Source organism: Alexandromys fortis, unplaced genomic scaffold (genome assembly GCF_014885135.2).
Source record: "Alexandromys fortis isolate MF-2015 unplaced genomic scaffold, M_Fortis_MF-2015_v1.1 scaffold_122, whole genome shotgun sequence".
NCBI classification, from domain to species: Eukaryota; Metazoa; Chordata; class Mammalia; order Rodentia; family Cricetidae; genus Alexandromys; species Alexandromys fortis.
The window spans coordinates 766,204-838,292 of record NW_026068004.1 but is presented as its reverse complement, the minus strand read 5'-3'; positions in this window follow the sequence as shown (position 1 = coordinate 838,292).

Genomic DNA, 72,089 nt, shown 5'->3' with positions numbered 1-72,089 from the left:
AACACATATCGTGGAGGAGGGAAGCTCTTTACTGGCTTGCTTTCCATGGCTCGCTCAACCTGCTCTTTTATACAACCCAAGATCACCCTGCCTAGGGGTAGAATCAAACCACAGTGGGCTGGACCCTTCCGCATTAACCATTTATCAGGAAAATGGGGAATAGGCTTGCCTACAGGCCCAGCTGAGGGAAGCAATCCTCAGTTGATGACCCAAGCTTGTGTAAAATTAAAAAAAAAAAAAAAAAAAAAAAAAAACTAACCAGCTCAGCTTTCCTTGTTGTTTTGAGACAGTCTCTCTCGGAACCGTAACCTTTGGCTTTTGCTAGACTGGCTGGCCAATGAGCGTTAAGGATCCACGTGTCTCTGACTCCCCAGAACTGGGGTTCAGGACTTTCCACAGTGCCTGGCTTTTCCATGGTTGCTGGAAGTCGAACAGGGTTACATGCTGTATGTCAAGCATTGCTCCAACTGATTCATCTCTGTAGCCCCCAAGGCCTTTACTTTTGGTCACCTTCCTCCTCAGGAAGGAAGGCCCTGGTGCCTCTTTCTTTTCTTGCTCCTGCCTGGGGCTCTGCTCCTGATTCCTCTCCTCATCACCCTGGTCTTTGGAGGAAGTTCTTATGACTTCCATACTATGCCTCTCTCCGCCTGTCCTAGGAGGCATAGTTGGGAAGTCTGTGGGTAAGAGCCCTTGGGGTATGAGAAAAGTGTCTTCCTGACTCCAGCCTCACAGTAGGCTCATTCCCTGACTTCCCACATGTTGTTAGAGCATCTTACCTCATGGTCCCTTTCCTCTGCTTCCCAAAAGCCTCCAGGATTTCTTCCACCCAGCTCCGGGCTCTGTGGAGTGGCTCCCAGTTTTGCATTGACCTATTCTCTTGTTCCTCTTGGTTGGCTATGCCTGTGTGGCTTCTCTTTTGTTTCCCCAAAACTCTTACTGAAGTGGGGAGAAAGGTTGCCTTTTCGTGGGCAAAATGAGTTCATTCTGTAGATATTTGTGTGTACCCACTAGTAGGTAGGATTTCATAGGGGACCCTGTCGTCTCACGGCAGGCAGATGCCATCTCATGCCTGTGCTCCCTGGCTCACCTTCACACTTCAGTTCCAGGGCTGCACTTTCTTGGGTTTGCTCTTTGCCGGCGAATCTGCCGATCCTGATGGATTTTACTTGGCTCTTTCCCAATGACATGCTTCCTGGGGACCCATAAGTGAGATCATGGGCAGCTTAAGAGCCATGAGCCATACTGGGTCAAAGATAACCTTCTGGTGCCAGCCACTGTCCTCAAAGAGGTCTGGGTACTGACCAAGGTTGAATTGAGCTGGACTTCAGACTGGACAGTCAGCTGCAGGGAAATACTTCCCAGCGTTTCTCATAAAACAGTGCCAACAAACACAAGAAGTCAGCCTGCTCTAATCAACCAGCGTTGACAAAACCGAACAATGCCACAGGAAATGGAAGCAATGGGACATGTCCTGGCTCTCATCTCAGCCCTGATGACTCTGCTTTCACCCACTCTCTCCCAGTTCCTTCTTGTTTATTTCACACTCCTCACCTCTTTGACTCTAATCCCCTTGCCAGCCCATTTAATAAATGCTCTGAAAAGAAGACTTCTTTGGAATGAAATAAACCACGAAGGCAGCAGAAGTGGACCACTTCGGGAAACAGCTGTAAAGAGTGGGGTGGGCTGAGGGCCTGTGAGGCTTTCTTTGGACCTGGGTAATGGCTAGCTGAGACCATCTTTTTTCTGGCCTGTGCCAGCCAACCACTGACTACTGTGAGATTCTGGTGTGGGAGTCCTTCTGTGTATGTGTTGCTTTTATTGGTTAATAAAGAAGTTGCTTTTGGCCAATGGCTTAAGAGTGTGTAGCCAGGCTGGAAAAGGTATATATAGAGAGTAGTCAGAGTCAGTGAGAAGCCATGGAGCCTCCACTGGAGCCTGCCAAAACTTTGCTGGTAGGCCACCATCTCGTGGTGATGCACAGATTACTGGAGATGGGTTAGTTTAGGATGTAAGAGCTAGCCAATAAGAAGCTAGAGCTAATGGGCCAAGCGGTGATTTAATTAATACAGTTTCTGTGTGATTATTTCAAGTCTGAGCAGCTGGGAACAAATGAGCAACTTCCGATTACAAGGTTCCTCACCCAGCTTGTTTCCTCTTGGGTACAGGACTCCATATATATGGGCTGTCTGCTCTCCAGGGCTCCCTGTCGGCCTGGTTAAAACATTCTCAGAACTGTGCCTAGCTGCAGGGCTTTTCTGTCCTACCAATCTTGCCCCCTCTCCTGTCATAGGCATCAGATGGGAACCACAGATTGGTTGCCTATCCCGCCTCCTCTCCTCTTTTGCTATCACAGGCTTTCTCCTATAACCAACACCTTCACTTCCAACCCCGGCCATTGTGGAAGACAATGTAGAAGCCAGGAGGCCCTGCTTTGGCATGCTCTGATCATCTTTCTTTCCTATGTTCTTATCACCAACCGTGGTGTCTATCAGCAGGATTGCAGTGATTGCCCACATGATGTTTGGGGACCACTGGACCTCATGAGGTACCCTCAACCACAGTGTGTTACCTCATTTCTAGCTTCCAGGAGGCCCTGGCCTAAGGTTCTACCCCATCTCCGAATTCCTATCCCAAACCTTTAGGGATGTACCTAGATCTAACTGGAGGGAGGCATTGACTGCCCTCTGTCATTGTGTTGGCTGGTTTTATGTCAACTTGACACAAACCAGAATCTTTAGAGAGGAAGGCACCTTGATGGAGAAAATGCCTCCATAAGACTGGGCTGTAGGCAAGCCTATAAAGGCATTTTCTGAATTAGTGATTGATGGGGGAGGGCCTAGCCCATGGGTGATGCTATCTATGAGCTGCTGGTCCTGGGTTCTCTAAGAAAGCAGGCTAAGCAAGCAGTGAGGAGCAAGCCAGTAAAAAGCACCTCCTCCATGGTCTCTGCATTAGCACCTGCCTCCTGGGTCCTGCCTTGGTTGAGTTCCTGCCCTGACTTCCCTTCATGAGAAGACGATGATCACTCCTGTCCTCCCTAAGATGCTTTGATCATGGTGTTTTATCACAGCAACAGAAACCCTCGCCGAGACACAGGCTGTGTGGCAGGGAAGGTAGGAACCCTGAAGCCCACGCTGCTGAGTTTGTGCTGATGCTGCTGTCCTAACTGCTTCCACTCGTCAGCCAAGTTCCACCTAATCGGTGGCTCCCCGCCTGTTAAAGATGTTCGTGCCTGTGCTCAGGAGAGATACCTGTGTGGCTTTTGTTTTTCTCTGTAATTCTTTCTTTCCTTTAAAAACTATTATTAGTGTGCTGTGCACTCATGGTGTGCACATGGGGGTGAGAGTGCCATTGCACACACGTGGCAACTGGTGTTTCAGCCTTTCCTTTGAAAAATTCTCGTTAGAAGTTTGCTTGTCTTATTGATCTTTATAAAATGAAGGAAGGAAGAGTGGGAGGAAGGGAGAAAGGAAGGAAGAAGGAAGGAAGGAAGAAGGAAGAGATCCTCCTGCCTCTGAGGACTGCACTAAAGGGATGAGTGACCATGCTCAGCTATAGTATAAGACTATAGAAAGCAATAATATCGTATTTCAAGATGGACCGAGGATTATGGGACTGAGTTCTGACCACTGAGACCTTCTCCGTGTTACCTGAGGCAGGGGTAGGTAAAGGATGGAGGGGGTTTTGGTTCTTCTAAGAGAGTAAAGATTGCACTCAACTTTGAGGAAGGGCGGCACCACAGGTCCTTCCCCACGAGAGAGGAGCAGAGGGAATCCCAGGCTGCAGGAAGGCAAGTGGAGAAACCCCATTATCCCGGCCCCTTCCTGGCAGTCCTGTTATCATACCAACCTCTTGTTTGCTTAAGTGACTTTTGGCCTCATTGTAAGGTGACTCCATTCGGGCCACACAGAAGCACAGCAGAAGCCAGATGAGCTTGGCAGGCGTATGAATCACCTAAAATTCCAAAACCAACCAGCTAAAGGCAAAAGCAAACGATGTCCAACCAACCAGTCAGTGATACATGCCGTGGGCTTTTACCAACAGCTGGGGCAGATGGAGCCCTAACGAGCAGCTCCTTGAGCCAATTAGACATCTTGATGTAACAGAAAGCTTTCTGGTCATCCCGGAAGACGTAAATAATTCAGATATCGGAAAGCACTGCAACAATAGTATTTTAACAAAAAACATTCGTGTCTCAGGGAGCTGGCACGTGCCATTGAAGGGCCTGATGCCTGCAGCTGGTGTCGTTGTCACCGCCATCTCCCCAGCTCCTAGGACAGCTCCTGGGGCGTTCTTAATCTGTGAGTGAGTAGAGGAATGAACAACCGTGCTCCAGGATTTGGCTGTGGGTAGAGCCCCAGCGTAGGCAGTTGCCTTTAGACATATACAAACACGAGCACCTGCCACTCATAGGCAAGTATGTTATTCTGAGACACACACACACACACACACTCACTCACTCACTCACTCACTCACTCACTCACTCACTCACTCACTCACTCACACTCACCAGCTGTCTTACCAGGCAGTCCAGACCTAATAGGGAGCAAGGGAACACTGGGTACCTCTTGAGGGGCATGCATCCCAGAGCTAAGGTATCACTCCTGGCAGGGTGGTGGTTCAGACCTCTATGTCCTCCTGGTCAAGTCTTCTGTTAGAAGCTCCTGAGATACCAGCAGAGGTGAGGCCTGGGGTAGGAGGGGAAGACAACAGTTACAAGCAGGGGTGCTGAGCACTCCCTGGTGCTTACTGTATACCAGGCACCACTTATAGGGCTGGACAGACGGCTCAGTGGTTAGGCGCGCCGACTGTTCTCCCAGAGAACCTGAGTTTGAGCCTCAGCATCCTTATGGAAGCCAGCAACTATCTGTAGCTCTAGTTCTAGGGTTCTCTTCTGGCCCCTGCTGACACTGCAAGAACTTAGTACACAGATACACATGCAGCCAAAACACCCACACGTATAAAATAGAAATAAATCTTAAAGCCCTCTTGTGTATTGTTTCGAATTTCATCTTTACAGTCCATTACGTGGATGGGAAAGGTGAGAAAGTGAAGAAAAACCTGATACCCTCTATCCGCATACTTAGAAAATTATCAGAGGTAAGGATTCAGGCCCAGGGCTGGGTGTCATTCTTCCTGAGGCTGAGGTTTCAGTGCCAGGTCTGTTTGTGTCACACTTCCTGAGGCTGTGCCTATGACTATCTCCATTGCTTTTCTGGCCCTCGCCTCCAGCCCCCACTTCTCTGGACCTGGCTCATAACATCTTTCTTCTTGGGACCAGCTGATAGTCCATTTATACCTGGATGCTTTCCAAATAGCTCATCCTTTTTCTATGGTTCTTTATTTGCGCAGTTGTGACAGGCTTAGCCAAGAAAGGGCTCCCCTCTCCTCCTAGGTCAATATGGGGCTCCTTATGAGTCTCATTGTCATTCCCATCACCCCCATCATATATAGACACCACTTCTTCAAAGGACAGACATGCTCCATGCTACACCCAAGTTCAAATAGGCCTCCCTCGACCAGAGGAACCCCTGGATTTAACACACGTGCACTATACACTTCACATACATGTACACAGTCACCCAAACACCATGTATACAGAGGAGCCTCATGTCAAATATGTGTGAGACTTCCATTCACATGAACACACAGGTCCATACATATAGTACATAACTGATGTAAGTGCACACTTGGAACCCACCTAAACACTCCGCAGGCAAGCCACACATAACACATGAATAGGAACAGCACACCTAGGGCACATGAACATACCCCTAGCCTCATGCCCCTTCCCCCTCACCCTCACTCACAAACCCACACATCAACCCTTCACCCTGCCCCATAGCTACTCCCCCACATGGTGACAGGGTGGCTATCAAGTCTGGGCAACAACCTCTTTGTAGTTCTTCATCTCCATGGCCAGGAAACTCACTGGTATGTATGGAAGAAAATGGAGAGAACTCTGGGCTGAGTTAAACAGGAAGTAATAAGCTATGGTTCTGCCAACCATCCCTAGTGCTAGGGGTTAGGTGTGAAATCGTGGTCATTCAGTCTTGTCACCAAGGAAAAGAAAATCTGGGGAGTCAAGGACCCTTTGAGGTTCTCTGGGGGTTGGAGCCAGAGAGCAAAATAAAAACACAGTTGAAAAAGAAATATGAGGGCTGGAGAGATGGCTCAGAGGTTGAGAGCACTGACTGCTCTTCCAGAGGTCCTGAGTTCAATTCCCAGCAACCACATGGTGGCTCACAACCATCTGTAATGAGATCTGGTGCCCTCTTCTGGCCTGCAGGCATACACACAGACAGAACACTGTATACATAAAAATAAATCTTTAAAAAAAGAGAGAAAAGAAAAAGAAATATGAGTCAAAGGTGGTGGTACACACCTTTAATCCCAGTACTTGGGAGGCAGAGACAGGAGGATCTCAGTGAGTTCAAAGTGAGTCTGGTCTACAGGGTGAGTTCCAGGACAGCCAGGGCTGTTTCACAGAGAAACCCTGCATTGAAAAATTAAAAAACAAACAAGCAGAAAAAGAAAAGAATAAAAAGAGAAATTACGGATGTGGCTCCCCAGATGTTCTCTTTCTCTCTGTGTGTGTGTGTGTGTGTGTATGAATGTATATGGGGATGCACATGTGTGCACATGTGTACGCATAAGAGCATCCTGTTGTGGGCATCCTTAGGTGCTGTCCACCATTGTTTTTTTTTTTTTTTTTTTTTTGAGACAGTGTCTCTCACTGACCTGAAATTTACTATGTAGGCCTGGCTGGTTGACCAGAAAGCCTTTGCTGTCTCTGCTCTGATTTTGTTACAGTGATCAAATTATTCAGGCTCTTACGTTTACAAGACAAGTGCTTTACCAACCAGGTCATCTCTTCAGCTAGCTTTAAAATAATAAGACATAAATAGCCAAGAGCTAGAGTGGAGAAGCTGTTTTTTTGTTGTTGTTGTTGTTGTTGTTGTTGTTTTGTTTTGTGCTTTTGTTTGTTTGAAACAGTTTCTCTGTGTAACAGCTCTGACTGTCCTGGAACTTTGACAGGGTGGGAACTTCCCGGTGTGGCCTGTTACAGGCCTTTGTATGCATTTGCTTGCACGATACTGTACAGGTGTTGTGGCAGTGGGGTTTTCAGGTAAGGTAACCAGGTGCTCACACAAGGAGGGAAATCAGGGTCTACAGGCTATTAAGTAGCAAAGGAGAGGATCTGAGAATATCTAAACCTGGAAGATAGGTCTGGAGAAACTGGGCTTGGCGTTCACAGTTTATTCTGGGGCCTTGGATGCTGTGGGATAATCCTCCTCCACTTACACCTGAAGATATCCTAGGTCATAGCCTCCCATTAGTGAGTGCACCAGGTCTTCAGGCTTGGAGAATGGGGAGGGCTTATGAGTCCTGTGATGATGTCTTGTGCATTCTATGGTATTAGTGGGATATTAGCTCCAGACAGGACCTCAGAAGTAAGAGGACCCCTCACCACTCTACTGCCTCCTTTGGGACGAATGGTTGGGACTGTGCTAGGGGTCTCACTGGTTTTCTCAGTCCCTTGGCAGCAGCGTTTGACACTCTATAGGCGCACAGTTAGCATTGATGGGAGGAAACGATTGACTTCAAATGGTTTCAGGGGTCACAGGAATGGTGCGCTCATGCCAGAGAACTTTAGTATTTTTCTTATGTTACAGTTTCAGCAGATTTTTTTTTAAAAAAAAAAAACTTGAATCTGTTCTTCTGACTATAACCAGGTATCTTTTCCAGGCTGTTTGTCCAAGTTAGTTTAAATGTCAACGTGACACAGTCTATAGTCACCTGAGAAAGGAGTCCCAATGGAGGGATTACCCAGGTCAGATAGGCTTGTGGTCCTATCTGTGGGGGATTGTCTTGATTATGAACTGTAGCAGGGTCCAGTCCACTGTGGGTGGAACCATTCCCTAGAAAGGTAGTGCTGGGCTATGCTAGCTAAGCACAAGCTGGTGAGCAAGCCAGCAAGCAGCCTTCCCCTGTGGTTCCTGCGAAACCAAGCCTTTCCTCCCCGAAGCTGCTTTTGAGCAGCGTGCTTTGTCACACCAGCAGATGAAACCAGGACACTGTTGTGCCACAACTGCACTGTTGTTTACAGTGTCACAGGCAGTCGGGCCTGGTGGAACCTCGGAAGAAATCTATGCATCATGTTGGACAAGATTTACCTTAAAGGAGACTATATAATCTGGCTTATACACTTGGTGTTTGCTTTCTGGCTGGTCACGTAACTTTGTTTGGCCACAGACTCCTGCTTTATTTTGCTGCCTTTGCAAGTTGTCCAAGGCTGATCTCCTACTGGAAGCTCCAGAAAGTTTTTCTCTCTCTCCCTTATTTGTTCTCCTTCTCCTCTCCTTTCTCTCTCTCTCCCTCCCTCTCTCCCCTCCCCCTGATTCACTGCAGAGAGACAGAATATCACAAGGGAACAAGTACACCTTATCACAGGTTGGTATTGTATTTGAAACTGGTCAAAGAGGCTATGCTATGTCTTCCTACTTCTGTCCCTGTTCTCTTCCGGAAGAGCTTGGGTGCCCAGTATTACAGAGCGCAATCCCCCACATTGTGAGTTCCTCTTGACTTGACCCAGGCAGAACATGGGCTCATCACAGAGCATCAGCTGTTTTGGTTCCACTCCATCAGCCTTGTGAACCAAACCATATTTTCCCTCCGACTGCCTAGACCTATAACCCTGTCTGGTGTCCAGTCACCTAGTCCCTCATTCTCTACCCGTGTTTCTGCAGCCCACTTTGGCCCTGGACTCCTAACTCTCTGCTGAAGGAGCAGGGAGTGTGTGGGATGGGTCACTGCTCATTTAGCTTTGGAGAGAAAGGGCCTCCCCTAAGCTCAGGAGCAGAGTGTGTCTGTGATGGGCAACTCAAGGGCAAAAGGGAACTGAAAGAGTCCAGGAAAATATGCAAAACCATGCATTAACTAGGCAAAGGTTCAGCTTCCCTTTGCTCTGAAGTTCAAGCAGAAAATGTGGGAATTGATATGCTAAAAGGATGCAAAGGAAGAAATCCTTCCTGCAGATCCCTGGTCTGAGACATTTTCCCCACCCCAACCCCAGATGAAGAAAAGGAGGGGAACCATCTTAACTGGTGCTTCTCAGGGATAAAGGCAGCTTGACCTTAACATTGGTATTTGAGAGACACTGGTCGGGCTGGGTGTTGTCTCCTACTCTGTTGAGGTTTGGAAGCAGAACTGGGCCTGAGTCGCAGGTGTGCTGGGTCCTGCTTGGTTGGGTTTTCTTCTTTGCTTAGCAGGTTTTTTGGGCACAAACTAATCCCAAGGTAGGGATTACGAGCTGTGGTCACGAGTGTTAACTGTCAACTTGGAAGAATCTAGAATCACTTAGGAGATGGGCTTCTGGGTCTGTGGGGGATTATCTTGATGGCATTAGTCATCCTGGGAAGATCCATCTTTTTTTTCTCTTCTTTTTATTGATATTTATTGAGCTCTACATTTTTCTCTGCTCCCCTCCCTGCCTCTCCCCTCCCTCCTCCCACCCTCCCCCAAGGTCCCCATGCTCCCAGTTTACTCAGGAGATCTTGCCTTTTTATACTTCCCATGTAGATTAGATCTTTGGTTACGTTCTTAATACATACAAGGCTGAAGACAGTACGTGAGCAGCCTCAGGTTGTACTGACGGCTGTAGCTGGAGTTGTGTTGGGTTTAATGTTCATCCATGGAAACGCTAATCACCAGTGGGATGCTGTCAAGGAGGTAGAGACGTTGGGGAGAAAAGAAGTTTAGAAACTGTCATGAGGATGGTGCCCACGTGATGGAATGAATGGCATATCAGAAAGATAAGGTCTCTTGAGGGCTGGAGAGATGGCTCAGAGGTTGGGAGCATCGCCTGCTCTTCCAAAGGTCCTGAGTTCAATTCCCAGCAACCCCATGGTGGCTCACAACCATCTGTAATGGGGTCTGGTGCCCTCTTCTGGCCTGCAGGCATACACACAGACAGAATATTGTATACATAATAAATAAATAAATATTAAAAAAACGCACAAAGAAAGATAAGGTCTCTTTCTTTTTCTTTCCCTTCTCTCTTCCTCCCTCAGTCCTTCCGCCCTTTCCTCCTTCCCTCCATCTCTCAGAGAACAGAGCCCACACTGAGGAAAACGGGCTGGGGGTAGAAAACATACACCGTGGGAAAATGGTCTTCTACAAGCTGAGAAGTGACTCTTCACAGGGAATTGGATCCGCCTGTACCTGGACTTTGGCCTCCCAGCTTCCAGAATCATGAGAAATAAATGCCCGTGTTTAACCCCCAGGTGATGACAGCTGACGAGAAGGCAGTTGATGAGGAGCTGAGGTCCCTATCCTCAGTCTGAGCCTCCATCCCTCCCATGGGGTCCTGGGAGGAAAGTGGACTTGATGCTTTCACTGTGCCAGTTCAGGTTTGGGTGATCTTACTCCCGAGGGGTCCAAGGGCACAGTGGGGGAGCAATACCTGGTCACGTCCTAAAGCATTGCTTCTCCCTTACTTTGGGGTGCACCGAGGGGCAATGAACCTCATTCTACATGGACCTGCTGGAGGTGATAGTGAGCCTGGCCGAGATTCAGTGTCCTTCCGGTGAAAAGGTGGAGAAACATTTTTTCTTTGAGAACGCCAGTGGCAGGAGAGCAGGAGCAGATAGCGGTGCTGTCCAACGGCGAGGAAATTAATATTCCATTAACAAGGCCATTACAACGCCTGAATAGAAGCAGACCTCATCTTAAGGTGTGAGGCATATGCCTAAGTGCGGTGTAGCAGCTGAATAGGCATACCTGCTGATTTATGTCCATAAAACTTAATTTATTAGCTATGTCTTAATTGGGATGGTACGTACCATCCCTGCATTAGTGAAATCCTCTAAAAGCCACTGACGAGAATAATATGCCCAATAAATGGGATGAGAGGCACCCTTCTGCCTCCGAGGCTATAGACTTGCTAATAAGGTGGGGCCACTCTTTTAATGGAGTGCTGAGTGGGCCCAAGGGTGCTCGGAGGAGTTCCCGGGTAGCCATGTGTGTGCTGTGTCTTGGACACGTGGTGGTGTTGAGAGACGTGACATCAGTGGGACGGGGCTGTCCAAGGCACTGTGAAGTGGGCACAGGGGTGGGCATGAAGGACAGTGGGTGTTGCATGAGACTGCCTTCATCTATTGCCCTCTCCCTACCCCACCTCCTCTGTCGTGGCTTGAGTATAAGCTGCCCTCCACAAGCGCCTGGATCTGAGCAGTTGGTCTCCAGCTGGTGGTACTCTTTTGGGAGGTTGCAGAGCCTTTCGGAGGCGGAGTCCCGCTGTTGGAAGTGGGTCCCTGGAGGGCCTGTCTTGTCTCTGTTTTCTGATCCTGGGAGATGGGAGGAGTCCTAGCTGCATGCTCTTGACACCATGGGGCCACCACTGCCATATCCTTCCTACCGTGAGGGGCTTACAGCTCATGGAACCACGAGCTGAAACGAACCCATCCTTCCTTAAGCTGCTGGTCTGTGCTTTTTTTCTTTTCCTTCTTTAGTCTTTCAGAACATGGTTGGGTGCAGAACACCCACAGCTCTCAGTATTTGGGTGTCGCTGTGGATGCTGAGAGGTAGTCACTCGTCTCTTCCACCAAACCCATGGGATGGCTGAACTCAGAACAAGCGCCCGGTTGAGCCAACAGCCCATGGTCTTTGAAGGGAATGTGTCTTTGGGCTACAGCGTCCATCTACATAAATTGAAGCTACAAAATAGAATCGTTATCTATCCAGTAACTCAGTAGCCAAAGCATTGTATCTCTTCTTGTTGCAACTTCCTACAAGGGAAAGCAAGGTTTCAGAGTCTTAATTAGGAGACGTGATTCCAGCGGCCATTGTCAAAGACTGATCCCTGAAGGCTTTCCACGTTTCCTTCGTGGACACAATTTTCTCAGAAGAATGAGTGGAGAGGGTGTCTTGAATGGATGTGTTCCTCATGGTGACAAGCTTTGCCACTACCTTTACCTAAACAGGTGTTCCGCTCAGTCCTCATCTGGGAACAGAATGCACTGGAGAACCCACAATGCTGGTCCTATCCAAGATACTTGTTCTGATCAGATGAAATAATTTGAATTTGGATTCTGTTGCTAGAAGAATCTTTTTAGTTAGTTAATTACTGGGGATTGAACCTCAGACCTCACCCATACTAAACAAGCCCTGCAGGGCTAAGCAATGCCACCCTCCTTTTTAAAATTTAAATTTTACTTTAGGAGAGTCTTGCTATTTATCACAGCTTGGTCTTGAACTTGAGATCCCTCAGTCTCTTCCTCCTGAATGCTGGGATTACAACACGTGCCACCATGCAAAGCTCTAAAGGAATTTTGGTTAACGTGGTTGTAAAGTTTTTTCAGCCCCACAAGCCTCTCCGTGGACACAATAATCCAAATCATACCAAATCAAACTGAATTAGAAAAAGCCCAGGTTTAATGGATGCCAGTGCTCCTGGGTGGCTCAGGAAAAATAGAGAGAGGAAGAGGAAGGAGAACCAGAAAGACTGAGGGGCAGTTTAAATAGCCTGTGGGAGTGGTCTTGACCCTCCCTGGGGAGGGGTCACCACTTGGCTGTCTTTCTCAGAGGTGTAGTTTGGACTGAGGCAACTCTCAGGGGAGGGGACTGGAAACGGGACTTTCCGCTCCAGCTTTCCAAAATGAATGTCAGGGGCTGGGGTGATGCTTCCATCCAAACAGGAATTCTGTTTTATATTGTCTAGTACTTTTCTTTCTAAGCTGTGTAAGGAAAGAAAAGCAAGAAAAGAAGCCATAGCATCAGGACAAGACTCTGGTTTGAAAGCACCGTCAACATCCTGTTCTCGCGTGGTTTTGAGTTAGCATCTGTGAGGTGCGCTTTAATGTACATACCCATTTTAGACATGCAGACTGCTGACCTAGGCTAAATGCTTACCCTGTGTAACAGTCTCTGTAGAGTCTAGAACATCCCTACCTTCACCTGGTGTCCTGGTGTCCCTCCGTCACACAGTGCCATGCAGCCGCTCGTCTGATTTCTACCCCTGTGGCTTATGCGGCCCGTTCTAGGTCCTCAGACACACGGAACCAGGCTGCGCATCCCCTTTCATGCGGCGCCTTTCGCTCAGCACAATTAATTTGAAGTTTGTTCATGTCTCTGAGTGTTTCGGTAGTTATCTATGGCAGAACGTCAAGGCCGCCCATCCTCCCAACCCCCATCCACACCCTTTGCATCCTGGATTCAAACCGACTGTAGATGGGAACTAGTTAGAAACGACTGTGTCTGTGCTGAGCTTGCAGGGACCTCTTTTGTGTCTTTACGCGCCGAAGGATGCAGCGTGACAGCCGCTCACGGCCCGCTTTGTGTGAGGCAAGTATCCGAGAAAAGGTTTGAAGCTTGGGCTGAGTGCAGAGTGCGTGTAAATTTCATGGCACTTTTTTTTAAGGGACCGAAGCATTCCTAGACTTCGGAGGGAGCGTCCTAGACCCAATCCCACTCCCTGTCTATCTGTTAGGAAGGGACGACTGTACTCTGGGATGTAGACAACATAACTCATTCATCTGCTCCCCTGTGAATGGACATTTGGACTGTTTCCAAACGGTCACTGGAGCCATTATGAATATACTTATGAATACCTATTATGAACAGTTGTGTGCAAGTCCTTGCGTGTGTGTGTCTCTGAAGTGAATTATATGGAAAGAAAAAAAGGTTATACTTAAAACCCGAACACTGTAGTGATATTTTGTTTGTGTTTTAACAAATAAAGCCTGCCTGAAGATCAGAGTGCAGAACTAAGTCACTAGAGGTCAGGCAGTGGTGGCACACAACTTTTAATCCCAGCACCCGGGAGACAGACGAACGTGTGTTAGTTCAAGGCCACCCTGGGTCACACGAAATTGAAAAAGTCTAAAAGAGAAACAGAGCTCACAAAGGTCATCCTGGCACTTGGGATTCCATGTCTTTGATCCCAGCATGAGGGAGGTGGAGACAGGAGTAATATGGCTGGGCAGAGAGAGGAATATAAGGCGTGAGGAGACAGGAGTCCAGTGCAGTCTGAGGCCGTCAGTCTGAGGACGGGATCGGCTCTTTTGGTCTGAGCACTGGTAGAGGTAAGAACTCTAGAGGCTTGTACTGTTACGATACTCCGTGGACTACAGTCCTGTAGTGCCTGTACTACATGTGCTATGGTACTACACCTGTAGGTAAGGCCTGCACTACAGGACCTTTCGAGGAAAAAAATATCAGAAAACCTCAAAGCACTGTAAGTGTGCAAATCTGTTTATTCATTTGGGTAAATACTCATGAGTGGAATTCCTTGATTGTGTGTAATTAACTGTCTAAGAAAGTACTTTCTGAAGTGACCATACTATTTTTGGGTTATTGTTTTATATTTTTGGGACCAAAGTCTTATGTAGCCCAGGTTGGCCTCAAACTTGGTATATAGCCAAGGTTGAATTTAAACTCTTGATCTCCCTGCCTCTGCATGCCAAGTGCTGGAATTAAGTCTTCTACTATCACACTCAATGTGTGCCCTGCTGGGGATTGAACCCAGGGCTTGGTACATGCTAAGTAAGCATGCTACCAACTGAGCTACATCCCCAACTGGCTATATCATTTTATATCTTGTTAGTGTGCATGACAGTTCTGCTTCTGTTGTAGGAGGCTGCTTGTTCATTACCTGGCTGCCCAGACTCTGAAAATAACCACACAGAAACCGTATTAATTAAATCACTGCTTGGCCAATCACTATAGGATATTCCTAGCAAGCTCTTACATATTAAATTAACCCATTTCTATTATTTTATATTTTACCACGAGGTTCATGGCCTATCGTCGGCAAGGTTCCAACTAACAGCTCACCTCTTTCCCCTCTGGTAGCTACATGGTGTCTCCCTGACTGTCTTCTTTCTCCCAGCATTCAGTTTAGTTTTCCCTGCATAGTTCTACTCTGTCACATAACAGGCTAAGGCAGATTTCTTATTCATTAACCAATAAAAGCAACACATATACAAAAGGACTTCCTACACCATTTCCTTTTTTTCTGCTTAAATAAAAAGGAAGGTTTTAACTTTAACATAGTAAAATTACATATAACATAATAGGTATCAAGCAAGAATTATAGTTGCAATATTTATATCTACTTTATCTTTTATCGTATCTAAGGAAAACTATAATTATAACTATCTATTCTTCAACACTATCAAAGACCCCAGAAGGATATAATATTACCTAAGTAAACAAGAGGTGCATTGTAAGCAACTTCCAAAACTCTAGAATTGACAGAGACATCTCGCTGCTGGGACAGTCACCCAAAGTTCTTCTGTATTGTTGGAGTATCCATATTCAGCCTACAGCCCCATGGTATCAAGCAGACTTTTCCACGAAGCAGGAAATTTGAAGATCTGTTCTGCCTTGTAATGGCAAAAAAATTAGTTGCTTCTGCTGTGTCCTGCAGAATATCTGGCAGACTCTTTCATGTAGCAGGAACCCCAAAGGACCATCTCACTTTTAGGAAAGTGCAGCAGTCATTTTTCTGTGGGTACTGCATGTCCAGTTCATACAACATAGCATCAAGCTGTCCAGGCAAGAGCAGTTTTTTACCCAAATGGCTAACCAACACCATAGGAGCCTTTTCAGTGCCCATCAGTGCCTCTTGATGTAGCTTGGTGCTGCCAGGAGCAGATGTTTCTCATGTCATGAAAAGTCCCAAGTTTTTAAACATTTTAAATGCCATATTCTGTAGTCTTTGAAAGGTTTGAAGAATGCCTATCCATCTGAAGTACATCTCTGTACATCTAGAAAATCTAACATGACTACAAGCTTGACTATTATAGATGATTATCTATTAACCTATATTTTTTAATTATACATTAAATTTTAAATGAGCTGCACAAGCACAATACCTTAATCAAGAGTAGTAATATGCATATAACAAAATTGACCTTAAATTTGTATCAATAAACCAAGATCCATACCAATGCAAATATCTATAGCATATCTCTTTTTAAATGTAAGCAAACATTTATAAACATTATTTGGGAATTTGGGCATAGTTCTCTTCAAACTGCTTCCTACTTTTTGTTGGGTAAAGTATTTTTGGGGGTGCTCATGGCAACCTTTCGGTTGGTCTTGGTCAATCAAACCAGATTAGTCTGGAATTAATTCACAGGTTCTCATCTTCTTTGGAAACAAAAGCAGAACCTCTTTTCCAAAGCAACAAATCCTTAGACCCAAATTTTGTAATCAAGATACCTTTAAAATATATAGGTTGGTTTAGCTTGGCAGCCCATACAATGAAATGTCTCTTTGTATTTGGCTCTTAAATACAAAATTATTTTAAAAATGAAAAGAAAACACAATAATATACATTTTCCAGACTCTCTGTGTATATTCAATCTTTACGTGGCTTATTTTTCTTACTCCATTATTTTTTCTACAAGTTTAATATTTATTTTATTATCTTTACTCCTTTAATCTATGACTGTCTGTACTCTTTTATATTACATTTACTGTCTCTTTACTCTTTCTCTCTCTCTCTCTCTCTCTCTCTCTCTCTCTCTCGCCTATGTACATTTATCCAACACTGTTTAGAGGTCTTTTTTGTCTGAGTCTGTCTTTATTGTGTATGTGTAATTATTTTCTGACAAGGACCCCTTCTTAAAATGCAATGTGGCATGACTCTGACTAAGGCTGCTTTGCCTTTTAGCTCTGCCCAGTGTAACATGGTGGAGGTCCCTTCACTGCCTCTGAGATTGCCAGGTGGAAGCCACGCTCACCACCTCAACTATGGGAAGCAGTAGGCTCATGCAGCCACCAAGTAACTTGCATATACTGTCCATAAACCCCATTCAAGTGCTCAGCCTCCTGAAAGAGCCAGAGTTCATGCTGGCAGCATGGCTCAGGAAGCTGCCATTTTGAAAATGTATTTTGTTTTATTTTTTTTCTGCTGCTGAGTCAGGAAGACCTCTCTTAAGGGAGCTGCAGCATGCAACCAGCTGAAAAAAAAGTGGCTAAACTTTGTTTTTTTTGTGTGTCTAGAATTCATTTCCAAGCTTCCTTAGGTTTTTATGTGGATGTAGTTATCCACGTTGGTGCACAAATTTGTTGTTTATGTATTTTTGTTCTTGTTTAAGGTATTGTGTTTGTGCAGCTCATTTAAAAATGTATTGTATAATTAAGAAATACAGGTTAATAGATAATCATCTATAGTAGTCAAACTTTTAATTATGTTAGCTAGGTTTTCTAGATATGCAGAGATATAGTTCAGTTTGATAGATAATTTTCAACACTTTAAAGACCTACAGAATACAGCACTTAAAATGTCTTAAGAATTTAGACTTTTCTTGACAGTGAGACATGTCTGCTTCTGGCAGCACCAATTACTTCAGAAAGGTTGATGGGCATTGAAGAAACTCATTATAGAATTTTGCCTTCAATGTGACAAGGCTAGTCATTTGGGCAAAAAACTGCTCCTGCCTGGACTGCTTCATGGTATACTGTATAATCTGTACATGCAGGACCCACAGAAAAGTGACTGCTGAACTTTCCAAAAGATGGGGTGGTCCTTTAGAGTTACTGCTTCACAGAAGAAACTGCCAGACATTCTTCAGGACACAGAAGGAAACAACCAACAAATTTTGCCATTACAAGGCAGAACAGATCTTCAAATTTCCCGCTTTGCTGAAAAGTTTGCCAGATATTATGAACCTATAAGAATGTTGACAGTCATCCTGGACTCACCAATGCTAGCTGGACTAACTAGCCAGCTTGCTCTGGGGAATCCCCTGTCTCTGCCTGCCAAGTGCTGGGGTTACAGCTGAGCACCATGTCTGCCTGGTTTTTACATAATTCTGGATCCAAGCTCGGGTCTTCAACTTACACTGCAAACATCTTATCCACTGGGCCTTCTCCCAGGCCTCTTCATATTTCTTTTAGCACTTTTATAGCCGTTGTATTTCCATTTAGCTTTAGAATTAATTTCTCAATTTATGCAAAGATTCTCTAAGACCTTGATTAGAATTGTATTGAATTTATAGATTAATTTGAGAAGAATTGGCGGCTTGATAGTACTGAACCTTTTGAGTCTATGAATAAAGTACGCTGTTTACATATATGTCATGTGCAATTTCTTCTGCAGTGTGCAGTGTGAAAGTCTCATTCATCTTTCTTAAGTGTATTCTAAACATTTTACCTTAAACTTCAACCTCATTCCAAATTGTGTCATTTAAAGCTCCAATTCTCCTATTGTTTGGTTAGATCTAGAAGGCACCAAGTGTTTTTGCATGTTTTTTTAAAATTATTATTGTATGATTTGTAGTGTTAAAAGTTGTGTTGTGTTAAGTGGTTTCCAGAAGCTGTCCTGGATTTTCCCATAATTATGCTATTTGCAAAGACCATTTGACCTCTTCCTTTCTCATCTTTATTCCTGCTCTCTCTACCTTGTCTCCTTATTGCACTGCCCAGGAGCCCCAATAGATGATGTGTAGAAATGGTAGAAGAGGTGTCCTTGACTTGTTCTGAAGTTCACGCCATATGATTTCCTGTGTCTTTCTGTTGGTTCGCCCTCACGGGTCACTCTTTATTGGCTAGTGTGCTGGGGTTTGTTTGTTTGTTTATTGGCTATACGTTTTTTTTCAGTTATGACCCTATGTTTTTATTAATCAAGGCATTGTGAAAATGAGTAACCCACTCACTGAGAACAACTTTAAAAGGTAAAGGCCGGAAACCTAAAAGGGAAAATAGAAGAACATTCTGGAACAGAATACAAATGTAGATCTTTATATGAACTATAACTTAGTAGCGGGAAGCCCTCTCTAACCATGACTTCTAAAAACAGAGACCAGATTTATGAGCAGATATAGAAGACTAGTTACCCTCTGTTTAAAAATGGCTGCAACTTACATAGTAGACAAATGCTAGCTGTTTCTAGAGTGGTTGCTGCTCTTCCAGAGGACCTGGGTTTGGTTTCCAGCACCCACCTTGGGCGGCTCACAATATCTTATAATTCTAGCTCCAGGGGCTCTGACACCCCCTGCTGGCTTCCATGGACATTGCATTCTCACGATGCACATGCAAACACTCAGGCACACACATGTCACATAAAATAAATAAAACCTGTTTTTATTTCTAAGCATGCAATTTCTAAGATAAAAGGAGTTGATAAACACTTAAATTGGAAACATAAGAACCATCTTTCAAATAAATTGTCAAAGACAATGAATGAACAAGCGCTGTAGACTAGAAACACAGTAGCCAGTTGGAGTATAGAAAGAAACTCACTAGTAGCGATATAAGCAATAACAAATGATGGAAAATGGGCAAAGCTAAATGTAGGAATATTTTCACATTGGTGGGAGGGAAATTCATCATTGGAAGGTATTTACCAATAGTTAATTTTAAAAAAAAGCTTTGAATCTGTGTACTTGGGGGCTGGGCAGGTGGCTCAGAAGTGTTAGGACTTGAGTTTGAATGTTCAGCCAAGTGTGATGTGGAAGTGTCATATATCAATCTGTTGATTTCATTGGTTAAGCAATAAAGAAACTGCTTGACTGGCCCTGATAGGTTAAAACATAGGTGGGAGGAGTAAACAGAATAGGATGCTGGGAGGAAGAGGAAGTGAGCTCAGACTCTGCTCTGCTCCCGGAGAGACCCGACACAGCTCTGCTCTCTGGAGCAGAGACGCCAGGCTCTGCTCTCCCATGCAGCTCAGACCCAGGATGGACGTAGGCTAGAATCTTCCCGGTGAGCGCACCTTGGGGTGCTTACACACATTATTAGAAATGGGCTAGTCCAGGTGCGAGAATTAGCCTAGAAGAGGCTAGATAGAAATGGGCCAAGCAGTCTTTAAATGAATACAGTTTGTGTGTTGTTATTTCGGGCATAAGCTAGCAGGCGGCTGGGGTGCTGGGGACGCAGTCCCGCCGCCGCTCCTATTTCAACACGAGTGTGTAGTGACATGCTCCTGGAACCCCAGTGCCAGGGGAGGGAAGGGGACAGGGCCACAAAGATCATTAGGGTTTACTCCCCAGCTAACCTTGACAAAATGGTGAGAGTCTGTGACAGTGTCCGAAAACTAAGGTGGTGAATCTTTGAGGAAGATGCCTGCCATTGCCCTCTGGCCTGAACAGCTACTCACACGTGTGTACTCACACCTGCGCACACTTGTGGGTTTTGGAAGCAGCTCAGTGGTAGAGCAACAGCCCTAACTGAGCTCAATCCTGAGCACTGGGGGGAAAATCATATTCAACGCCACACTTCTAGAAACTTGTTCTAAAGCAATAATTGAACAAGTGAGAAAAGATTTATGTAGAAGAATGTTTATTGAAAGTCATTATTGATGTCAAATTTTGGATGCAACCCAAATGTTCATCAGCAGGGATCTACTTAAGTAAGTAAATCGTGCTACAGGCGTCTAATGGGACACTATTAACTGTTTAATGGAGTACGTGACTCCGTAGCTATCCTCGTGAAAATATGTTCTTTATTAAATTAAAGGTGTTTTTTGCATGACTAGGTCCCACTTTTGTAGAGAAAAGGAGAACATGACTGCCTGTGTGCAGAGTAATGATTGGAACATAGTCGATGCCCAGGAAACACAGGGTGACTGAATTTGTTTTAACACCAGGTGTAATCCTTATTAAAACGTTAATGGTTGTTTTTTTTTCCTTCTTCACTTCAGTATAGTTTGAAAGTTTTTTTTTAAGTGCATGTTACTTTTATAGTCAGTTTTAAGATATAAGAAAGAAGCATCAAGACTTGATAAAGGATTATAAGTGGGGACCGAGGGACATGAAAGGATTGAGGGTGTTGGCCTGCATTTTAGTTTGGGTTTGCTTTTAGAATTCTCTCTCTGGTAGAGCTGGAGAAATGATGAGGAGAGTGAGGAAGAGGAGGGAAGGAGAATGGGGGGAAGAAGAGAGGGATGAAGGACTAGCGTGTATAAGCATGTTTGTGTTGTTTAATTTTCACTGGTTGTACTGGGGTGCCAGTGGGGCCCTCCATTAGACAGAGGGGTTTGGTTCTCCAAGAAAGGCTGGGGTGTAAAGCAACCATCATAAGTTACAATTTCTAAGTCAAAGTCAGTAGAGTGGGTGGTACGAGGGGAGGTCAGGGGTACAAGGAGAGGTCAGGGCAAAGCCTGTGGTAGCTCCTCATCTTCAGGGAGGGTGGCAAGAGTTGCCAGAAGAGGAATCAGAGGCAAACAGGGAATGAGGAAAGGATAAAACCCAGCAGGGTTCCGAGATGATGGGGACTAACTTGGCCATCAGGGTAAACTAATTGCACAGTGGAAAGTGCCAGTGGGCTTGGTAACCAGCATAGCATTAGGCCTTGGCTCCTTGGGGTGATGGGAATGAACCGAGTGGAGAATGGCATGTTGACTTGGTGGGGCACTAGGTGCATTCAATTCTTAGGAGATACGTGGACGGGAAGTTAAGACAAATAGCTATGGTGTAGATGAAGGACATCCTAGGCCAAGGGATGTACTTCTGACCACGATCATAATCCTAGGCCGAGTGGAAGAAGCCAGGTGAAGAGCAACTGTGCAAGACGGTGGAGCGGGGAGAATGGCAAGCCAGGGTCAGAATGGGCAAGAACAGAGCCAATCTAGAGCTCCAAGGAAGCGTGAATCCTAGACCAAGGAGCCGCCCCCTAGCTACCAGCTTTCACGACGACAGGAAGGCAGTGAGTGTGGGTGCGATGGGGGTTTCTGGGCAGGGGGCAGCAATTAGAGGGGCTTCCTATTGGGTGCTCACAGTCGATGGTGCTTTATCCTCCCCCTAGCAGCAAGGCCGGTGTTTTAAGGTTTCCACTTGATGAAGCTGGCTTGACGCACAGCGATAATGAAAGTTGCCAAGGGAGGAGGTGGCAGGCATCAGCCCAAGTGTCAAGTTCACTCAGCCCCTATGCGCAAATAGTTAATTACGCGGCATCGCTGCCCGGCGAACGGATCACGAGGCTTCTTCCCCCATGTAAGCGGGCACATGTTTAAGGTTTGCAGAATACAGATTTCCGAAATAATGATTGTAATAAACAGTGGTTATCTTAACTTTATTTTCAGGCCATAAAACACATCCTTTGATAAATTATTTCCCCGTCTATCCCCAAGTGCACCTCTCCGTGCAGGCCTCCCCTCCCCCGGCCGGCAGCAGTCAGAACGGCAGCTCCATATATTATTCATTCCAATCAAATAAGACACAGTGGTGCCTCAGTAAACTTGCTTTTCATATCAGAATTGGTCTTATTGAGTAATACACACGGCAGACCCCAGCTTCCAGCGCCAGGCCTGAAATGAGCAATTCTCTCATTGTAATAATGCGCCTCTGTCATCCCCTTATTATCAGTATGATAAAGGATGAAATATTCACAGATGCTGCCCTCCTAACCTGATCACAGCTTGATATTTGAGCTTTGGAAATGAGTTTTATAAGCTTTAATATACTCCTTGGCGGAGTGACCCCTGAAATTAAACATTATTACAGAGCGGATATTTAAAAAGCTGGGGCCGCAAATTACATCAAAATGAAAATATTAAGGAGTATTACGGATATACCGAGTGGGAGCTCACAGCTCTAGAAGCTGTGAACGCCGGAGAACTCCACATGCGGGTGTCAAAAACATCAGAAAAAATAATAACAGCGGAGACACCTTGACTTCGGTTATTTTATACTTAGGACTAAACGAAATTATTTGAATGGATTTTTTTTTCTTCCTCCTGTAGGCTAGCTTTCCAGGGTGGGTAGGTGGGTGGGGGGAGCCCATTATTCTCAACTTTAGGCACCTAATACATTTCATGCTTGGCTTAAAGAGGCACCTTCCTTTTTTCTTTTTTTCCCCTCCTTCTTCTTGGTGCATGGGTAAATAAAAGAAACACCTAAATATAATGAAACCAAAGATCATGCTAAGAAAAAAGTGAGCAAACAAGACCAGAAGGAGCCTCTGGATTCAATTTCCCCTTCAATTGGCATGCTGACGGACAGGCTTCCAGCAACACCTGGGATGCTGCAGGCCCTGGGAAGCACCAGGGTCACCATCAGCTTGCCAGAGAGGTGTGACAGCTTCCAAACAGAGACCTGGGGGATACTCCTCGATATCCTCAAGCCTCGGGGACCTGTTTGATGGTGGGGGCTGGGCTTGGGGGCCCTAGGTCCTCAGCGGTGAGACCTGGTTTGTGGGGCTGACTCCCTGCTGGGTGGAATCCTTCAGGAGGGCAGAAACTGTGAATGGCTGGTTCCCAGCTCTGTTCTCAACATTAAATCTAGGACTAGGACGGGACAGGTGGACCCTTACTAAAACTCTGCTTATTAAGTGAATGAACACATGCATAGAGAGGAACAGAAGACTCCCAGCTGGCTTCCTTCCTACCCCCATATGAGTCCCTTGCCGCCACAGACTTGCAAAGACCACACAAGGGACTTTTCTAAGTCCTCATCATTTGGTACCTGGGACTGTAAAACGCCTCACATGTGGGGCTATTCCAAACACGTCATTTGATGTACCGTGCACACACTGCTCTTTTGCTTCCCACTGAGAATTCTTCTGGAAAAATATCCCTCCTCTCTGAGCCTCAGTTTCCTTGATTGTTAACTTGGAATATGAACACCCACCCAACCTCCTGGCTGCCCTTGGGAGGGAAGAGCAAACACCCACAGGATGAACTGTTTCTTCCTGCCCCTGGGACTTCTTGATGGCACAGATGTCGTGGTTAACTTAAAATCACCAATCACCCCCTCTTTTTTTTTTTTAAGCAGAAAAAATGAAAGTACTTTTAGTGGCAATTTGATGTTTTTATGTGACCCATTTAAAAAAGAAAAACCAAACATATCTTAGTTGTAGAGAAAGGAAAAGGAGCCCATAGCGGAGAAGACAGAATGGATCTGGAGGGGTTGAGTCAGAATTGGAGGACTGATTTTTTTTCTGTTTCTAATGATGAGACTTTGGACAAATTAAATTCTCTGAGGCTAAGTTTCCTCATTATTGAAAGTAAGAAGTTTGAAACCAGCCTGGCTACAGGAGACCCTGTCTGAAAGGAAGAGAGAGAGAGAGAATAATAATTATTATTGCCAATGGAGGAGGTGGCAGGCATCAACCCAAGACACATATTTTTAAAAATTAAATATGAAGTACAAGCCTTAGGAGAGAAGAAACAAAATTATTATTATTTGAAGATCTATTATTGACTATATAAAAACCCATAAGAAACTATAAGTTATTTGAATTAAAAGCGAGACTTTTAGCAGGGTTGCTGGATACAAAATCAATATACAAAAGTCAACTCAATTTCTATACATCAATAACAATCAGCTGCAAAATTTAAAATAAACCATTCACATTAGGAACAAAAATATAAAGAAGTCTAGGAAATAAATACATCATAAAGTATGAAAAAATTTATGAAGAATTCTAAAACATTATTGAAGTACATTACATTAAGATCTGAATAAAGACATATATCATGTTCATATACACAATCTATTGTATTATAAAGATATAAATTCTCCAAACTGCTATTTTTGGATTCAATGCGAGTCCATTGAGATTTGGAACTTGAGAAGGCAATTCCAGAATATATACAGTATAACAAAGGATCGAGAGCCTTCTAAACAAGGGGCATGAGCTGGGTGTGGGTTTCTTCTATCAGGTAGCAAGATTCATCTTAAAGTAGTCTAAATCAAGATGGTGGCAGACACAGAGGACAATGGACTAGAAGGAAGAGCCCGAAAAGAAGTGGGTGGAGCCTGGTCTGGTGGTGCACACTTTTAATTCCAGCACGTGAAGACAGAGGCAGGTGGATCTCCGTAAACTCAAGGCCAGCCTGGTCTCTACAGTGAGTTCCACACTAGGAGAACTTAGCCTCAGAAAAACCAAGTAAATAAGTGACATACACACGGAAACTCCAATCTCCTCACAGTGGACATCGCTAATCATTGGGAAAGAATGGAATTAGCCATTTATAGTGCTGAGAAAACTGATTATCCTTACTAAAAGAAAAAAAAAAAGGAATTTGATTCTTCATAATCTGTTAAAAATAAATCCATGTGAGTTGGGTAACGGAACAGGAGGGGCAAATAGAACTTCTGGGATATAGTTTATCAGACGTCCCTGACACTTTGGCGTCATGATGAACACACAGTAAAGAAAGAGTTAAATAAATTAAGAACACATTCCTCACAAGATCTCCTGGAGTAAAAAGATAAGTTAGATCCTGAAAGACATTTCGTAAAACTGACTCTGAGGGTTAAAATCTATGCTTTGTAATCAAGTAGTGGGCAAAAAGACAGGCGCTCATGGAAATCCTTAGCTCCACTGAAACCTGGAAGACTGCAGAGAGATGCTGTTACATGTCCATGAGGCCATCCCCGAGGAAAGAAGACACAGTGCCTGTTGATGATATTGGTGTCCTGGAGTAGAATTGTTTGCTCTGGGCTTGACATGACCATCACCAACGTGAAGCTGGCGCCTGTGGTGATTGGCAGGAGACCGTGACCCACAGTTATGACTCAAAGAACTGGAACCAGACAGCAGATAGCTGTGTATGTCAACATTCCCTTTTGGTGGTGGTGGGAAAGACCTTCACAGCAGGGATTCCGTCTCTCCTCTCTGCCCGAAGCTAAAGGTGGGGTTTTTGGTGTTAGACTACACGGGGCTTCTGTCAGTAACACCAATAAACTCATTTATCAAGGTGGAGTTGATGGTCTTTTTTGCTTGTTTGTTTGTTTGTTTTTCGAGATAGGGTTCTCTATGGTTTTTGGAGCCTGTCCTGGAACTAGCTCTTGTAGACCAGGCTGGCCTCGAACTCACAGAGATCTGCCTGCCTCTGCCTCCCAAGTGCTGGGATTAAAGGCGTGTGCCACCACCGCCTAGCAAGTTGATGGTCTTAGTCTCCAGTCTGCCAGCTCTGTCTCCATTTGGGGGTGAATTCCTATTTTTTTTTTATTTCTCTCCCTAAAAGTCACACAACAGATGTGGAGTAACAAACTCCGATCTGCTGTGTGAGAGAGCAAGCTTGCGCAGCCATTTTGGGGGAACTGACTGGAGTTTTCTGGCAAAATTGAACACATACGTACATTATGTGAGCTAGTGATTCCACCCCCACTGTGTACCCTGTAGAAATGTATAAACATTTGTGTTATAACTTTCTATAATAGTGAAGATAATGGGTTTAATCAAAACAGTATAATAAAGAGACTGTGCTAGACCTTTACAATGGGTTATTAAGAGGCAAAATTAAAACATTACTATTATATATTAAAACACTACTGTAGTATATACATTATTATTACTCTAGATTGAACTCAACATCCAACGTTGAGAGGAAGAAGCTGACAGAGAGCCACTGTCGTATGATTCTCATTATGAAAATGTTGGTGGCAATTAGGTGATGTTTAATTGAGATGTGCAAGTGTAGATAGTAAAATGATGGCGCCCAAGGAATGAGGAAAGTGAAATTGAGGACGGTGGTTACCTTAGGTGGGGACGGTCTGCGGAGAGGATTGTGGCAGAGAGCACATACGTGCTTTCTGAGATGCTGGCAAGGCTCCGGTCCAGGCCTGTGGCACATGGGGCTTGGTTTCATTATTATTCTTCAGGTGGTCTGTACATGTTTAAAACCTCTTTTGGTATGGCTATTCTATAATTTTAAAAAAGAGAAATCAGAGACTCAAGCCCAGAGATGGAAAAGGTCTGGGGTCGTTTTCTTTCTCAAGTGTGAGCGGCTAATGTCAGTCTCTCTTGACGGTGACTCTCTGTCCTCATTACACCTCTGAACTCAGGATTGTCAGTCCCGTGGCTCCTCCTCCTCGTGGAATCCTCGGCTGAGGGACAAGAGTCTAAGTGGCGTTACCATATTAGCAGATAGGTGTGTGGTTTCCTGCAATGTCCTGTTAGGAGACAAAGTTGAAACCCAGACAGAGACAAGTAAGCCATCGGCAGAAAGTTCTTGAACATTTATAAAGTTCCAGAAAGAGCATTCCAGAAAAATCTGACCATCAGAAGAGACTTCAGGGATACCTGTTGGGTGGTGGCAAGGGCTTTAAGAGATGGGACCTAGCTGGAGAAAGCGGGTGCCCTAGTTTAATTTCTCTTGCTGTGGTGAAAGCAGCCAGACAAAAAGAAAGTTGGGGAAGAAAAGGGTTTATGTCCCCATGTAATTCTAAACTACAGTCTGTTATACTGGGGGAAAGTTAAGGTAGCAACTCAAGCCTCTAGTCACATCACACCCACAATCTGGAGCAAAGAGAATAAATACATCCTTGTATGCCTGCTGCTTGTGCCCACTCAGCTAACTTTATCCTCTCTCACACAGTTCAGGCCCAGCCTAGGGAATGGTGCCGCCCATGCGGGACTGGGTTTTCTTATGTCAGTTAACTACCAAGACAGCGCCTCACAGATAGGCCCATAGGCCAACCTGATCTAGATAATTCCTCATTAAGATTCTCGTCATAGGTGATTCTAGGTTGGGTCAAGCTGACAGTTAAAACCAACCCGCCAGTAGGTCAAAGGAAATAGGCCTTTGAGGCTTTATATTTGATACCGCCGATTTATCCACTTAGATGTTTTCACCCCATCATCCCCAAATGGGTTACCTTAGGATGACAATTTGATAACAAGATTCTGATGGCACTACCTTATATCCTCAGTCATTTGGCTATATTAGTAGGACAAAGTCACTCAGTTCAGAGCAAGCATGCTCTGACTAGCCACATAGCTGCCAGACGGATCCTCTCTAGAAACACAGTCTTGGGTTGTTCTGAGGGGCACCCACAGAGAGGGTGTTTGGATGACACCCACATAGGTCAGTGCTACCCCAAGACACCAGTGCACACACATACTCCGGTGACCCCCAACTGAATTGTGTCCACACATGCCTCTGCACTCTCTCATGCATGAAGATAGGGCTAACAGCAGCGACCCTAGAAACACACAGTTCTGTTAATCCTTCCATCCTGTCCTTGACAGCCCCTGAGAATACAACTACTCCCTCACCTTCCTCCTGGATCTGTGTGTTCAAACCCAGCCGGCATGACTGCAGAACCTTGTCTGTCTGCATAGACTCAGCCATTTATTTTGTGCTTCTGTGACTCTAATGTTTGTGTTCTCTAAAAATGCACACCTTGCAACCCAATTTTCCGGCGCAGTAGTATGAACGTGTATTCACTTTTAAGTATGAAAAGATCATAAAAACACTGCCCTGGTAAAAGAGGCTCAAGGAAGCTAGCCATCCCCTTTACCCTCCTGCCACACTGGATGCAGAGAAGGCACCGTTTAGGAGGGAGAGGTCCTCACCAGCAACCTGGACTTCAGACTTTTCAGTCTGCACAGCAGTGCCCAGTCCTCTGCTCAGTCACCCAGTGTAGTGAGAAGCTGAAATAGACCAAAACTCAGACTCGCTACGCAGCATAGGAAACCGTGAGACCGGACAGTCTCTGCCACGACATAGTGAACAGTCCAGTAGGGGAAGGCAGACACCAGGCTTCCCCTGAACACACAATCACAGTGATGAGACAGAGGAGAGGCCCGGGGAGTTGGGAGAACACAGGACAGAGGCCCAGTGTGGGCTGCCAGAGTCAGGAGGCTTTGTTAGGAAGTGGTGTCCAAGACGAGGGATGAGTGGACATTAACTTACTTCCATTTTTATACCTAGGAAGCTAAGTGGAGACCAAGGGGGACCAGGCAGTGCCGAGTGGGTAGAGGGGCTGGGCAGTGCAGGGGTGGGTAGAGCTTTTATAACAGGAAGGGTAAGAAGGATGAGGCTGGACTGTTTCACAGAAGACTTCATGTCTGCAGCTGCGTCTGAAGTATGGGGAGAAGCCAGCATCTGAAGAGACTTCTTATCCCAACTCAGCAAAAGGGGCTGGAGGGATTAATCCCTATGACTTGCACCGTCTTGACACAGAAGTCTGTTTATCTGGGGTGTGAAGAAAAAGTTGATACCCTGTCCTTCCAGTTTCCCTTTATGACCAGGAAGCTACTCTCCAGATAGAGCGCTGCTGTCCAGTGATAGATTAGTTTGCCTTTGGACCGTGGCTAAATTACTTCCTGCCACCCAACTTCGGGATTTTAATAATTTAGAAGCCAAGAAATTCAGCCAAGTTCCGGAGTGTTGCTCAGCTAAGATGTGCTTCTAGTGGTCTCCAGGTGTGATTGGGACTCTTTTGTGCACCCCCCTCCCCACTTCTGCCCCGCACTTCCATCAGAGCAAGGTCTGCTTACTGTCAATCTATCTGTCCTAAGTTTGCTCATTTCCTGTTACTAGGGCCAGTGTTCACAGGTGTCATGAACTCAGTTGGGACGAGCTGAAGTAAAAATTGAGTTTGCTGTTAAGGATATCGTGATCTTTTGTGGCATGCAAAGAGAGATGTGGGTGGAAGGTCTGAGATGGGGAAGATATGAGGGAGGCCCCTCCTCTTTCTGCAACTGACAGTTGCAGACAGGGGTCTATTTTATTCCTTCGGTCCTGGGTGGAATCGGAGGACTCAGGGAACAGGACTCAGGTCCTGCCCAGGAAGCAGGGAAAAGTCCACTGTGTGGAAGGAAGGCAATGTCTCCCTCCCTCCCTCCCTCCCTCCCTCCCTCCCTCCCTCCCTCCCTCCCTCCCTCCCTCCCTCCCTCCCTCCTTCCCTCCCTCCCTTCCTTCCTTCCCTTTGAAACTGATTAGATACAACCCAATGACTATCTGGGCCAACGAGAGCAGCCATTTCACTGCCATCAGTAGAAGGAAGCTCAGGGGTGGAGAGAGGAGGTGAATGTGGCCACACGTAACTTCATTTTGTGCAGAGTTGGAAGTACGAGACAAAGATGACGTCCCCTCCATGTTGAAGGTTGGAGTTGGTCAAAATGTCACCTAACCCAAGAGAATATTCCCATAGCCTGTGCTTCAGCCTATGCCTAAGTCTTATATCAAACACTCCCCTTCTTTTGGTACCAGGTGCGGCTCGTCTCCTCATTGGTGCATATCTCCTAATAGGACGTCATTAGAAGGGTATCCCAGTGGCTCACACTCCAGTGCCACTCCAACAGAAGGAGGGCTTTCCGCAGCCATCTTAGCACATCAGATATGTGTGCCAGACACAAATGCAGTTTTTTTTAAAGATTTATTTATTTATTATGTATACAACATTCTGCCTCGATGTATGCCCGCACGCCAGAAGAGGGCGCCAGATCTAATTACAGATGGTTGTAAGCCACCATGTGGTTGCTGGGAATTGAACTCAGGACCTCTGGAAGAGCAGCCAGTGCTCTCAACCTCTGAGCCATCTCTCCAGCCCCACAAATGCAGTTTTGAATCAGCTTTTACCAATGTTGCCATAACTCTTAAATACCTGAATGTGCCTGGTACAATTGTATCCACAGGGGATCGGTGCCAGGCTCCCACCAGGGCTTGGTGTCCAAGTTCCCTATCCAAAGTGTCGCTGCAGTACGTACCTCTAGCCTCTGTCCATGCTATCGTCTGCAAGCAAGGAGGCTCGGGGTGGGGTTGACATGGACGCGTCCCTCCTTGTGATGCCTGTTAGAACTGCTCTAGAAGGTCATCAGCCCTCACAGTACTCCTGCCTGCCACAGATGGCCAGGAAAGCCCCCAGTCCCAGGAACCCAGGTTCTAGGATATGGAGGTACACTCGGGTGTGGGGGGCAGGCAGACACAGACACAATACCGGCAGCATGCACCACAGAAGACGCCTTCCCTTAATGCTCAACTCCCCTCTGTGAAATGGGAACAAAAATCCATTTTCAAGTGTTGTGCTTCTATTCTCTGCCATAACCACGTCTCTCTAACCTAGGTATGTTCATCTGGACCTGATCAAGGGAAAGAAAACAGAGTAACTTGGGCAGAGGTGGTTTAGTCTAACAATTAGTAGCTGTAATGGGAGATTGGACTAATGAAGGATGAGAAAAATTCTTGCAAAATATAAGAAAAACTGGGCATAGTGGCAGTGGTCACATCTGTAATCCCAATACCCTTGAGTAGATCAGAGAAAATGGCGAGTTCAAGGGTAGGTAGGCCAGTTATGTTTCAACAACAAACAAGAGGAGAAGGAGGAGGAGGAAACTAAACTAGTTAAGTAAAAATTAATATCAAAAGATTATAGGAATGGCCCATATAAAGAATAACCACTCCAGGGGTGGAGAGATGGCTCAGTGGTTAAGAGCACTGGCTGCTCTACCAGAGGACCTGAGTTCAATTCCCACCACCCACATGGTAGCTCACAACCATCTATAATGGGACTTGATACCCTTCTCGCATACAGTTGTACATGCAGATAGAGTACTCATATGCAAAACATTAATTAATCAATTAATTAAAAAATAAAAATTAGCCACTCCAACCCAGGGCTGAGGCAGGGCACACAAGGAACTCCTGTGCTGTGCTCCAGACCTTATTGGGGCAGAGGCAGAAAGACAGCCTCTGCCCATCCCTGCACCATGGTTTGGCCTTATAACCTTGTAATGCATAGCATGGCTTTTCTTAACATCCTATTCATGATTATCTTACCTGGGATGCAAAAAGAAAGCGCACGCCTTTGATCCCAGCACTCGGGAGGCAGAGGCAGGCAGATCTCTGTGAGTTCGAGGCCAGCCTGGTCTAGAGAGCTAGTTCCAGTACAGCTAGGGCTGTTACACAGAGAAACTCTGTCTCAAAAACAAACAAACAAACAAATAGAAAAGAACAACTGCTTGGCCCTTTGCACCTTCAGGCTCTGTGTCTGTGGATTCAGTCATATGGAAGTATCAAGGGGAAAGCAGTCCATACTGAACGGATACATGTGTTTTCTTGCTTACACACACAGAACAATGTAGCAGTGATTTGTGGAGCATTTGATCACATTCTATCATCTATCCTCATGCTCACAGTGCCATCAGAGCAGGAATTCAAACCCAGGATTGAAAATGGACCTTGCTCCTCTCTGCTGCCCCGCCCTGAGGTGTCCCAGGTACCTACCCTTGATCCCCAGATGCTCTGGGCTTGGTTCCCCTCTGGGCAATGAAACCGGAGCGCTCAGGGAGGCTGAAGCTGGGAGGCTACTGATCTAGAAGCCATGGGAGCATCTGAGCTGAGGGCAGCCCAGAGTCTCAGCCAGGCTCCAGAGTAGCAAAGCAAACACTGTGCCTGGAAGGCAGTTGCTTAGGGAGGAGGAACATGGGGCAGAGCCTCTGATGAGGGGATCCAGAAAGAAGTATTGGCTCTTGGGATGCTCTTCTCCCTGGGAAGTGTCTGGAACATTCTCGTAAATAATAGCAACATTGCAAGGTGGTGGTGGCACACACCTTTTATCCTAGCACTCAGGAGGCAGAGGTAGGCAGATCTCTGTGAGTTCAAGGCCAGCCTGGTCTATAGAGCAAGTTCCAGGAGGGCCAGGGCTACACAGAAAGAAACCCTGTCTCGAAGAATCAAAAAGAAGAAGAAGAAGAAGAAGAAGAAGAAGAAGAAGAAGAAGAAGAAGAGGAGGAGGAGGAGGAGGAGGAGGAGGAGGAGGAGGAGGAGCAACGTTTATGTGGTAGATACCATGTTGCTAGGTCACACCTGTGATCTCATGCTCTCTCCCCCCACTCAGTCTGACCCTCACCCTCTTACAGAGTGGAGAATCCAGCTCACTCTGATGTGCAGCTGGAAAACAGCAGAGCACTGTGTAAACCTGTGCATTCTCTAGCCGTGCGTTTTTCTTTTCTTCCTGCTCACACACTGGGATCACTAGAAACAACAACGATAAACAAACAGTGAAACCCGAACTTCCCTTTGATTGGCTGGTTTGTAGCAGTCTCAGATCCTCAGCCCTGCACAATGGAAGTAGAAGTTTCGTGGAGGATTTGGTTTTCCCCTCTGGGCGCATCCTGTTTGACTGTGGTATCAGACAACATCTGCTTTGTGTTTTCATGGCGGCGTCGTTTTCAAAGCGTGTGCCTGAAGCATGACGGGGTATTTGGTCTGGGCGTCCTACTTCTCCGATAATCCACAGCTCTTGGCGCATGGCGACTCTGCCCAGGTTGTTTGATTCTTCTGAGCCGTCGCTTGCCAAGATGAGAACCTTAGGGCTCCCTCTCCCCCACACCTGACAGATGAGCCTGCTTGAAGAGGGTTTTACATCTCCACTCAATCTGTTTATTAATTTGTGTGCTTATGCCGCATTTCCTGGGTGCCTCTTCAGTGGATGTTGTGCTGGGGACCAGAGAACTGAACAACAGTGTTTCTGGTCTCAGGGAGCTCTCATGTTGGGGTGTGAGAGAACAGTGGGGAGACAGGCCACTAGGATCCCACACCTCAGGTGCTATCATGGGGGTAAGCTCCAGAGAGGGAAGATTCCAGAAGAGCGGCTTCTACACCAACCTGGGAGTCCTAATAAGGTTTCTACATGAGTTAATGGCAGTGTTAGGCAGACAGGTGTGAGCCTGTGGCGGGGATGGGCAAGGGTGAGGAGGGCTTGAAGAGGAGACAGCAGCAAGCAGCAAGGCAAGAGAAAGCGAGATAGGAAAGCAAAGTCAGGAGGGCTACCAGGCACCTGGAAGAGCAGAAGCCCAGGGCGAGTGGGGAGATGGGTAGACTGATCTAGAATTTCTGCCAGAGGACAGCCTGAGAAGAAGCCTGTCTTCCTAAAGGGAAGAACTTTAGGCCTTTCCAAAGAGCAACCATGGAAAGGTTGGGGCAGGGGAGTGCTTCTGGGCTGATGTCATGGTGACATTTTCTTTGTCACACCCCTAACTGGGAGACAGTGACTTTCACCCAGGAGAGTGAAGATGGAGAACAAAGACCATATCAGAAGCAAATCAGGTGGGTGGAACTAGCTGGAGCGGTGGCTCAGGTGCGTGGCTGTGTGGTGATGACATACCGCTTATGAGATGGTAACAGGGAGTGGATGGGGCTGGGGCTGAGGAAGGGGGATGAATATACTGACATGGCTTTCTCCCTGGGGGACATTTGGAGGCATGTCGAATTTGGGGAATAGAACTCCAGAGAGGGGTCAAAGGGAGAGACCCCAACAACTAGAGAGCATTGAGGAGAGGGAGAGACAACAATAATGCAATGGAAACTTTCACTTACTGTAGGCATCTTCAGTCTTGTCCAGGAGTGATTTCTTTGGGGGCACTGGCCCATCTGTCTCTGGGGGTGTGTAGCCAGTCACAGTGGCAGCACACCTGGTACCAACAGCTTCTTTCGGGCGCTGGAGTGTCCCGCCTGTTGGAAGGCAGCATGTCAGAGCTGATGTTGAGGATTCTGTCTCCTTACAGTTCATTGATACATTCCTAGCAGAGTCCTCTGGCCATCACCAAGCCAACGGGATTCTAATATTCGTTTCCCTGATCCACCGAAAGCTCTCTGTAAATTGGACTCAGCAGGAGTAAGTCCAGTGACCTCATAAATAGTGGAAATGATTGCAAATCAGAATTCATATATGTTCTCAACTCAGTGGGTATCCTTCTCCCCCACAAAGGAAGCAATCATCTCTTTCAAATTTCTGTTTGCCCTTTCACTCAGCCACGTTAGGAGAAAAGAGAGAGAGAGAGAGAGAGAGAGAGAGAGAGAGAGAGAGAGAGAGAGAGAGAGATATCTTGCTGTCTAAGCCTGAAAGGTCCTCTTCTCCATCCCGAAAAGATGCAAGTCCAGTGTCTGGCCCAGTTTTACCCAGGTGACCCTACCTGGGGAACCGCCAGAGGGGTGAGAGCCTGGCTGGGGTCTCATGGAAATAGTTCTCCGTGGGGCACCTGGGAAACCATTTCATACCTAAAGAAGCACTTAGAATTTTGTGGCAGAGACTGGTAATTCAACATGGGTCTCTGTTCCTACCTCCTTTTCTCTAGTGCTTCTCTGGCAATGGAGGTAGAGCCAGGTGACTCATTTTGGCTCAGACACACGGCCACAAGTGCCAAAGTCCTTTCTAAGCTTGGTCCCCCCGGGGAGCTCCTTCACCATCTCTTTTTCCCTTGTGATACGGCTTCTATAGTGATCATCAGAGAACTTTTGAGCATCTGAAAGATGACAGAGCAATGAGACAAGGAGCCTGAGTCCCCGAATGACCTCAGAGAGCCATGCCCACCTGCCTTCACCCAACACTCTCTGGAAGGAGGAGTAAGCTTTCCTTGTTTTGAAACACTGTGATTTTGGAGTTGTCTGATGTGGGAGTTAGCTTATCCTTTTAAATATGGATGTCTTTACCCAGCACTGTTTTAAGAGTACGACCCCCCCTTCCCTATCCTCTCTCTGCATTTTTTTAAAAATATAGAATGATATGAATCCATTTACTTCTGGTTCTGACAAACACACAAAAATACTTAAGGTGGAGAGAGGAAGACATCGCTTGGGAGAGAGTGTGGCTGGTCTTGGATTGTCATGCCGTCTTTATCTTTTACTGACAAACTGTTTAATGTCCCAGCTCGGTTTCCTCACCCATTTTGAAGGTCATACGGAGTTAACCTACTTTCTGCTGCTAACAGATGTAATGCAACATCCCAGACTGGCTGCCATAGAGAGAAAGAGGTTTGCTTCGCCTCGTTGTTTAAATCCAAAACTGGGGGCTGCCTCCGGTATTGGGGCTTCTTACTGGCAGAGTTCTGATAGAGCTAAGGCATCCCATGGAGGGATGTGTGTATGTGCTCCCTGGCCCCTCACCTCTGGCCTTTCACCTTTGGCCCCTCACCTCTGGCCTCTCACCTCTGGCATTTTACCTCCTTACATTAGACTCCAACCTGATGGTCTGATCACTTTCCATGTCCCTCCCCCTCCCCCTGCACACCACAGTTAAACCAAGTTCCCACCCTCTTAATAGTTCACAATGGGGGTTAAATTTCAATCCAGGAGACTGTAGGGGACACCCTGAAACCATATCGGAGTCCCCACAGCATCTATAAACACAAGGGGCTGCTGTGAGGATCCGGGTAGAAAGGACAGAAAAGCACTCTGTGATCTGTAGAGCTCAGCCGGCAACAGCGCCCGCCCGAGGGTGATTGTCAGGCAGGCCTGTGGGAGGGTGTAACACTCCCCACAGTGATGTCTTCTCTCCCACGGTTCTTGCCTTCCCTCTGCAGCTCCGGGCACCCACATTCCTTTAGTGGAAGCACCAACGTTGTGCCCCCAGTTCTATCATGTCAGGGTGGTAGAAATCTTCCGTGAATAGCACGTATACAAAGCAAGGTTTATCTCGCCCACCCTCGACGCTCCCCCCCCCCCTTCTTCTTTTAGTTGCTAGAATTATGGAAAGAGATTTCATGGCAGTTAATAAGTCAATTAAATTTCATTTCGTTTACAAAAAGCCTCCATTCTAAAACCTTCCAAGAAACAAAAGTACATCCACACACACAAATTGCAGCACTTCGCTCCGAACAAACAATTTCTTTTTGTGTTTTATTGTTTCTATATCCTAAAAGGACAGAAATCCGCCAGTGTTGGAATTTCCATAATTTAAGAGCAATCATTTGCCTTTTCTAATTTGTCCTAACGAGCTCTCATTTTTTTCTTTATCAGACCCATTTTCTCTGGCAAAAGGTCATCATGGGCAATCATCCATGTCTGCTGGGTATAAATTGTTTCCATAACAATTTCTGTTCGCTTTGGAATATGCGCCAGGCTGCAAACATGGCCACTTTGCATCTCCGAGAGCGCATAGCCCGAATTCTGCATTTACGGTAGCATATCAACCTTCCCAGGAATAAGCCTTGGGATCAGCAGAGGCAGCTGGTGGTGCGGGCTGGCACGACTTCTTACCTTCTAGAAGGTTTGCCTTGGGCTCTGCCTCCCCCATATACATGGCCATCAAGGATTTTCTTTGTGGCTCACCCCTGTCCCCAGAACCAGTTGTCCCCCACCTCCCCGCCCCCATCCCCTGATGCCCTGGCCTCAGACACCAATTCCCCCTTTCTCTGTGCTTTCTTATGGTAGGCTGGTCCTGTCCACTCCCAACTTCAGCCTCAGCGGCTGCAGTTCCTAGGTCAAGCTTGGGATACCCTGAGAAGCAGAGGATGGGGTGGGTTTAAAGAACACTACACTTGGGCCAGCAAGATGGCTCAGTGGGTAAAGATGGCAAAGCCGGTCAGGCCGAGTCCATTCCCTGAACTCGTGTGATAGAAGGGGAGAACTGGCTCCTGCAAAGTGTCCTCTGGGCTCACATGTGTGCCGCGACACAGGTGTATCCCTCCTACACAAAGTAAACAAATATAAAAAAAAAAAACCTTAAGTATTACTTTTAATACAATTTCTTTTTAATTGAGCGTTCATTTTTGTTAAAATCCACTCCTCAGGCTAGCACGCAAAGCAACGTGCTCCACTGTGACATCTGCATACTGATGTCATTCTCTCTTCTCCGTCATCCCCCCCCCCAAACTAGGATCTCATATTCATTCCCCAAGAACTTAAGCTGTCCACTGACTGACTGATTGAGCAGTTAGTATTGAACATCAATTCTATGCTAGGAACTGGACATGAAGACGCCCTAGAACAGTGGTTCTCGACCTGTGAGCCATGACCCCCTTGACAAACCTCCGTCTCCAGAAAATATTTATAGTACAGTTCATAGCAGTAGCAAAATTACAGTTCTGAAGTTACAATGAAAATTATTTTATGGATAGTGGTCACTACAACATGAAAAACTGTATAGAGGGGTCGCAGCATTAGGGAGGTTGAGAGTCTTTGCTCTAGAATATTCTCCTGCCCACTGAGCCCATGTGGGATGAACAGCTATACCAGGAATCATCTCTCCACAGTGGGGCGGGTGGAGGCAGGAGACGTCATGGTGTCGGGAGGAAAGGTAATGCCAGCAGACACATTATTGTGGAGGAGTCAGGCCAGCATCGTCCAGTCCGAACAGGAAACCCCTAACCTTTAGTTATTTAGCTCATGATTCATGATGGTGCCAGGGCTTCACTTAGGTGCTCAATAGAAACCACACTTTGAGTTTTGACCTTTTCCTGGGCTCTTAAAACTATCTCTCTCCCTCCCTCAGAGCTCTTCTTCCTTTTCTCCCTCCCTCCTTTCCTCATTCCTCATTATACTCTCTCTTCCTTTGTGTAGCTGTGGCTACTCTTCAACTCACAATCCTCCTGCCTCAACCTCCCTTGTGGCAATACTCTGCCTTGATGCTAGGTAGTGCCAACGAGCAGCTCTCCACGGTCCGCCCTAGGCTCATGACGATAAACAGTCAAGCTCTAACCCGGTCTGGAGAACTACAGCTAGGGGAGAGTAGTGTCTCAGAGAACCCAGGATACAAAGAGCGAGGCCAGCTTGAAGATCTACGGTTAGACAGCAGCAAGGCTAGATCACCGTTCACCAGTCAAAACGGCAGATCCTGGCTCCTTTGCTTTGCTCTTCTCTTTGCTAATCATTCTTGGAGAGGTCAGAAAAGTGGCCTGAAGATGCAGAAGAAGAGGAGACTGCGGATGAGGAGCAAGAGAAAAGTTTTCTCATGATCCTCAGGCAACAACCTGTAACCTGCCGAGTGGAAAAAACTTCCGTGTTAAATCAGGGTGAGCGCCTTGGTAACACATGGACAGGATGCTTTTTGTTTGTTTGGTTTTGGTTTTCAGCTTTTTGAGCCAGGGTCTGACTACCCTAGAACTCATTATGTAGACCAGGCTGGCCTCAAATTCACAGAGATCCACCTGCCTCTGCCTTCCCACGTTGGACAGGATGTTCAGATTACCGGCTTTAAGCTCCTCTGGGGCCATTGTGAATTAGGATGTGTTGTATTTATCGTCTGTTTGATGTAGTGGTCTCCTAATAAGTCTTCTGCCTCTAGACCTCCATTCCTCCTCTACTTAGACTTTGGGTCTAGCCTCTTGAATGTCAACCTTGCTCCAGCCAGTCTCCTTCTGCATCTGCTATGTGCATCTTCTTGAGTTCCCACATGGGTCAGAAGAAGGTGAATTCTGTGGCAAGGGTTGTGGTAGGTTTCGTTGGTGGCCTTGCTAAGATGTGGAAAGACAGTATTCTTCCCCTGGTCATCTCTTGTAGGTCATCTTTCCTCTGAGCCCTGTGGAGTGGGTTCCTTTCCTTCCCTCTCTGCCCTCCTCTAATGTCCCTCTCCTGGTCCCGATTATGCAGAGTCCTGTGTAGTCTTTAGTCAGTCTCTGGTACCTTTTCCAGGAATCGCCCACCCCCTCGTTGTCACTGGTGGGAGTCACCATGTTGGCGTACTTTCTTCTGTCTCCTGGAAATGGCACTTCTACCCCCTTATTGGTGCTCTATTCTTCCAACCCCCACATAGGGTGCTTCTGTCCCCATGATGGCACAATGCTCTTCCAACCCCTAGATACAGTTCTTCTGTCCCCGTGTTAGGACACTGTTTTTGTATCTCCTTATTAGAGGGGTAAAATATATCTGAAAACAAGTCAGCAATGGCTTCCTTAGAAATTTTGGACTTAGGAGTGCCAGATTGTCTCTCCCCGGAAGGGGCTGAGGCTTTCGTAGCTTGAGCTCTGAAGCTATCCACTGCCGTGTTTCCCACTTTGCGGAAGGAGCTTCTTAGCTGTGAGAGGGAGAGAGGAATGCCGGGGACGGCTCTGGCCACAGTCGATGCTTGGCCTTCCTTGGTTATTCCTCATTTTGTGAGACACCTCACTGTTCCCTGTGTATCTGTCATTTGCAGCTGAGGGGTTCGGACTGAGGGAGGCACAGCCTCGCTGGGTGCACCTGTGTCACCTTTAGCCTTGATCACGAGCTTCATGGTGGTGAAGATATCTTCCCTCTATTTCTCTCCCAGTGCCCGCGACTCTGCAGCTGCTTCAGACAGATGTGCACCTCAATCGGACGTTCTACTCATGGATGATTTCTATGTATCCCACACATGACGTCACAGGACCCCTTTAAACCCATGCTCAGTATTCCGGCTTCAGTGTTCTCAAGGTGCTCTGTGACCAGGAGTGTGGGCCCTTTTGGGAATGCTCTGGCAGGAGTTTCATAAGAGAGGTGGTAGACCTCGAGGTGTTACTGGGATAATTAAAGTACTCCAATTATATAGTACTCCATATATGCACTCTAAATATAGCGCTCCAAATATGGAGCCGCGGATTCTGCCAGTGTTTACTGTATGTCTCCTCTGACCATGGCGCTCAAGTCCTGCTCAGTGCTGTCTCATTTAGCCCAATAGCCTCTTACTCCAAGATTTGCTTTAGCAGCTGAGCAATAAACACACACAGAGAGGTCAAGTAACAAGTGTCTGTCCGAATTTGATCCCACAGCTAGTTGAATTTTCACATAACGTATGGGATGATAAATAATGGAATCTCATGGTTGAGCCATATAATAAGTCTTTCCCTGTCCCGCCAACTCAGAGACTTCTTATTAACTATAAAAGCTTGGCCTATAGCTTGGGCTTGTTTCTAACTAGCTCTTAGAACATAAATTAACATTTACATTTACATTAACCCATGCCCTGCCGTGTGACTTGTGACTGTTACCTCTTCCCGTGCACATCCTGCTTGCTCTATGGCTCCTGGCATCTCTACCTTTGTTCTTCCCAGAATCCTCTCTGTCACTGAAAGTCCTGCCTATGCCTCCTGTCTAGCTATTGGCCATTCAGCTCTTTATTCCACCAATCATAGCAACACATCTTCACACAGTGTACAAATGTTCCACCATAGAGCATGAAGATATTTTCCATTCCATTAAAAAAAATAGCCCCAGAGAATCTTCTTTTCCTGGTGCTACTTGGCTCAGAGGAATAGGAGAAATTAAGCTGGTGTCAAAAGTCAAGAATTAAGAAAAATAATCTTTTAATCAATCAAGCGCTGGTAGGCCCATGAAATGTGAGGAGAGATGCCGTCCTGAGTTCACCGGGACGTGTTTGTCTTTCTCCTATGACTATGGGACCAAATTCTAATTAATGAAGTCATAACTGATGCAACTTCATCATAAAAAACCGTCCAACATTCCACTTGCCTTTCTTTAACGTGTATGTGTGTATGTGCGTGCGTGCGCGGGTGTGTGCATGTCAGCTAGCAATTTCAGCTGCTAGTATTGAATACAGAACTTGCTCCCAGAAGCAGATTACTGCTGTTACAGAGCCCTGCACTGTGCTATTGGCTTGGTGGCCAGGTGGCAGGCAGCAAGGAAACAGGATTTAGATTATCTCGGTTTGCTTTCTGCCACTAATAACAAGACACCTTGAGTCAAAGGGTTTGTTTTGGCCTTGGTTCTAGTCCAAGGTCGAGTGATTATATTCTGGGGTGCCTTCCTGTTGGCAGAATCCTGAAGCATCAGATGAGAGATGGTGACACACAAGAGTCTAAACGAACTGTTACACGGATCTGATCACGCGACAATGCGCTAACCCATTAACCCGCTAATTGTGTGAGTGGATCAACACATTCATGAGGGTAGATCCCTAGTCACACGGGCCCACCTCTCAATAGCTCATAAGTTATGGGTGTGAGGTTAAATTTAAATATGAATTTCAGACAAGGCAGCCCATATTCAAAGCGTATCATTGAGAAGACACAGAACTGGAAATTTTTTGTGAGACTGTCACCTATGGTAATTCAGAGGACAGACCATGTGCCTACCTGGTCTACTGCCCCAAAAATGCATTGGAAAGCAATTACCCGGGTTAGATACCTTTTCTTTTTGAGAGTGGGGTGGGGGCATATAACAATGAAAAGTTGAGTCCGAGAGATGTTTGTCTGATGAGTCTTGACACAACCCCTGGACCCCTGAGCACCTTTGGGGGAATAAGTACTCTTCAGCGCCTGCTTCAGAGGTAATCATGGAAGGTGCTGGACCATGAGATGGAGCTGAATGCACAGCGATGGGAGTGGCACGTTCTGCAGAGATGTCAGCAGTTACTCAGAGCATCTTTCTAAGGCAAGGCTCTTGCCATTCTCCTCCTAGTTCTACAAGATGATTGTCCATCTTTGTGTGTGTGTGTGTGTTTCATTCCTTGTGGGACCGCATGCACCTTAAATCTAGAACGGTGTATAGTATGTTGGCATTGTGAGATTAACATTTCTCATTCGCTACCAATAACAGAGCCTCTCCTGGAACACAGTGCAGTTGTCCCTTTTATTCGTCGTATGTGAGCGTGTCCCAAGATGCCCAGGGATTGGCTGACACCAAAGGTAGTCCCAGACTCTACACACACCATGGTTTTCCCTATACACACATATCTATGCTAATGTTTAATTTATAAAATAGGCATAGTAAAAGCTTAACAGCAACAATAAATGGATTGATAATAATATACTACAATCAAAGTTACTTAAATCATAAAGCACGAATCATTTTCTTCTGGAATTTTCCATTTAATGTTTCAGACTGTAGTTGATGATGGGTCGTTGAAATCGTGGCGAGCAGGACTGAGGCTAAGGGGCTGTGGGCTAATGTGTACACCAGGGGCCTTTTGTACGCCTTAGTCCTTTATACCATGCCTAGAAATCCGGCAAAGACATAGCAGATGCACAGATAGACAAAGATGTCCGACACAACGCCACTGTATGATACAAAATGGAAACTACTAAAAACCTCAACTGTAAATGCAGTGACTGACTTAAGAATTCCATGGACCATTCATAGAGTGCAATACTGTTTATTCATTAGCTTTTTTTTTTTTTGCAAAGGAAACAGTCTTAATGACTCAAGGAAATGCTTCGGCTGCAAAACTGTACAGATATTAAGATGTCGAGTGTATATGAGAGGCATGCGCAGAAAGGCCTCCGCAAGCGAGCGTGTGAACTGGTGCTCAGGGCTGTAAGATCTGGAGGCTTAGAGCAGAGACTGTTGCTGCAGGATTTGGTAACACACAGATCTCCCAGAGGGTATGGATTGTTTTCTGTCAACGATGATTGCATTTGCTCTGTGTGTGTGTGTGTGTGTGTGTGTGTGAGAGAGAGAGAGAGAGAGAGAGAGAGAGAGAGAGAGAGAGAGGGAGGGGTAGAAATCATGGGACAAGATTAGAGCATTTTTTTTGAGTCATTAAAATTGTTTCCTTTGCAAAAAAAAAGGTCATGAAAAAACAATATCCCTCCCTTATATACTATGGGTTTCCTAAGTATATTTAGACTTTCTGAGTCAGTTTTACCTTCTACCTGGTCAAGAAGTCAGGGTCCTTCTTGTTTCTGCCACTGTGCAGGGTACTCCTGGTGAGCTGGCCCTGGAGCTTCCGGCCTTTCTCCTGACTCTGTCTCCCATCTTGTCAGGAGTGACAGGTTCACAGCTGTGCACTATCACATCTGGCCTTTTACAACCAGCTCCAGGGATTGAACCCAGGTCATCAGGCTTCTGGAGCAAGTGTCTTACCCACTGAGCTGTCTTCCCAGCCCCATGAATCACTTATCCGATTCCTGGGCGACAGCCTTCTTTAGAAGAGATTCAATTCATGTGTGAGTCCTATGCCTGTCCTTTCTCCTCTGACATCCGGCTTGATGTCCTGAAAGACAGCATTGGTCTGAGATTCAGGACACCTAACTTCTAGATGAAGATGGGCTTTCCCTACTGTATTTGTACAAAGAGGGGACCACATGGGATCCCATGGACCTGGCCTTTCCAGTTCAAGGCATCGTCACACAAAGGTGCTGGATTGCCGGCTAGCTAACTTACCGGCCCTTTTCATTCCTGGAGGTAAAACCAACCTTAGCCCCGTGGAGCCTGAGAGACTTTGAAATTGGCCCTCATTTTAATTCTCAAGTTCTTAGCATGAGAGCAGCATTCAATATGGTTCTGAAATATCTCATGCAAAAAAGTGCCAGAGTCATAGACTGAAATATTTATTTGAATATAAATGAACTCAGATTTGCCAAAATGCGCTCCCCCTGTTGTCATGGACACAAATGCCTGCCTCTCCGATTTGCATTTCTCTTCTAATGGGTACAATGTGTCTCAGCTCCTCATTGGTGCTGGGATTGGATCTGAGAAACTCGCCAGTCTATGAGTTCCCCAAAATGTCAGCCAGTGGGGAACTTTTGTGTCTTTGATTCTGCTTCACCTAGCCAGCTAGAAGCAGATGGTGCCTCTTTGGGGTCAGGACGGGGACTGGGGGCTTGTGACCCCTCTCTGAAACTTCCCTCTATAACTGTGCTGGGTTACAAAGGTTCTGGGTCCCTTCGCCTCCTGCCTGCTGGGGTCCCCTTTGCCCTCTTGCTCTTCAATATGAAGGACCGAGAAGGGGCTCTGGGGCAGGCAGTCCTGTCTCTGCCAGCATCTGCTCCTTCGTCTAGTGTTTCTTCAAGTGCTTTCCTGAGTCCTTGGGACACAGATGAACTAGGCACTGCCCCTGTTCAGGATGCTACCAGAGCTCCCAGATCGTAGGAGAATGACCCCAGGCCTGTCTCTTATTTGATGCATCTCTCTAGGGTAACTTCCCTCTGTATCTTGGAAAGTAGTGTTTCTTGGATCAGATCTATAATTGTCAGGTTCTTTTGAACAGAACCCTTTGTTTTAGAGGGGAAAAAAAAGTCTTGTGAAATCCAAGGGTACAGGCAGATGATAAGGGAGCTGTCGGGGGAGGGAAAGCAGGCTCTACTCTGTGTTCTGTCCCTAGGAGACCCAGGGAGTCCAAGATTCAAAGACTGGGCTAGTTTTGTTTTTGTTTTTTGTTTGTTTGTTTGTTTGTTTTTTGTTTTGGTTTGTTTTTTTTTAGACAAGATGTCATATGTGGTCCTGGCTGGCCTGGAGCTTGCTACACAGACCAGGTTCACCTGGAACTCACACAGATATGTTTGCCTCTACCTCCTAAGTGCCAGCATGAGAGGCACACCTGGCAGCATTATCCCCTTTCTACAGGGCTGTGACAAAAATACCTAACAAAATAAACTTACAGTAGAAGGATTTATTTGGGCTCATAGTTTGACAGTACAGGCTGTCACGGCGGGCAGGGAAGTCATGGTGGCATGAGTGTGTGGCAACCGGTCACACGGCATCCACATCAGGAAGTAGGAAGAGATGAATGTAGCCCCTCAGCTCACTTTCTCTTTCCTCTGTCCAAGTCCCCAACCTGTGGAACGGTGCCACCCACCTTCAGGGTGGGTCTTCTCACCTCAACTGGCTCAACCTGAGAAATCCCTCGCGAATCTGCCTGGGAGTCGGTCTCCTAGGCGACTCTATCAAACTGGCAGTCACACTGGAGCGTCACGACTAGTGAGCCTGTTAGTGTCACGCATGGTCCGGAGCGTGTGCAACGGGGACAGGCTAGTCTTAGAGCATCCAAGGAAGCTTTTCTGTCTTTAGTTAAGTAAACTTTGACTTTAGAATAGTTTTAGAAGATAGGACATGTCGGAGGCAGCACAGAATGGCCCTAGCACCCTTGCTAGCATTCCCGCTATTAACATCTAATATTACCACATTCTTCATCATAATGCCCCGTTAATGCAGACACATTCTTGTTAACTAAAGCCCATACTTCACCCAGACTCTCTTAGTTTCCCCCTAATGCCTTATTTTTCTCCTCAGGACCCCAACTAGGATGCAATAATGCATCCAATCCCTGTGTCTCTAACTTGAACTCAAGAGAGAGATGGCTCAGTGATAAAAACTCCTGTTGCTCTTTTTTTTTTTTGAAAAAAATATTTATTATGCATACAATGTTCCTCCTGCACATACACTTTCATGCCAGAAGAGGGCACCAGATCTCATGACAGATAGTTGTGAGCCACTGTGGTTGCTGGGAATTGAACTCAGGTCCTCTGGAAGAGCTGCTGGTGCTCTTAGGCTCTGAGCCATCTCTCCAGCCCACTCCTGTTGCTCCTGCAGAGAGCAGGAGTATGCTCCCCATCACCCACATCCTTTTGCTCACAAATGCCTGTAACTCAAGCTCCAGGAGATTTGATGCCCTCTCTGGTCTAAGCAGGAACCCACACTCAGGTACACATACACACACATGTACACACACTTAAAAATTAAAAATAAGTATTTTTTAAAAGACATTGTATAGGCCGGGCGGTGGTGGTGGTGACACATGCCTTTAATCCCAGCACTCAGGAGGCAGAGGCAGGCGGATCGCTGTGAGTTCGAGACTCATGTGGTCATGTAATAAAGACAGAGATATACAATAAAGACAGATTCAAAGGGAAAAAAATAAGAACCCTCTAAATGATTTATAGTGTGTTTAAAAATATACGTAGACTTGGAAGAGAAAGGAAAAATAGAGAAAGTCCTTACAAAATATAATTGGGTATGTCACACATGCTTTTAATCCCAGCACTTGGGAGGCAGAGGCAGGTAGTTACTTGTATTGGTTTAATAAAATGCTGATTGACCAGAGGCCACACGAGAAGGATAGGCAGGGCAACTGTTGCGGGAAGTCCTTCTGCCCCTCCAACCAATAGCTGCTGAGATACCAGCCCATTGGGGCGTGGTTTCTCTCCCTTTAAAAAAAAAGGCTACTTCCTCCGCTCGCTCTCTTCACTTCCTGCTCCGCCAGCGACTAGACTCCCTTCCTGGTTGCGCAGAGGGCTGTTGTCTGGGACGGTGATCTGTAAGTTTTTTCCTCTTTAAATAAATACCACCCTATTAATCATAATTCCAAACTGGTGTGGCATTGTTCGTGACTTATGCCTTCAGGCAACTACACTAGGAGAATTCTGGGAAGAGGGAAGGCTCGGTTTCAGTTGCCACCCAGATGCAGAAGAAGCAAGATGAAAATTCTGCACTGAGGAAAGGTACCAAGTCATGTGGCTAAACATAGATAAGAATTATGGATTAATTTAAATTGTAAGAGCTAGTTAATAATAAGCCTGAGCTAATAGGCCAAACAGCTTATATTTAATATAAACCTCTGTGTTTCTTTGGGACTGAATGACTGTGGGACCAGGTGGGAAAGAAACTTATGTCTACACCCCTCCCCAACCAGGGATTAAGATTTCAGTGTAGGAACTGGGGAGGCAAGAGCATGGACATTTAGACCATAAGGACGTCTTGGACTTTCCTTTGGTGATGACCTTGCTGACCAGGCAATTTGTAGACTTTTCCTTACCTGTCTAGGTAGTATTCTGATTTCTTTTTCTTCTTTTCATACCATGCTTTTTGAATGGAAGTCATTATGCACCACCCACGTTTCTGCGTAGGGAATGGTATTCCATCTCCTTGAGGATAGAGAGTCTGTATGAGTAATTTGGGATTCTGCACGGTACTGCTTTTTCTCTTCCTACTTAATGACCTACACACTTCTTTTGAAGCCACCCCCAATGTCTACTGCTATAACTTAACTTCTTTCCTCTAACTTTAGAATTGGGCACAATCTATTAGGCCATGCACCCCAATTGTTCTCTCAGGCCCAATCTATTCGGCCATGCACCCCAATTGTTCTCACAGGCCCAATCTATTCAGCCATGCACCCCAATTCTCTCAGAGTTACATATTTTCTTATGCGGATCTTTTGTGAAACCTCCCATGGTGCCAGGCAGTGGGAACATAGCTCCCAGCTTGCCATACAGGTGAGACAACATGCCTATAGTTCAGTTTACTTTGTCGCCAGTGAGTTTTGGTTTGGGTTGTTGTTTGCTTGCTTGAAATAAGGTCTTTCTATGTGTTCTTGGCTGACCCGGAACTTGCTCAACTGACCAGGCTGGCCTCTAACTCCTAGAGGTCTGTCTGCCTTTGCCTCTTGAGTGCTGGTATTAAAGGCATGGCCAACTTTTAATTTATTTTAACTTAAAAAATTAATTATTTTTATAATTGCTTTAATGAGCTTTCAAAGAAAACCGCACAGCTAGGTTAAGGCAGCCACTCAAGGGACAGTGTGTTTTGAATACAGGTATTTCAGAAGCTAGACAATATTCTGCATTTTAGAAGGGCTTTGTGTTATATGACGTAGCCCAACCATAGGCTAATAGGAGTGTTCCCAGCACACTGAAGGCAGGCTAGGCTAAGCTGGGATGCACATCCAATTAGAAGCTACTGTAATTAGGATCTTGAGTGTCCCCAAAGACCACCTGTTAAAGGCTTGCTCCTGAGCGGTGGAGGGGGAAGCTTCGGGAGGCACAGCCTACAGGAGAAAGGAATGTCACTGAGGGTGTGCTCTCACAGGAATAGTGGTTCGCCATTGGCTGCATAATTCTTTGGCTTTTTTGGCTATGAAATGAGTAGTCTTGCTCTACGTGTCCCCAACTCTAACTCGCTGCCTCTCTACAGGCCCAAAGCCATGGAGACAACTAACCATGACCCCAGACTCCCAGACCGTGAGCCAAGCAAACCATTTCTTTTTCTAGTTGGCTCAACTCAAAGATTGTTGTAGTGGAAGAAAGCTAAGTTAGCAAGTGCACACTCAGTAGGTTTCTGATCTAGTATTTTTAATTTATGGCGATCTTATTGGGTATAATCCCATTGCGTAGGAACAGCATCTGCATTGACTTTGGCTGGACTCAAACTCAGACATTTGTTTTAGACTTTGGGCTATAATCCACTCTGATCTATTTTGTTTATGCAAGGGGTTTGGGTTGTAGAGGGGCTTAAGAAGGAGTGGCTTTGACTTGGGAGGACCTTAGTCAGGAGACAGGACTAGTTAAGAGGTTGGTCAGGGACTTAATGATGAAGGACTGTCACTGATCGGTGCTTTGTCCGGCCAGTAGGACTCCCGGGAGTGGGAGTGAGGGGCGCATTCTGGCCACCCACTGTTTCCTACTCAGTGTCTCTAAAATACTACAAAAGAATTAGACACAGGAAGGCTGGCCAACCAGAGCCCGCTTCCTGTTCTTCTGATTGGTTTTTGGATCCACGTTGTTTATTTTGACTTATTTGTTTGATATTTATTTATTTATTTATTGAGACAGGGATTTGGTATGTAGCTTTGGCTGACCTGGAACTCACTATGTAGATGAGGCTAACTTTCAATTCATAAAGATCAATGTGTCTCTGTCTTCTGAGTGCTGGGAATAAAGGCATGTGCCACCACACTCAGCTTTGATTTTTATTTTGTTCTTTCATTTATCTATCTATCTATCTATCTATCTATCTATCTATCTATCTATCTATCTATCATCTATTTATTTATTTGTGTTTTTGAGTGTGTATGGAGGAGGGGCATGTGTGTGGCACAGTGCAGGTGTGGAGGTCAGAGGCCAGGTTCCAGGAGTCAGTTCTCTCCTTCCACCATGTGGGTCCTGAGGATCCAGCTCAGGTGTTCAGACAGGGTGACAAGTGCCTTTATCCACTGAGCCAGCTCACTGGCTCCTGTTTGCTTGAGGAAGGGTCACACTCTGTTTTCCTGGCTGGTGTGGAACCTGTAGCAACCTCCTGCCTCAGCCTTCCAAGTGCTGGGATAACAAACAGGTGTGAGTACCATGCCCAGCCCCGTGACGGCTTTGATGGCAGAGTTTAAAGGGACACCTGGATTCACATCCTCTCCCATTGATTGTGTCAAGTGTGGAAAGACTTTTGGGGTCACCAGGAAGCAAAGTATAAGGAAGCCTGGATGCTTACATACGCACACCTCAAGAGCAAGCTCTGCTCAGTGGTGTGTGTGTGTGTGTGTGTGTGTGTGATGTATGATTATGTGACTGAGTGTGTGTTTGCCTCTCTATGTGTATGCATGTGTATATACATGAGGATCTTGTCTGCAGTATGACAGGCAGGCCAGCTGGCAAGTTAGCTACTGGAGGGGACTTTTGAAAGCAAGGACTCTCTGTGTCTGCCCTTCATTGAGTGGGCAGGGCGCCTTGCCTCTCAGGCCTCTTGCTCTCGGTTTTCTCACATGTGGAAGTTAGGGGGGAAGATCGCTAACAACAGAAACAAGGCCAGTGGCCACACAGCCTTCTCTCAAGACTTCCTGCAGTGGGTGTTGTGCTAGGTGCTTCCCAGTCACCGTCTCACTGCATCTACAAAGCCTGAGGAGCCAGCGCGGAACTCATCAAAATCAGAGAACATTTGCTCTGTCTGGCCCTGAAGACAAGGCAACAGACTCAGAGATGTGGGCCGTCTAGCTGAACATTCACAGGGGATGGAAGAGCTGGATTGGAATCTTCTGAAAATCATTGCGAGGGTTTTTATGTGATCTGTAGAAATGACCGCTCTGCTGATTTTTGAGGCACAATTCATTGGCGTTGAGCATTTTGCAGTTTCCCTTTGCTCTGTGGCCGCCTCCAGAGTCCTCTACAGAGCTTTCACCTCCTCATTTCCTATGGAAACCTTGACCTATTAAGTACTAGTTCCAGCTACCTAATTACCCAGCCCTTTGCGACCACGGGGAACTTAACGATTACAAATTCAGACACTGGGCCAATTCCCTCCCTGGAATTGATGATGCTTTTGTTGTTGCTGTTGTTGCTATCTCTCCTCCCGTGACCTGCTCACCTGTCACTTCCTGGCAGGGCTCGGGACAGAACCCAGGTCCTTCCACATACCAGACAATCGCTCTAGCCTCTCCTACGGCACCATAACCCAGACTCCTCAGACCTAAGGTATATGACTGTCAAGAGGGAGGCGTCCATTCTCTGAGGTGACCCTCGAAGGTCAGGAGCGTGGATGGCTTCGGGATGCAGATACACACAGCCCAAGCTGAAATCAGACCTAGCTTTTTGCAGTCTAGCATCGTGTAAAGACAGCGATCTGTGCTTCCTCGGTGCTGTTTATCAGAGCGAGTGCGGCAGGCAGGGAAGTGCAGAGAGGCTGAGGTGGGCCAGTGTTATCGCAGTTCTGAGAGGGGATGCTAATTCACACCAGCAAACAAACTATTTCTGCCTGCTTGGAGGCTGCTGTTTATACAGCAACAGTGAGCTCCATGCTGAGGACTTCTGTCTTCCTTGAAGCTGGCTCCCTGGGTCTCCCTAGCTTTTAGTGGGAGAGCCTTCTGCACGAGAAGGCGGTGTGCTTTTCCTTAAGACCATTCTGTAATACAGATTTTTTTTCCCCCTAACTACACAGTGGTCTTGGTACCCAGGAGCCAGACACAGGAATCCTTAATAAATCATTGTGCTGAGGTGGAGGTAGAGGGGAGTGGGGGTGGGCTGTGTGCTCCAGGACAGGCAGGCCGGAGCTGAAGGAAAGCCTTTGGCATGGGGAGATGCCACGGTAGGGCTTCTCAGGAGGAAGCAGAGTTGAATTTGGGTGCTGGATCTGACTCCATCTGGGACTCCCTTCTCGGCGCACATCCTCTCGCCCCATGTCTTTTGGGCCCCCCTTTTCTTTCTCTGTTTATCTGGTCTTGTCTGATGATCCTCCTGTCTCTGCTCCCCAGTGCTGAGGTTACGGGTTGTATGTAGGTGTGAGGGATCAAACGAAGATCTTCGAGCTTATGAAGCAAGCTCTTATCAAATGAGCCAACTCTTCAGCTGTTAGTTGTGTTTGAGAGAGGATCTCACTCTGTTGCTCAGGCTGGCCCCGAGCGCCTCGGTTCAAACTACGCTCCTGCCTGCCTCAGCTTCCTGAGTGACTGTAACTGCAACTTTAGGCATGCGCCATGACACCTGACCTTTCAAGAGATCACTCAAAACCCGGGGGTTCTGGGGGATGCAAACCATGAGTGTCCGGCTGGAAAGGATCAAGTGAGACAGACTTGAAGCCAGCAGCGCCAAGCTGTGTCCCAGGGCACAGCGGGAAGCCACTTATCGTCCCCAGGGGACGAGAACCAGTTGGTATTGTAACAGAGCTCAAGTGGAGAGCTCTCACCACATACTTAGAAGAGCTGTGGAGTTAAGACTCATTTAAAATACACATCTCTGGAGACTCTCCTTCATCTGCAGAGACAAACAAAGCCATTTGAGGAATACAGAATGAGAAAACTAATCAAAGAGGAGAGGCGGGGTTGATATCCGAGCCTGAAGTCTGGAGCAGGGATGGACAGCTCCCTGTCAGTCTCTCTCAGATGTGTACTTTGGGTATGCTTCGGAGTGGGGTCCCCCTGCATGCAGCAACAGGAAAATCAGGCCAGCAGACACCCTAGGAATTAGGGGAGACTGTAGGAGCAGAGAATGTGGAGCCTTTGTGAGAACTGCAGAGCCCTGGCTGGAGAGAAGGCTCAGAGCTTATAGACACCACCAAGCCTGGCAACCCGAGTTCAGTCCCCAGGACCCACATGGTAGCCCTGGTGCCTGCAGGTTGTCTTCTCCATGTGTGCACCGTGGTATGCATGCACACACAGACAATAAACAAACAAATAAACAAATAAATGTGAAAAAGTATAACAAAACAAAGCAAAAATAAATCAAAACAAAACCCCAACCCTCTGAAGCAGTCCTGAGGGGGAGCACCGTATCCCCTAGCCTTCCTGGCTGAGCACCTTTGTGGAGCCTACACACCTGTGCCCAGAGCCCTCACTCCCAAGGTTCTGTGACTGAACATTTGAACCGAGACCTTCCTTCAGCGGGGGCATGTGAAACTGACCAGAAGCAGGTAGACTTCTGTTCGCCTCCTGGCTCTGACAGCTGCCTTGTACGACCAGGACAGCCATGTATGCCTCAGGGACAAGAACAAGTATGGTATAGGAGACAGAGGTTAACTGAGGCCTGCTTAGGAGGAACTTTAGATATTCTGACCAGCAAAAGTTATGAAGCAGGAGTGTGTGTGTGTGTGTGTGTGTGTGTGTGTGTGAGAGAGAGAGAGAGAGAGAGAGAGAGAGAGAGAGAGAGAGAGAGAATCTGTCACAACATCCTGTACAGCTCAATGTCCTGTCCAAGAATTCAGAAAATTTAAAGAAAACACAATAATATACATAGTCCAGACTCTCCTTTTTTATCTCTATGTGGCTTATTTATCTTTACTCCTTTAATCTATGACTGTCTATTCTGTCTCTTTGAAGACTTGTTTTTTTTAATTATTTACTTTTTAAAAAAATAACTCTATATCCTTTTCTTCTCTCTCTCAGCCTATGTATATTTATCCAACACTGTGACCCATTTAGAGGTCTTTTTATCTGAATTTGTCTTTATTGCATGCATATCTGTAAATATTTTTTGACCAGGAACGCCTTCTTTTTTTTAATGCTAAGCAGGCGTGGCTAGTGTCAGCTTGGCCCTGCCTACTTGCTCTGTCCAGCCCAACATGGCGGAGGCATGTTCACTGCCTCTGAGACTGCCCAGTAGGAGCTGTCCTCACCACCAACTCTGGGAAGCACCGTGTAGCATATGAACCCTTTTTATCTGAGTAAAAGCTAAATCCGCCATGCAGCGCAGTGCACAGCCTGGAAGTATCTCTGTGTATGGCGGTGGGAATCTGCCATGCCCTCCTGCCTGTGCGCTCCTAGCAGAACCATTCCCACAGAGGAACGCAGAGCCACGGGCATGGTCTCAGCTACTTTCTTCCTAACCCCTGAGTGGGCACACATCACCCAGACCCAAAGTAGGTACCGTTATCAGCCCCACGTTGGGTGCCATTTTGTAGGAAGAGACTGCTTGTTCATTCTCAGCCTCCCAGCCCCGAAATAACCACATGGAAACTGTATTAATTACAATATTGTTTGGCCAATAGCTTAAGTGTATTTCTAACTCACTCTTACACTTAAATCAACCAATTTTTATTATTTTATATTTTACCATGAGGCTCCTGGTTTACTGGTAAGTTTCTAACTGATGGCTCACGTCTTTCTCCTCTGGCAGCTACATGGCTTCTCACTTACACCACCTACTCTCTCTCTACTCTCTGTTTAGATTTTCTGCCTGGCTTTACTCTGTTAAGCCATTGGCTGAAAGCAGCTTCTTTTTTAACCAATGGCAATAAAGCATATTAACAGCATACAGAGGGGAATCCCACATCACCTCCCACAGAGCATTTGGGGTTTGGATTCACAGCACTGGTTCTCAACCCTAGCAGCACATTTGACTCATTTTGAACCTCTGTGGAACGTACTGTTGATAATTAGGCTCAGCACAACCATGAGAAGGTGAAAGGGAGTAGGATTTAGTGGTTAGCCAGAGCTAGCCCATCACATCCACTCCTTAGTCTGTCTGCAAGAAGCCAGAGGGCCAAGGACTGAACAACATCCCAAGAGACCTTTCTGAACCATCCGAGGCTTAAGACCAGCAGCATTGGTCCATTTCTGTGCTGGGGACACTGTAAGTGCCACCTGCTGAGCCAGACAGTGTGCTTGGATCCAATGGCGGATATAACAAACCACCCTAAATTTACACAGTACACACATTTATTCTCTTCTGTCTGCGGGTCAGAAATAAAAAAAAAGGGTCTTATTTGTCTAAAATCAAGGTGCTGGCGGGGCTGAGATTATCCTGGAGGTCATGGGAGAGAATCTGTCTCTGTTTCCCAGCTACTGGAGGTGGCCTGTCTTCCTTGGCTGTGGCCCCTCCCTTCGTCTTCCAAGTCCATGGCATTCAGCACATGCTGACCGGAGTAGACACCGTGAGCATACTACTGAGGGAATGCACCTGATGTCCTGACCACATGGCTAAGACCACAGACTCGTAGAAAGGTGAATGCCTTGTCAAGGTTATGCAGAGATGAATTCAGAGCACAGGCCGTCCATGTCTTTCCTCTTTGACACCCAGACAGGAGCCTAAATTCTCAAAGCACAATCAGATTCCAGGCCCTTGGGTGACGTTTCGAGGAGATAATAGAAAAGTTATCATGGTGCCTGTTAGACCTTGGCTCGAATCCCCATTTTACTTTGTATCAGTTAACTGTTGCCGCATAACAAGACATCTGCATTAGGATTTTTCCAGAGAAAAAGCACCAATTGAATATACATTGATATATAAGGAAATGATTTATTGTGGAATCAGCTCACATGATGAAGTCCCACCACATGCCACCAGCAAACAGGAAAACTGTGGAAACATTTCAGTCCCAGCCTGAAGGTTTGAGGGACAGGGGACCACTAGTGTATACTCTGGTGTCTGAGGGCAGAATTCGCCAGGCTTGGGGAGAACAATCAGGGCTGAGGGTGTAGAACACTCACCTAGTGCGCATGAGACCCTAGGTTTGATCTCTAGCATGGAAAAGAAAACAAAGCAGGCAAACAAAACCCAAGAGATTCAGTTTGCCTTTCTGCCTGTTTGTGTTCAGCGTCAGCCCTCAGCATACCGAACTGAATGATGTCTTCTTGCTCGGAGAGAGACAGGCGTCTTTACTCCAGCCGCTGTTGTGAATGGTATGCTCTCCGAGAATCCTCTTAAAGACACGCCAGCACAAGCATTTTAGCAGCTCCCTGGGCATCTCTTAGCCCAGTCAACTTGACACAGAAAACTAACAATCATCCTACTCTTAAATCTAGCAGCTTCGTTAGGCAGCTGCTTTTAGTTTCTCATTAGCCAGCGGGATGGCTGGAGGGTTCTAATGCGAGAAGCCAAGGGGCTGATCTTAGTTAGATCTGCTCACAGTGTCTACGGCTACCCAGTGGGTAAGCTGGGAGTGGCCAGTCTAGGATGGCCTGAGCTGGAACCAAAGGCTTTGTTCTCTGCAACCTCCTACTGTCCAACAGGCGAGCCTGGGCTAGTTGTCAAGGGACGGACACCCTAAAGCAGCAGTTCTCAACCTGTGGGCTGTGGCCCCTTTGTGGGTCAAACAACCCTTTCACAGATAACTTGTACACCAGATATTTATAAAACGGTTCAGACAGTAGCAAAATTACAGTTAGAAAGCAGCAATGAAAATAACTTTATGGCTGGGGGTCGCCACAACGTGAGGAACTGTACCAAAGGGTCCCAGTATTAGGAAGGTTGAGAACCAGCGGGCTAGAGGATCTCCTGCGCTCCAGACAGCCTCTTCCTTACTGCCACAGCGGAGAAGCAGTCTAAGTTCTCAGAAGTAGCTGATTAGTGGTGCCTCCTGGAGGCAGCAGTCGTGCGCATGCCCAGAATGCCACTCTGGCTGGATCTTGCTGGCCACTGAGTCAAGGCTGGGTTCAAGTGGCAGTGTCTCTGCTTCTTTAGAAGAACTCTTCACAGTCTCTTTGCAAAGCGTGTGGATGCCAGGATTGCTGGAAATGCCGGCGCTGTAGTTACCCAGTCACACATGTGTTTAATTCCTCTGGGCCTCAGTTTCTTCGTTATTCCTAACCACGCCTCTCGAGGAGCGAGGATTAGAGGATTTAGGATGTGTGTAACAATCGCACCTGCGCAGTGCCTCGTCATGGCTGCAGTGTGCTTTCCGTTATTACCGTTGTTACTGTTACTGCAATAATAGTCTTACTATCGCGCTTCTTACGATTATTGTAGTTACCTGTTTCCGTTTGCTATCACAAAGTACCCAAGTCTGAAGCACGAACAAAGACAAGCGCTTATTCAGCTCACCGGTGGAAGTTCCAAGTCCAGCCTTCCTATTGGTCAGCTCATCGTTGGAAGTTCCGAGTCCAGCCTTCCTATTGGCCCAGCCTCTGGTGAGGGTCTCCTTGGCTGCTGCCTCGGGATGAATGACATCATGGTGGGAGAGGATGAGATCACATGTCAAGACACGAAGCTGGAGAGAAACTTAAGAGGACAGGCGTGAGACTAGCTCGTTCATTCGAGAGTAGCGCATCCGCTCTGTAAGACCAGCATCCGTGGTCAGCATCCGTGAGACCCAGGGCAGTGCTCTCATGAACTGACCGCCCTATGCTCAGCTCCACTGAAGACCGAGTTTCAAACACATGAGCCTTGGGACACACTCAAACCATACTCACGTCATAGCAGATAGAGAAAGCCATGTTGCGGTGAACTTGGCTTTGCTGGGAAAGGAATGAGAGCAAACCTTCATTGATCTTCAAATTGTTGAGCCCTCATTATCCTTTCCCTCCATTTCATAAGCAGGTGCGTGCTGTTTGAGACCAATACATGAAAAGCATTTAGGGATGGCCTAGGATTTGAACCCAGAGCACCGATAACCCTGAGTTATCATCGCTTCATTCTGTTAGCTGTGAGAGTTGGACAGATTCCTTTGCCTGTCTCTGTCTCTGCTTCTTTATCTATAAAATGGAGCTGAGTGTACCTATTTCCCAAGTCTGCTCTGGGAGTTGAATCCATTGATCAAGGTGAAAAAGAGCTTTTAAGTAGGAAAGTTCTGGGCAAATATTAGTTATTCTAATCAGTACGTTCTTTTTCTGTCATTTGCACTTCTGACCTCAAAAGTGGGTCTCCGGATGACGGACCTTTCAGAAGATGATGGACGTCTCTTGGCTCTCCAGTTATCTGCGGGCAGGAAACTTACTTTAACTCGTATGATTTTTCTAACAGTTATCGAAGCTTAAAAGTTTCATTTAAAAAAAAAAAAAAGGACAAATTCCAAATGCCCAACCCTCTAAAAATCAGAAAGAATGACTCACAGGTCACCAGCATCCTTGGAACAGAGTGGCTTCTGTTTTATTGCTATTAAGTAGGATTTAGCTCTATTTTATTAAGGCAATTTTTATAGTCATGTGAGAGGTTAATGCATTTTGCACATAATCCATGCCTAACTCACTAAATGCTGAACCCATTAGAGACCAGCTGCCTAGGGCCGGATTTCAAGGCACGGCCGCGTCGTATGAGTGGTGTAGAATGAGCCAGTGAAGACACCCAAGAGTTTAGATGTGTTTTTTCATCTCCGAAATTTAAAACTTGGACCTTTGCATGTGTGCATATGTGCGTTCATGCATGCGTGCGTGCATGCTTGTGTGTGTGTGGGGGGAGGGTGTTTGTACCTTAGACACCATCTCATTGACAGAGTCTCATTGACCTGCAACTTACCAGTTAGATTAGATTGGCTGACCAGTGAGTTCTAGGGACCGGACTGCCTCTGCCTTGCCTCTGCCTCCCTAGTACTAGGATTCTAACTAAGTCTATGCCACAGTGCCTGGCTTTGTTAACGTGGGCTCTGGGGACTGAACGTGGATCTTCATGCTTCCCTGGCGAGCTCTTTACCAACTGAGCCATCTCCCCATTCTTAAAACTTGTTCTTAAATAAGAAAATGGGACTCCATCCTGGCAAAGATACTTGGGTACCTATTACTGCTGAGGGTAGGTTCTGCTGAGGATCCATGGACTGATATCCGAGTGGCTACACCTGGAGGATATTCACGAGAACCAACTATTTCCAAGGCCCTTATAAGTATGTTCACTTCTGTTGTTTCTCCACATCCTAGGACCTGAGTAACAGGGTCTGCCAAGAATAATGGATTTCTTTCTTTCTTTCTTTCTTTCTTTCTTTCTTTCTTTCTTTCTTTCTTTCTTTCCTTCCTTCCTTCCTTCCTTCCTTCCTTCCTTCCTTCCTCGTCCCTCTGTCTCTGTCTCTGTCTCTCTCTTCCTCTCTCTCTATGACTTTCTCTCTCCTCTCCCCCCTCCCTCCTCCTCTCCTCTCTCTCTCCTCTTCTCTTCTCCTCTCCGCCCCTCTCCCTCTCCCTTCTCTCTCCCTCCCTCTCTTTTTTCCTCTGGCTTTTTGAGAGAGGGTCTCTATACATAGCCCTAGCTGTCCTGAAACTCACTCTGTAACCAGGCTGGCCTCGAACTCACAGAGATCCACCTGCCTCTGCTTCCTGAGTGCTAGGATTAAAGCTGTGCACCACTGCCCATCACTGCTGTGTTTCTTAAACAGGGATAGATTCTTTCCTCACCATCGCATTCTCAAAGACACATGTGATTGACATTTTAGGAAGTGAAAGTGACCCTGATCACGTGTGTCTGAAGGCTGGAGGAGGGCACTAGGAAGATGAGAGAACACTTTGTAAGTTTTAAGTGTGAACTTAATGCTTTGGGACGTAGGAATGGGGCAGGGCTCTGTCTTTTTTTTTCTAAGTCAGCTTTGGTTGAGATGGGTAACATTCAGCCAAGCAAGCACACCTGTGCACCCTTTTCAAGTGTATGATCTGAGGAGTTTAAAGCTTTTGGTTTAATTTGTAGCTATGTGTATGTATGTGTGTCTTTGTGGGGGTATGTTTGTGTGAGTGCAGGTGCCCTTGGAGACCAGAAGAGGGCGCCAGAAGAATCACAGGCTGTTATGAGCCACCTGATATACGCAGGCCCTTTGCAAGAGTAGTAAGTCCTCTTTACCACTGAGCCATCTCTGCAGCCACTTGATGAATCTAAATGGAGAAACCTGTATATATAACTGCTGCCACAGTATGCCCATCATACCCCCTAGTCCCCTGCACCCTCGTGTGTACTTAATCCCCACTCTGACTCCTGTCTTGTGACCCAGGCAAGTGCTGCTTGGTTTTGTCACTATGTCGATGATCTCAGCATATCACTTAAATCTGTTATTTATTGCACATACAGAAACTGTACTTAGTTTTCATTTTTAATTTTTTAAAAAATTAAAATACAATTACATCATTTCCCCTTCTCTTTCTTTCCTCCAAACCTCCCATGTAATACACCCCAACCCTGCTCCCTTGAGTCACCATATGGTTGCCGGAAATTGAACTCAGGACCTCTGAAAGAGCAACCAGTGTTCTTAACCTCTCAGCCATTTCTCTAGCCCTTGCTCCCTCTTGAAATTATGGCTTCTTTTTCTTTAATTGTTAATGTTAAGCATGTACTCACATGCATACATATATCCATTTAGTGTTACTGTATGTATACAATTTTGGTACTAATCACTTGGTATTGGAGAGCCAATTAGGAGGCTTATCCCTGGAGAAGACTATTTCTCCTGCTCTCAGAAGACCTTAGTTGCCTGGAGTTCTTTGTTTAGGGGTTGGGTTCCATGAGCTTTTCTCCTTCCAAGTTAGCATGTCTGTGGTGTTGTGTTTCTATAGGTCCAGTGTAGGCAGCCATATTGTTGAGACATCATTTGCTGTGGGACAATAGTCTTGTACCCTGTGAAGATTTGTCACTCATTGGTTTAATAAAATGCTGATTGGCCAGTAGCCTGGCAGGAAGTATAGGTGGGGTGACCAGAATAGGAGAATTCTGGGAAGAGGAAAGGCTCAGTCTGCAGTTATCACCCAGATGCAGAGCAAGTAAGATGAGAACACCTCACTGATACAGATACCAAGCCACGTGGCTAACATAGACAAGAATAATGAGCTAATATAAGTTATAAGAATTAGTTAATAAGAAGCCTGGGCTAACAGACCAACCAGTTTATGATTAATGTAGACCTCTGTGTGTTTCTTTGGGACTGAATGGCTGTGGGACTGGGCAGGACAGAAACTTCAGTTAACACGTCTGAGTGAGACTTAAGATGCCATTAGGTTGATTTAAAAAGATCCACCTGAGAACGGCACCAAGTTCTTTGAAAGGAAAAGTCATGATTTCCAAACGAAAACCCCTTAGAGGCCATGCATGGCAGTGGGGTGCTTCAGAAAACCAACCTGATTAACTAGACGGCTATCTCGAGAAGTTCTCAAAACCCCCCCGAGAGAAAGAACTAAATTGAGGGGCAATGAAAAGAATGTTTTAAAAAGCAGGGAAATACAACAAAAACAGGGATGGAGGGCCAGGTTCTTGAAACCTAGAAAGGACATTACAAAGCTGAAGCTATAATAAAAGAAATACTAGAAGAAAATCATCTTTGAGTTGGGAAAAAAAATACATCTTCAACTAGAAATGCTGCCATTGACTGGGAAGTGACTTTGAAGGAAGCAAAGAACTTCAGAGATCGTCCTACAACTGCCAGGCAGGAAAAAAAAAAAAAAAACAGCAAGAAAGGAGGATGGGGGCTGGAGAGAGGGGCCAGCACTTAAAAACACTGGCTGTTCTGACAGAGGACCTGGATTTGGTTTCTACTGCCCACATGGTGGCTCATGGCTGCCTGTGACCAGGGGATCTGACACCCTCTTCTGGCATTTTTTGGCACTGCATGTATATGATTTTTTTTCTACCTCCTATTTTATAACCAGGCCCAAGTTGCTCTCGACCACACCACTGTCTGAAAACCAGGGTGGAATCTCATGTGAGTGCTTACAGGCAGCACGGGGAACCAAGGCTAGGAATCGCTTTGAAATCATTAATACGAAAGTCAAATTTACAATTTCTGTATCCTAAGCCAAGTATGACTGGGGAGTGAGGACGGGAATCAAGAGTGTGAGGATGTTCTGTGGTGTTTTAATGTAGGCTGAAGAAAGGTAGCCAGCCTCCGAAGGTCAGAGGAGGGTTTGCTCAAGGTCAGACAAGGGCTGGGGTAGTGGGCTAAGAGGAGGAGAGGGCCGTACTAGGATGCAATGAAGTTGAAACACAAAAATTTTGCTAGGTCCTGGCATGTTAGCTGCCTCTGGTAGAACCTAGGGCTTCTCCAATACCACAGCACCTCCCCTGGCCACGACCTCCATGGGGCTCCCGCCTGTACCGAACAGCCGTCAGGATGCCTGTACCCAACAGCCACCAGGATGTCTCCCTAGCCAGAAGTTCCTAGATATCCAGGAACTCAAATCCCTTGCTGCAGGAATGTGCCGGGTTTGACTGTGTACACCCTTTTCATTCTCTGCTCCCTAATTGCTCGGTATTCCCTGCTTCCTCTTTCCCGGGCATCTCTAGTTTAGTTTCTTCCTGGCAGCCCTCTCCTCCCCGCTTGATCTGCCCTTTTCGTCCACCTTCGTTCATTCCCTTAGTGAAACAAGTATCAAGTGAAGCCTCCCGACTGGCAGATGCCAGGGGTACAGAGATGAAAGGACCATGGTCCCCCATTGTGGAGCAGCTCCGCGGGCACCAGAGAAGCATGTTGAAAGTTAGCAGAGAGCTCCAGGGCCCTGGGAGCAGCAAGGAGGGACTATTGCTTAAATCAGTGCATAGGGGCAGGCAGGACGGGTGCAAGAGGTCAGGAAGACAAGAGGGATGGGAAATCTGACATGCTACGCATTCGCCTATGGAGAAGGGAAAGGAGCCTTCCAGGCTCAGGTGCAGAAAGAGCCTAAGAGTTCAAGGTTCCTGGATCTGCATTTGTTGGGAAGGAGCAGGCAGGGGGTGGCACCAAGGAGTTACTGCTCAATCAGACCAGAAGGCAGAGAAGTTCAACCTACAACCCCAGCAAAACATCTTGCAGGAGTTCAGGAGCCCAGGTCAGGAGGAATCTGGGGACCAGCCACACTCCAACTGCCCAGTGGGAAGGAGAGCTGAACACACAAGGAGGAGGCTGGATGGGAGCTCACTCCCCGGAAGCCCGCTGCCGGGCCCTGCCCCACGCTGCTTTTTCTGGTCACACTTGCGACCCTCAGGATCTAGTTCAGGAAGGGCACACAGGGAGCTGTAGAAGACAAAAACCCTCAGGAGGTGTCATGACAGCCCAGAGACCCGCTGGGCTCTGTCCACTTATCTTTCAGCTTGACGGGTGAAGCATGGACAGGTTCCTGGAGGTTGGGGTTGGTCACCTTTCTAAACAGAGACACTTGCTAGGAGTATGTGTGCGGGGGAGGGGGAGGAATGAAGACGGTGGTCAAGGACGGGGAAACCCCGCCCCACCTTGACACGTGTATCGAACAGGAAGGTGGGTGCCGTGTGAATGACCCCTGAGGGAGGCTGGGGCGCCTGTGGGGCTGGGGCGCCTGTGGGGCTGGAGCGCCTGTGCAGCGGAGGTGACTGTGCTGCTGGGGCTTGGGGCTCAGCGTTTTTCAGCACGTGCCTTTCCCCAGCTCACTACCCCACTCCCATTCTTAGGAGCGCCTTTCTCTTTTTGTAACAAGTTGTGTCTATTTCTGTGACCTTACTATGTGTCTGATATGATTCTGTCTGTTTGCGGGTGGAAGCAGATGCCCCCAGAACGCTGATTCGTGCCCGTAACAGAAGCACTTGTAATCCTGCACAACACAGGCAGCCCTGCAGGGAAGGGCATCCTGGGGGAGGGGGGGCGGGCATCGGGCAGGGGCAGCTTCCTGCCTAGTTAAGTGGATAAACGGCGGCATAATACAGCCCCTAGCCGGGAACTAACCTGCTACACAGATCCTTGTGGGAGTCCTGGCGGCGGGAGGTGGGGGGCAAACAAACAAAACTTATAAATAGGTCTTAAGGAGCCACAAAAGGGTTTCCACGGGGTGCAGCTGGACTGGACTCCCCACTCCAAACATGGGGAGTCTGGGGTCCTCTTGTATGCTGGCACTGGTTTTCTGTGCACCTGTCAGGAGGTCCCCCTCTCCTTGGGTCATATTGTGCCTGCCTGGTTTTGCCCCATGATCAGTTGTGCTAATCTCTGCTTTGCCTGGCAGGCGGGAGCAGAGAGAGTCAGGGCTACTGGACTCAGCCGACTGGAACTGCTCTGGACCTTGGCACGGTTACTAGTATCCCTCAGAGCAGTAATTACTGGCACTTAGCCTGGGTTAGTGATCTGGAGCAAGGAGCGGGCCAGCATGCTTCTCCTGCTGCCAGCAGACCAACCACGGGCAGAGCTACAGCAGTTCATAATAGTAACAATGGTGATAATAGCTATCATTTACTGGACACTTACTGTGGCCCGGGCCCTGCTAGGTGTTTTTCATGGGAATGGAGCCTTCTCCCTGCTCCTCCTCCTCCTCAGTTTCTCCCCACCCTTCCTTGCTTTTGTTTGAAAGCAGAGAAAGTGAAGGTGGCTCTGGGCAGAAGATCAAAGTGGATCAAATGCATCCTTAGTCCTACGTGGCCTGGGGTTGAGCACCAGGGTCAGGAAGATGAAGCCAGACAGGGATGGACAGAACTCTGTCTGTCTTGGGAGTTTCAGCTGCCACGTGGAAGGACCCCCCTCTTTGTTTGATAAATAAATTTTCTTTCAAGCCCAAGCATGGCTAGCTTTCTTACACAGGTTAGAACTGCTTGTCTAGGGATGGTGCCACCCATAGTGGGCTGGGCCCTCCTGTATCAATGAATGATCAAGACAAACCCCCACAGAGTTGCCCACAGGCTAGTCCCATCTGGGCAGTTCCTCAGTGAGGCTCTCCTCTCAAATGACTCCAGGCTGTGTTGAGCTGACAGCTAAAGCTGCCTGCCACACAGACACAAACGTGAGTCACCGGGCAGAGTAGCCACAAGCCACACCCATCGGTGCCATCCTGATGTTTGGCCTTTGGCAGGGTTGGGGCATCAGAGGAAGGCTGGAGGAACTGATTGGTCCTAAGTGTGACTTGGGGTCTGCTAAGACAAAACATGGATGGTGCTGACTTGATGTGGCAGGGTGGTGGCCACAGGTGACTTGGGGAGAGCCATCCCATGAAGTCAGGGTGGTGGTGGTCAGAAGTCATATTAGAATGGGTTCAAGGATCACTTACCTGGGGAGGTGGGTCGGTGAAGGTAGGGAGGCAAGATATTCTTTGGAAGAGTTTTGCTATAACTTAGAGAGTTCAGACAGTAATAGAAGGTTAGGAAGGGGCTTGTGGAACACAATAAAGGGATGTTTTTAAATGGGGACTGAGCATGTCAGAGCATGTCAATGGTAAGGGCTGAGTGAATGGGCTTGAAGTAAAATTAATTGCAATGGGGAGACCTGACCACTGTGGGTAGCATGATTCCCTAAAGGGTGCTGAGAACCAGCATGCGTCCATCACTCAGTTCTAACTGTGGATGTAGTGTGCCCAGCTGCTTCAAACCCCTGTGGCCTTGACTTCTCTGTCATGATGGCTTGTCCCCTTAAACTGTGATTCCCCAATATGCCCTTCCTCCTTTAAATTGCTTTTGTAAGACTATTTTTTTTGGCAGAGATTTTATTATTGTGTGTATGTGTATGAATGTGGGTACGCACATATGCATGCAAAGTGTCTGAGGGGAATCCCCTGAAGCTGGAGTCACAGGTGGGAGCGGGATCCCCTGAAGCTGGAGTCACAGGCGGCCCTGTGCTGTCCAGGGGCATTGCTGGAAACCAAACTCCAGTCCTCTGCAAGAGCTGCAAGTACTCTTCATTAACGTGCCATCTCTCCAGCCCTTTGTCAGATTATTTTTATCAAAGCAACAAGAAAACTAAGACAATGTCTATCACCAAACTTCTCAGATTATCATCTTATTGAACCTAGAAACATTGGCCTCTCTCCCCTCACTGATTCCCTATGGCTCCATTTCCTTTGCAGGGAAATGGTGGGTGGTGGGGTCATTGCCTCTGCTTCTGGTCCTAGGCTAGGGACTACATTGTGTGAACCAGCTCCCTCCTTCTCTTGGGGTTGAGTCTGATGCTTGCGGTAGGATTCTGTGGCTTCGTGCTGCCCCCGCTCCGTGTTTCTGCCAACTCAAGGCCTCCATCAGTGTTTCCTAAGTGGTGAATAAATGGGTGGATTCCGAGGACAGGGTTACCGCACAGCTCTCAAACATTTATCTTGAATCGTGGAAATGTAAGAAAAATTGGCCCATCTGTTTCTATATTATATCAGGATAGCAAGAAGCCACAGAACTTAACTGTAGGCAGCTCAATCATGTGTGACAGCCCCAGAGAGAGGCGGGATGTATCTGTGGCAACCATTGTGTGTGTGTGTATGTGTATGTGTGTGTGTGTGTGCGCGCGCGCGCGCGCGCGAATGTGATCACTGTGTAGAAGACGTGTGGTTTAGTATGTTGCTGGATGAGTGTGCCGTCGTCTTGTGACTGTATCTAAGTGAGCCGCTATTTCCAGGAGTGTGTACACTTACACACACCCACGTGCCCTTGCCTTCAGGGAAGCGGGAACTCTGCTCACTACCATTTTTCTGCACCCCTAGTGTGAACTTCTGAGAAGTCTTTCTTGTTTAAATCAAATTCTTGACGCCCATACAAATATAAGCACTGTCCCTCCTCACTCATTCGGACTAATCTGGGCTGAGTCGATTTATGAATTGATCAAAACCCCAGAACTGTTTAAGAAGCTAAGCCTCATTTCCCAGCACCCACTGGCTTGTGGTGACCTCAGACGTAACTCCTCCTCCGAGAAGATATTGCTTCCCCTACAAACAAACACTTGAGGTTTGCGCAGCAGCAGAAACTCCCTGAGTTTCCACCATCTTGTTCAGGATACGGTGCCGTTCAGAAGTGGAATGTGGCAAATGTAGCTTCTGCGACAGGAACTAAACTTGAAACTTCATTTCATTTTAATGAATTAAGAGTAAATCTACCAAAAAAAAAAAAGAGTAAATCTACCGATAGCCACAAATAACATAAAATGTCTCGGAGTAACTCTAACCAAACAAGTATAAGACCTGTATGACAAGAACTTTAAGTCTTTGAAGAAAGAAATTGAAGAAGATACCAGAAAGTGGAAAGATCTCCCATGATCTTAGGTAGCTAGAATTAACATAGTAAAAATGGCAATCTTACCAAAAGCAATCTACAGATTCAATGCAATCCCCATCAAAATCCCAGCAAAATTCTTCACATATTCAACTTCATATGGAAAAGCAAAAAACCCAGGACAGCCAAAACAATCCTGTACAATAAAAGAATTTCTGTAGGCATCACAATCTCTGACTTCAAACTCTACTACAGAGCTACAGTACTGAAAACAGTCTGATGGCATAAGAACAGACAGGAGGACCAACGGAATGGAATAGAAGACCTGGATATCAATCCACACACCTACGAACACCTGATTTTCGACAAAGAAGCAAAAAATATAAAAAGGAAAGCATATATAACAAATGGTTCTGGCATAACTGGATATCAACATGTAGAAGAATGAAAATAGACCCATATCTATCACCATGCACAAAACTCAAGTCCAAATGGATCAAAGACCTCAACATAAAGCCAGCCACACTGAACCTCATAGAAGAGAAAGTGGGAAGTACACTTGAACACATTGGCACGGGAGGCCACTTCCTAAATATAACCCCAGTAGAACAGACACAGAGAGAAACAATTAATAAATGGAACCCCCTGACACTGAAAAGCTTCTGTAAAACAAAGGACACAGTCAACAAGACAAAATAGCTGCCCACAGGACTGATCTCCAAAATATACAAAGAACTCAATAAATTGGTCATCAAAAGAACAAATAATCCAATAAAAAAATAGAGTACAGACCTAAACAGAGAACTCTTAAAACAGGAATCTAAAACGGCTGAAAGACATTTAAGGAAATGCTCAACATCCTTAGTCATCAGAGAAATGCAAATCAAAACAACTCTGAGATTCCATCTTACACCTGTCAGAATGGCCAAGATTAAAAACACTGATGACAACTTATGCTGGAGAGGATGTGGGGTAAAGGGAACACTCCTCCATTGCTAGTGGGAGTGCAAACTGGTAAAGCTGCTTTGCATATCAGTATGGCAATTTCTCAGAAAATTAGGAAACAACCTACCTCAAGACCCAGCAATACCACTTTTGGGTATATACCCAAAGGATGCTCAATTATACTACAAGGACATGTGCTCAACTATGTTCATAGCAGCGTTATTTGTCATAGCCAGAACCTGGAAACAACCTAAATGCCCCTTGACCGAAGAACAAATAAAAAAAAATGTGGTACATTTACACAATGGAGTACTACACAGCAGAAAAAAAAACAAGGACATATTGAAATTTGCGGGGAAATGGATGGATCTAGAAAACATCATATTGAGTGAGGTAACCCAGACCCAGAAAGACAAATATCATATGCACGCATTCATAAGTGACTTTTAGACATAAAACAAAGAAAAACCAGCCCACAATTCACAATCCCAGAAAACCTAGACAACAAAGAGGACCCTAAGAGAGACATACATGGATCTAATCTACATGGGAAGTAGAAAAAGAAAAAGAGTAAATTGGGAGCATGGGGATCATGGGAGAGGGTAGAAGGGGAGGGGAGCAGAGAAAAATGTATAGCTCAATAAAAACAATTTTAAAAAATAACCATGAAAAACTCAGTCTTAGATATCAGCATCACAGATGTCATCTGAAGAATCTGAACTGGAAACAGGATGCACTGCGCACACACACACACACACACACACACACACACACACACACACACACACACACACACTGCATCCCCTGCCTTTCTTTCCCCACTGCATCCTCACATCCTCAGCTCCCAGCCTGGTGCCCGACACTGCGAGGCGGTGAACGAGCTCTCGGAAGGCACGCAGCCAGGGTGGGTCTTCAGGGACTCACACTAATGAATAGAATAATGGAGACTGATACAATAAGTGAAAAAATAAATATTGTCTGTAGATAAATGAGTGCTTCTGAAATGCTGGATAAATATCTTCCCTAAAGAGTTACATAATGTCTTTATAGAGGACTTTATCTTAAGAGTTTATTAAAATTGCGCTCTCTCTCTCTCTCTCTCTCTCTCTCTCTCTGCATTAGAAGGGGCTCAGCATTTCTTGATCTATTCCTGAGGCCCCCCCATCCTCACTCATCAGTGGATCCACACTGGAGTTGACTGTCTAGGATCTGTGGCCCCATTTTTGCATGGTCTGTGCCTTGCCCTAAGCGAGTGACTTTGTGAGAACTGCCTCTGAGAACAGCAGAAGCCTTGGTGACGTCACAGGGCAGTGGGGACAACAGAAAGACAGGTTCCTCTGAAGAATCTCTGACATTCAGTAATCATAGGCGCTATTCATCATCGCCATTAGCACTAGGATTTAAATAATCATTTCCTCTGCTTAGAATCTGGTGGCTGGCCAGTTAATTGAGAGGAAATATTTAAAAAGGTATTATTGATGACTTCATTTTTTTTTTTTGCTTTTAATAAGAAATTATAAAGTCAAGACACACAATACTTTATACATACCTCAAACCTACAAAGTTTATGCACTGATGATTTCTGGAATGGAAGATCAAAATATAAACTAGATATAAATGGGACATCTAGGCCACAGGGAAGTGGAACTCAGTGCTCCCCTCCCCCCACCCTTACCATGCTGCCCTTCTAGGAACTCCATGTAGGCTGTATCCTCAACTCCTCTTTCACACGGGATCAGGTGACACGTGCCGTTTGGCTCATTCTTTAGTTACTGAAGATGTGCTGAGCACACTGGCAAACCACATTTGATATACTTTCTCCTCCCCGGTCTGGAGTTCTCCTTCATCGTCTCAACTTCTGCCTTGGAGTTGAAGGACTGTCCTTCGAGAAGTTTCTTCGCACGTATCACACGAGACCCATTTGTCTCCCACTCCCTCTCCCAGTGTTTGGACACCAAGCACACGGCTAGGCACTTCTTTCCGATAGCTGGCCAGAAGTCCAGACATGTAACAGACACTCAATAAATACCCGCAGAAAGAGTGCTTTTCCCAGCCAAGAGGACAGAAGAGACGTGGAGTCAAGAGGTGTGGCCGAAGTCTAGATTCAGCGCGGACTCTGGGCAGCTCTACCGAACCACTTGGAGCCTCAGTTTCCCCATCCATAAAGTGGGAATCCGTGTTTTACAGCACCGATGATGCCTGAGTGAGCAAGGTTAATCACGGAGTTCTTGATAGAGCTTGAAGGATGCGTGAGAGCGCTGTTGTCACGCAGAGGCAGGCGCGTGGCCCAGCGAGCCTCTGGGCTCCCTTCTGGGGCTGAGCAATGGGAATGGATCCATGTGTAGAAAATATTTGCTAATTATTGTCTGCTTTGAATAATTATCTGGAGATCCTGGAATCAGCCCTTCCCACGGATCAAGCTGGCACGTCTGCTGCCGACCTTTAAGCAATCGGAGTGGGGGTAATTACAAAGCCCTGGTTTCTCTCTAAATATAGCCGTTCTCCCGCTAAAGGTCAGCTCAAGGGAGCATGGTTTGATAATTGCAAGCAATTTGATAATGAATTGGGGCAAACATTCCCAGGGGTGCAGTCAGAGGTTTCCTGTTAAAAAGACCCCAGGATAGGGGCACCTGATGGGGAGGTCTTGGATTTCTGACTCCTACTGGAGAATATCAAAGTTCTAAGAGTGAACTGGTAACCGCCCTGGAAGATGGTAGACTTTGTGGATGGTTTGTGGACGTATGTCCCTCACCCCAGGATCATGGGCTGGACCCCTTGTCTTCAGAGGGCCCGTATGGAGGGGAGGTAAAACCTGTTAGAGATGAGGCCCAGAGGTTATTAAGCCATTGGGCACATTGCCCTTTGAAGGGATTAATGCTGGTCCCATGGAGTTAGTTCCCGTGAAAATGGGGTTTATAAGAAGAGCAAATACACCCCATGTGTGTGGCATTTTCTGCGTGAGGCTATTTCTTTTCTCACTTCCTCACCGTGTTGTGACACAGCCAAGGGGGCCCTTAGAGGTCAACCAGATGAAGCTGTCCGACTTGGATGTACAGTGTCTAAACTATTAGCTAAATAAACCCAACAGCAGAAAGTGGATTAATACTAGCAGTAACTATGGTGATGCGTGTGTGTGTGTGTGTGTGTGTGTGTCTGTCCGGGGGTGGAGTACAGTCTCCACACTAGGGTTCTCAGAATCCTAGGGTTCAGAGGCTCTGCTCTGCTCTAGGGTCTGCTTTCAAGCCATGTGCCTCATGTGCACAGAGGAAACTGTGATCCTCTGTGGCTAGGACCCCTGAATGAAGACACCAGTGAATGAAGGTCAGGGATGACTTGGGCATAAATCTTGGTCTTGTTGTGGGAGTGTGGGCCGGTTTCCTCGTGGATACTGTGGTGCTAATGAATTACCGCTCGTAAGGTCATAGGTAGACACAGTGAGGAAATACATGGGAATCACTAGGCCAACCTCAACGTGCCTGGGAACAATGGAGAAAGTCAGGGCAAGCCACCCTCTCCTGGCCCCTTGGCTTCATCCTGAGTGCGCCAGAATGGGCTGACATTCCTTGCAGCCTCTTCTCTCTTCAATCTGTCTGTCCCCAACCAGTATTTACATTGGGAACTTTTTTGGAGAGAAATAGCCTGAAATAAAAAGAGAATAGAGAAATCAAATTTCAGAAGAGTGGGCGGGGATGCTGTGAGATGGCTCGGTGGGTAAGAGTGTTCTCGCAGAGGATCCGAGTTCCGTTCCCAGCACCCACACTGGGAGACTCATAACCTCCTGTAACTTCAGCTCCAGGGGGATCTGACAGCTTCTGAGGGTGCCTGCACTCGTGTACACAACCCCTCACAGACACACGTGCATACGCATGGTCTAAAGTAAAGTTTAAAAAGCAAAGTATGAGACTTGGTGGCTGCAGTGGGGGTCAAGGCCTGGCTGCGTCCCCCTTTCCTTTACCAGACTTACGTTCCACTTTCTCAGATGGTCCACCTCATCTCTAAGCTCACACTTCACTCCGTATTTTCTGCTCAAAACTTTTCCCCCCACTATTGCCTGGCGTTTCCAAAAGCTATCTTTTACTAGAAAAGTCCTTCCTGTTCCTTTAGGCTTAGCAGGACAATGTTTAATAGAGCTGAATGGCAATATTCCATTTGCCAGCAGGTGTCGCCATTGAGCACTCAATGTGCTCAAGCAGTCAGCGGCTCTCAATTAGGCACAGGTCCAACCCCGGGACAGAGCAGCCTCCTCAGGGCAGAGGCTAAAACACTGACTATACGGGGTGCTGTCAGCCAGTGATGGACACTGCAAGGAACGGATGGAAGCTGAGTGGAGGACCAGGGTTCTTTTAGACAGGACGGGTAAGGGAGGCCTGGGCGTGGCGTGTGGAAATGCCTTAAGGTCACACACAGGTGACAATGTGTAAGGTATGTTACTGAAGCCACTGGTTTTCTTGTTTATTACAAAATTGAGGGTTTTTGCTTCTGAACCCTTGTCTCTTAGAGCTTAAGGGGTAGACGTCAACTTCTTTCTTTAGGGATCTCTCCCCACAAAGAGTTTGATTCTGGGTCCTTAGGCAGACCCAAGCACCAGGAAAGATGGTGCAATGGGCATCTTCCCTCTGGTTACCAGCTCCAGAACACCTCCCGGGGGCTTTTCATACAGCCTCTGTTATTCCTGGTCATGCTGGACATGGGGACATTCCATGCTCTCCTCTTGGTTCCCTTTGCTTGGGCATCTTCACTCAGGGGGGCTGATAAAAAAATGGGTCAGGCCTGCTGTCTCCTTCCTTACTGTTTTCCTGCCCCTAGTAGGGTGGAAGTGGGGCTTCTCCGCCAATTTCCAGGGAGTGGGTGAGGTAGTCTGTCGGAGAGGACACTTGTCAAGGTCAGAGAACGGCCTCGGCTAAAGGTTCAGGCTCCTCCGACACAGAGACAGAGGTTTGCTGGCTATTTCTGCTTCTGTCTGGCTGAAGCAAGGCCTTGGAGGCCGTGGGCAAGACGCTGGCTTACTCATAGGAGGGGGCTGGGTGGTGAGGAGGGAAAACGTGGGTGGAAACCCAGTTTGGATAGATCTGTATGTTCAACTGTCACCTCTGACACTTGCTCAATACATGCCAGCCTCATACCACCAGTCCTCCCGACCACTTGTAGGCTCTGCTGAACACAAGGGTCACCATGTGTCTGTGCCCACACACGCGTTCAAGCCCACGTCTGCCTCCTCCAGGGGAAGTGCGGGTTCTCCTCCCTTCGAGCGTGGAGGGTAATTAAGTAGCTAGTTGCCTTTTTATCCTAAGTGAGCAGCGAGGCTGTCAGGCAAGAGGCAGGAGGAAGTGTTCCATTAGCTCCTG